Here is a 72,089-nt window from a genome sequence, read left to right as displayed (position 1 = left end):
CGATTCAGATTCTAGGCGATATGTTAAGATGTTGTACACTCGAATTTGAAGGTAACTAGGAAAAGTATCTACCGTTAGCTGAATTCGCATACAATAACAGTTATCAATCTAGTATAAAAATGGCATCGTTTCAAGCTCTTTACGAAAGAAAGTTTAAAACACCATTATATTGGTTTGGATTGAGTGAATCCAAAATAGTGGGAATTGATTTGATCTAAGAAAATAAAGATAAAGTTCGGATTATTCGGGATAGCTTGAAAGCTGCATCTGATCATCAAAAATGATACGTGGATCTGAAAAGAAAAGATATAGAATTTGCAGTTGGCGATCAAGTATTCCTGAAGGTTTCTCCGTGAAAGAAAGGGATATGTTTCGACGGGATGGAAAAGCTGAGTCTGAGATTTATAGGACCGTATGAGATTGTTGAAAGAGTCGGCCCTGTAACTTATAGATTAGGTTTGCCCTCTAAACTCGAAAAAACCCATAACGTGTTTCATGTTTCAATGCTGAGGCAGTACAGATTTGATCTTTCGCATGTGATTCCTCATAGTGAGATTGAGCTACAACCAGACTTAACGTATTCGGAAGAACTAGTAAGAATTTTAGCTCAGGAAGTCAAAGAACTGAGGAATAAACGAGTAGCATTAGTAAAAGTCTTATGGCATAGACATGGTTCAGAAGAAGCTACCTGGGAAACTGATGAATCAATGAGACTACAATATCTGAATCTATTTTCAGGTAACAATTTCGAGGATTAAATTTCCTAAGGGGATAGAGTTGTAACAACCCGATTTTCAGTGGTGACAGAAAAGTGGTTTTGGGACCACAAATTTCTGTCATATCGACTTATAAATATTATTTTTAGAATATTTATAGAGTCATTATAGTCATATTAAAATTTGGTTTAGAAATATTAAAGTATAGAAAGTTAATTAAAGAAAAAGAACTAAATTGTAAAAGGTGTGAAACATAGTAATTATAGTAATTAAATGATTAAGTGGCTTGATTAATAAATGAGGGAGGACTTAAGAAACAATTATGCTTTAATTAGAATAGTGGGATGGAAATTAAATGGAAAATAATAAAATAGTGTGAATTGGATGGTAATTTTGTAAATAAATGGAAGTTTAATTAAAATTAAGCTAAATTAAAGAGTGAAAAACAAAATTTCATTTCATTATCGTCTTCAAATGGCCGAATGCCATAGCTAGGGTGAGGAGAAAACTTCGGTTTGCTTATTTCTTTGCATGTAAGTCCATTTTAATCCCGTTTTTTGTAATTTTTATGTTTTTAAGATCGTTGCAACTAGTCCAACTAGCCAGTACCTTTGTTTTTTATTCTGTTAAAAATTTTGTAAGTTTCCATTGATGAATATTGAATTAACTTGATGAATACCATGTATTTGGAGCTTTGATTATGCTATTTGATGAAATTGTAAAGTGATTTTTGTTAGATTTTGATTTTAGGATTAAATTGTGAAAATGTCAAAATTTTAAGGTTTAATAGTGAATTTAGTAATTATTAGGGACTGTTTAAGGGCATAGTATATTTGGATAAAATATTGACTTGAGAAATTTGGTAAATTTGATGAATTTCGAGTTAAGAGACTAAATTGCAAAATGGTAAAAGTTTAGGGTAATTGTGTAATTTTGAAAAATAAAAGGGTATTAATTGTAAAATAGTTTGGAAATGAAATATGTGCTAATAAATGAAGAATTTTACATTTTAGATCAAAATCCTATAGATACTCGTGAAAAAGGAAAAATAGCAGAATAATCCCTGAATTTCTGCAACGACTACAATTTAGTTCAGGCAAGTTTGTACAATTAAAATTGAACATTTGTATAAATTGGTGATTGATTTTATATATATTCTATTTTTGGAAATGAATTGTTGTTTGATTTATAATATTGAATTTAATATTCAGTTTGAATTGAACGCGGGATAGAGTACATTTGTGTTTTGGTGTATTACGGGGGTTTGGAGTGGTGATGGTATTGGAGGGAGATATTGGCATATTACCCAAGTAAATCAAGGTTCAACATTTGTTGCGAACTCTCGTGTTATACTTTCTGTTTGGCATGATTCGGGTGGATCAACTCTTTTGAGCTTCTGTTCAGCTTCTGTTCAGCTCTTACGAGCTTCTGTTCAACTCTTACAAGTTCCTGTTCAGCTCTTACAAGTTCCTGTTCAGCTCTTACGAGCTTCTGTTGGCATGTTCAGTTGGACTAGCTCTATAAGCTTCTGTTGATGATGTACTATTGCCCGTAAGTGGTTCTTCGAATCAAAAATCTCGGTAAGGTAATCTGTTTAATGAATTTGAAAGATATGTTATTTATTTCATATTGATCTGAACATGGATGAATTTATCGATTGAAGTTGTGACTCTTAGATTATTATTATTGTTTAAATTATTATAGTTAGTTCGATAAGATTTATCATTTAACTCATCGAACTTACTAAGCTTCATTAAGATTACTTGTGTTGTTTAATGTCATTGTGGATTCTTGAAAGGTTGGACAATTGGACCGGCACTCGAGTCACACTATCCAGCTTATCTCGGTAGTTTTTGAAACGTTTAATTCGGATTACATGACATGTATAAACTCTAGTGTGTTTTTCGTCACTGTTTGGCTTATGTAAATATTATGAATGATATTTTGTGCAAATAACTAACTTGCATATTATATGAGAATGAGGTATAGTTGTTATCCTAGTATGTGTGGTATATATATAATTGAATTGTTGTGATTGTGCTACCTTTGATAGGTATTTTGATTAGGTGTTTCTTGAGTGAATTGATGAATTGGATCAATGTTTATTTTGTTGTAAAGTTGTATATACTTGTGGTACCAATGAGGGTACATTGGTTAGGCACTTATTAGGTTGGTTTTGATGTGTTTTTTTCTCGATTAATGTCATTTTGAATTGGTATTTTGGTTGGTATTTGAGTTTCTTAAGGTCCAAGCAAACTTGAAAATGGTAAACTTGTGTTTTAATGTTCATTTTGGGGCCACACGGCCTGATACATGGGCGTGTGTCTCAACCGTGTGTGACACACGACCACGTGACACGGCCATGTGTCCCCTGTAGGTTCAAGGCATGCAAGTCAGACAGTTACAAAGCCTAGCACACGGTCTGACACACAGGCATGTGAGGTTATTTTGAAGGGTACACGGCCTGGCACACGGACATGTGGCTTGGCCATGTGACCTAAGTCAATGAGTTATACGAGCACGGACACGGACTGGGACACGGCCGTGTGTCCCTATTTCGAATATCCACATGGCCTGAGACGTGGGCGTGTGTCTCAACCGTGTGACCCTTATAGTCCAATTTTTTCAACTTTTTCCTAAAATTTCCAAATGTTCCTGATTTAGTCCCGAACTGTTTCTATAGTATTTTTATGGCCTCGAGGGCTCGATTAAGGGACATTATGAATTTATTTGAATGAAATTAGATTATGTTTGCATTAATGTATGATTTTAATGGTTTACTATTCTGTTTGTTCGGTAATGCTTCGTAACCTTGTTCCGGTGACAGATACAAGTTAGAGGTGTTACAATGTTTTAATCAAATATATTATTCAATTATAAAACGTACTATAGTGACATAAATAAATAAATTAATATTCTTGTTCATGAACAAATGAGATGCTTAAAACAATATGTAACCCAGTAATCAAAACTTAAAAAGAAGACCATCCCAAATATTTAAATTATATGTCAAGTTGATTTAATATTTAAAGATGTACCTTTTTTCTGTGTTGAGTTTTGGCGATTTTATCAAGAAGTAAGAAAATTAAGCTCCAGTTGTAGACTTTGAATCCAATCAAAATCTAGTAATAGCAAACTTTGAGAGTGGATCTTAAGATACTCTTCACAAATAAATTCTCTCTTCTTAAGAAGTTCTTGAAAATTATTATTCTTTTCTTACTTTCTTTATTTTTCCACTTCTAGTAGTGAGAAAACTTATTACGAAAATCCCCCATGACTATTATTATAGTCCAATTTACTACATCCACGTTAAAGATTATGTCTTTAGAATTTTTTTACATATTGTTACATTCTCTTTAGGGAATGATTAGGTTTTGTGGTTAAAAACTTTTGGTCAATCATAAGTAAAATTTTTTTCATGATATTGCTACCGTAGGAGCACATTTGAATCATGAAAATTTGAGTAAGTTCTCTCTTACAAGGTTCTCATCAGTACTATTTTTTCACGTAATTTTAATTGAGAACTTATTTTGAATACTATAGAGTTATACTCACAGTTTTAAAAAAAATTGCAACTTTAGGTTCATCCAACTATAACGAGTTTTAGATAGATGTACCATATTCTATTACTCATAAGTAGATCTTTCACAGTCAAATTTTTTGCTTTCAATCCCATAATGGAGATGATGACAAAAGAAGATTACAAAGATAGACATAGTCAATTCAATTTAATAACAAGAGTAATAAATAACTCAATCCTCCATTTTTTTTCATCCTTCCAGAATAGATTTTTATCTTTATTCATAATCTCAAAATGATATCCATTATAAATATCTTTTAAAACTAATGGATTAACTATCACATTATATTAATATAATAGCTCTTTTAGAGCTTTCAACTAATTTTGTACTACCAAATATTGAAATAATCTTGGTTTATATTTTCTTTTGCGTTCACTTCGGGGAATGCAATAGATTTACTAGGACGAACTTATAAACGTCCCAAAAAATTCTTTATTTCATAATCACCATCGTAAACATGCGTGGATTTCAAATCAAAATCTATCTATTCATGTTATCATGATTAGTCTCCAATTATAATAAACCTGATATAATAAATAAATCATAGTAATATGTACCTAAAGATCTTTAACATTATCGTCATCACCATGGCTATTATCACGAGCACTATTGCAAGTAGTAAAACAATTTTGTTTTCATAATAAAATTTATAATCTAATAGTAAAAATCATTTAATAAACAATCAAAATTCTCGTGTACGATGCTTGAAAGTTATCTGATACACATTATACCAAATTTCAATACCACATATATGTTATAAAATCTTATGAAGCTTCTAATAAAATATTTATAAATTCAATTTAAAAGATATAATACAATCATTCAAAATTAACAAATTAATAAGATTCAATAGATTCTATCAAATTTCCCTTTAATCAACTATGGTAGGTTAATAACACTTTCCACCATAATTTTAATCAAATTACAAGAATATTTAATAACAAGAATTTAATAACCAAATCTTTAAACATCTAAATATTATGCATACTATAATTTAATAAAAGAATCTTAGTGTAAAAGAAACCTTAAAGTAATAATATTTTCCCATAAAATAATTTTACCAAAAAATCGATCAACAAAGGAGAAAAACATACCACATAAGGATTATATAAATTTCTTTGCATAAAAGGGCATAAAAAATTAGAGATTTATGTGTACCTGAGTGGTTAAAGGCTCTAATGATTACCCATAGTGCGCAGGCCTCAATTGAAATAGCAACATCTCTAGAAGGCAATCGACAATAGTAAATTTTGGGATATTTTTGTGATTTATGGAGGAAAAACAATGAAAAGAGAATCGTGCTGATAACGTGTTATAAAATAAATAGGCATGGAGTAAAGAACAAAGAAAATGGGAGAGCAAAAGAGAAAGCATAGTTTATTGATCAATCGGAATATTTACAAAACTTCTCTAAAATCTCTATTTATAGGCATAAGAAGTATAAATGAAGTAGAGATATACTTCCAATGACTATTAGAATTTAAAGTACATCAAAACTTATCTTGATCTTGATGGACATCCACTTAATAAGATATTCATAACAATTATATATATATTGAAAGTATTTGATTTTATATATTAATTGTGGTTGTTGCCAAAACTTTTTATAATTTTCATAGACAACCTCTCAGTCTGATATTTTAGATTTTTTTGTCAAATTTTTTTCAGGCTTAGTATTATGCATCCGTTGCAAATTTATTTTCAATGCTTTAATTTGACCAAGTTTAGTTCTTATACTTTTTAATTTTTGAAATTTTCGTCCTAATCTAAACAATAGTAGTTAGATTCGTTAGATTAAATTTTGCAATTAGTTTTATATTATATGTATGTTAGGGGTGTAATCGAGCTAACTTAAGCTGAAATACTGGCGAGCTCAAGCCCGATTCAAAATTTAGAGCTTGATACTTGAGCTTGAGCTTGATAAAAAACCTATTTTTAAGCTCGAATTCAGCTTGAGATATAATTGAGCTCATTTATAAATTTTGTTCTCAAGCTCGAGCTCAATTAAGCTCATACATATTTAAGCTTGAGCTCGGCTTGATAATTAAGCTTAGGGTTAATAATACATATTAAGGGTAATTACATAATTTAATAATATAAAACTATTTCAAATATATATTAAAAATGAAAAGCCCGATAAGGCTCGTGAGCCGTTTGAACCAAGTAATACTAAGCTTAATATATTTTGGAATCATGACCAAATTGACATAATGTGTAAATTTTGAGGACTAAATTTATTATTATGTCAATTTTAAAAATGTTGCCATCTTTTCGTTATCCAATTAATTAAAGTTAACGAAATTAGACAAAAAAATAAATACGATTAATTGTGCGACAATTTTATAACTTTTATAATTATAACTAAATAAACATAGTTTGATGATCTAAAATATAATTTACCCTAAAACAAAATACTCTAAACCACACTAATTTTTTTAAGAATAATTGAAAATAATCCTAGTATGGTATATATAATATTACACTAATAATCTAAACTAAACAGCATTAGAGAAAGAGAAAGAGAAAGAGAGACAAATGAAAATAATACACAAATTGTATTATTAAAGAGAGCAAATTGAAATCATATTAGGCCAATAATGCTGGGCTTGGTCTTCGGTGCTGGGTTAGATTGATTGCACTGACCCGTGCGGGTTGCCCGGTTCTAGATCCTCCCATTATTTTTTTTTCTTTTTGTTATTATTGTTTTTCTTTTCTCATTATTATTGTTTTGGTATAATGGTAAATTAAGATTTCAATGTTTATATATATATATTAATTTGACATCATTTTTATTTTAGCTAAATTTTGTCATTCATCTTTAAAAAAGAGTAAAATCATTTTTTTAACGAAAATACAGATTAAAACATTAAATATTTTATTGATATTGACGTGAAAATCCGTGTAACTATCCACGTGTACTTAATGCTAACAAGAAACTATTTGTTTTATATGTAACGTCAATAAATAATTTGAAAATTAAAAAATATTCAAAAATTTTAAAATTAAACAAATATTAAAAAGTTCATAAGTATGAAGTACATGTGGGTTGTCACACAAACTTTTATGTTTAAAATTTTAATGTTTTAGTAAATATTATTATTAAAAAATCAATTCGACTTTTTTTAAAAGATTAAAAATTTTACTCGAAAAAAAAGGAATAAAATTAACAAAAGATTAAACAGTAATGACTATTGCTTTATACTCTCTCAATCAATACTCTAAAATATTTCTCATTTGCCCAAAATAATCTTTTTATTTTTTTTTGTTTACTTTCTTCTTCCAAATCCCACAAAATTTTACTTTCTTTTTCTCTTCTCTCAACTACCTTTACTTTCTTTTCTCCCACAAGCATATTCTAAATATATAAATGACTTTGATATAGAAGCGGGAGTTTTGGGCTCTCCAAACCAAGATGTCTTCCTACTAGAATCCGCTGGGCTTCTTCACAAAAGAGTAAGGGATAAATCAACTTCTCTCTCCACTTTTTATCAGTCTGATCAATTAGCTGAGACATACAATAAATACTACTTCAGCCCTTGGATATGCCAATGACTTGTCCCAGGTAACCATTAATCATCCCAAATGGGAATACATTGCCACTCCCAACTTTCCACCTTAATCTTGCCTCCACAAGACCTATAACGCTTTATATACTATTCCATGTGTGATGGGTAAAAGCCTAAGCTAGATTCTAAAAAGTTTGAATTAGGGTAATACTTTGACTTTAAAACATGAGCCATTAGCACATTTGGATTTGAGAGAATCCGCCACATTGAACTTAACAAAGTAAAAACACATACCCTTCATTTAACTTTGGAGCACATAAACCATACCAAACACACCATATTTCCACAAAAATTTACTAATAATAGATTCAATATTGTGACACTAGTGTTGGAGGAAGAAGAAAACAAGACATCGCCTAAGTAGAAATCACCTACAAAATTGATTTTATCCACGTTTCCTTTCCCCTACCACTGATAACCTTGAACTCCAACTGTTAACTCATTCCAACAACCTATCCTTTAGCATCTGGAAAGATCATTTCTTCTTTCTCCTGATTCCTAATAGCAACCCTAGATATTTTTTGAAATCATTTGACCCTCGTATCCCTAACAAGTGCATAATGCAATATCTATCAGAATGACCAACATTCGCACTAAAATCTCAAAAGTTCACCTATTGGCTCGAGCAAATTTCATACTATTATTTGTTGCGAAGTGACCATCCAAGCAATGGCGAACCCTAAACACAAGTCTGCGAGCTCACCAAATATACGAGCTCATGAAGACTACGAGTTCACCAAATCTGTGACGCACTAAAGGTGCGAGCCCTAATAGGGGAACCCATACCTACGAGCTCCTTTGCAAGTTGGCAACTTGTCAACTTGCACTGAAATAATAATGATTTTTTATTAGACATTTTGATTGCTGATTAGACTAAAATCAACCAATGAAGAAGTAAGTTGTATGAATCAAGTTGCAAGATTAAGCTAAGTTGTAATTATTTTTTTAGCTTATTTAAGCTCACTTGTTCTTGTAAACATTATATTAGCTTTTTTAATCAATGAAACAGTTGATCACAAGCTGATCTTTCTCTAATTTTTTCTTCTGTTTCAATTCTTTCTTCATCAAAAAATTCAACAGTTGGTATCTAAAGCAACTTATCTTTAAGGGCTTGTTTTCACAAAAATGTTTTCAACAAGCTTGACACCTCCACCACCCCTTGTTTTCACAGGAGAAAAATATCATATTTGAGTAGTAAAAATGAAAACCTATCTTCAAGCCTTTGATCTTTGGGAAGTTGTAAATGTTGAAATAGAACCACCAGTGTTGAGACCAAATCTTACATTGGCTCAAATGAAACAACACAGTGAGGAATGTGCCAAAAAACACAAGGCGATGTCTTGCCTACAAAATGGTGTTTCAGACGTGATCTTTACAAGAATAATGGCATGTGATACTTCCAAACAAGCTTGGGATAAGCTCAAGTAGGAGTTCAGGAGTTCACAGAAGATAAGACAACAACAAATGATAAATCTCAGACGAGATTTTGAAAACCTCAAGATGAAGGAAGCTAAGACTGTGAAGCAATATTCAGATCAAATCATGGCAGTGGTGAACCAGATAAGATTGCTAGGGGACTGGTTTGTGGATAGCCTAGTAGTTGAAAAGGTGATTACCACACTTCATGAGATACGAATAAAACATTTCCTCAGTGGAAGACTTAAGGGATTTATCAACTATCTCACTCTCACAACTAATCAATGCTTTGTATGCTCTAAAACAAAGAAGGGCAAATAGAGAAGAAAGGCACATCGAATGAGCTTTTCAAGCTAGAAACTGAGACATTGCGAGCTCCTCAAGATAGAAAGGAAAACAGAGCTGTTCAGATAAGAAAAAGAAGTCAAAAAAAGACAGTGGAAAGAAAAACTATCCATTGTGTTCATATTGCAAGAAGTGGGGTCACCTTGAAAAATTCTGTTAGTTCAAGCCTAATGTCTAATGCAAAAATTACAAGCAGTTTGGCCATGAAGAAAGGGTGTGCAAGAATAAGGGGCATCTAGAAGAAAAAAAATACTCAGGTACAAATTACAGAAGCAAGCCAAGAAGAATTGATGTTTGCAGCCTCATGCGAAGTACAACTCCTAGAATACTGCGTACCTCCATGTGAAGTCCAATTCGCGGCACCATACGAACCCTCCAACAAAGTAAGAAAAAACTAGTTGGTTGATAGTGGTTGTATAAGTCATATGGCTGCAGATGTGAGCATCTTCAAAAGCATTGACAAAAGGTTCTACTCCAAGGTGAAAGTTGGAAATGGCTAGTACATTGAAGCAATAGGAAAATGAGATGTTTTGATTAAAACTACATCTGATACTAAACTTGTCATAGATGTTCTTTTAGTTCCTGACATGGATAAAAATCAGTTGAGTGTAGGTTAGTTTCTTGAGAAGAAATATTCAGTGATATTCAAACACAAAAAATGCTTAATATTTGATCTAAGTGGATGCAAACTCATTTCAACAAAAATGGTTGATAGAAGCTTTGCTGTCAATTGGAACTTAGCAACTTCAATAGCATATACCAACTCACTGGGTGAAACCAAGTTATGGCATGGAAGAATGGGACATGTTGAGTACAAATCCTTAAGTAAAATGTCCAAGAATAACCTGGTTGAAAATTTATCAAATATGGTTAATCATGAATATGTATGCGAGGTATGCAACTTGGGAAATAGGTGAGGTCTCTATTTCCTGCAAGCACAACATTGTGAGCCACTAAAAAATTACACCTAGTACATACTGACATTTGCGGACCTATGAAACCAAGTTCGCCAAATAGAATTACATACTTTCTGTTGTTTATTGATAACAGTACAAGGTTTTATTGGGTGTACTTCATGAAGAACAATTCCGAGGTGGCTGAAATCTTCTTCAAATTTAAAGCCATGGTTGAGAACCAAAGTGATGACAAGCTCAAAATGGTAAGATCAGGCAATGGGGCATAATACACCTTAGAGAAGTTTGAAAAATTTAGCGAATAGTCTAGTGTTCATCATCAATTGAGCAATGTGTACACTCCATAGTCAAATGGAGTAAGTGAAAGAAAAAATAGAACTGTAATGAACATGGCTCGCTGCTTGTTGTTTGAAAGTAAATTGCCAAATGAATTTTGGGCAGAAGTAGTAAACATTGCTATTTACTTGCTAAACAGACTACCTACTAAAGTTGTTGAACTTTCTGTTTGACACTTAAGAGTATTTGGTTGCACTTGTTTTGTTCATGTTCCAAAAGAGAAAAGAAACAAGTTGGACAGTAGATCATGGCCAGGGATATTTGTTGGATATGCCAGTGTTAAAAAAGGATATAAAATCTAAAATCCTTTCACCAATAAAGTGCTCATAAACAGAGATGTGAATTTTGATGAAAGATCTAGAATTGGATTGCAACAGAGAAGGAGATGTATGAACAGGGGGTCCAAAACCTGATTTGCGAGCCACTAGGAACCAAACTGAAAATGATGTAGTTGATGAACAACCAGTATGAGGAATCAGGTCCATCACTGGAATCTATCAACGGCGTAATCTGGCAAAGCTAGAACTAGTCACTTTTGAAGAAGCTCAATGGTGAACATTTATGAAAGATGAATTCACCATAATCAATAAAAATAAAACATGGGAGCTTGTGGATATACAAGTTCGCAAGAAATTAATTAGTGTTAAATGGATGTTCAGAACCAAGATGAATCCTGATGGATCAGTCAATAAATATAATGCAAATTGGTTGCAAAGGGGATTAGCCAGCAATATGGAGTGGACTTCACTGAATCCTTTGCCCTTGTTACGAGGTTAGACATCATAAGGCTGCTAATAACTCTTGTAGCTTAAAAATGTTGGAGAATACATCAAACGGATGTAAAGTTAGCCTTCCTAAATGGCTTTTTGAAGGAAGAAATTTATGTCGAGCAACCTCGAGGATTATATGGCTTAAAGCAAGCACCAAGAGCGTGGTATGAAAGAATTGACAGCCATCTAACAAAGAAGGGTTTTGAAAGAGTTATCAGCGAGCCCACTTCATATGTGAAGAAAACTGGTAATGAAACACACCTCATTATTTCATTACATGTTGATGATTTACTTATGATTGGCAGTAACAGCGAATTGGTAATTGTATTCAAGGACTAGATGCAAGAGAAGTTTGAAATGTCAGACTTAGGTGAAATGACATACTTCTTCGGTCTGGAAGTGAGTTAAGCTCACGATAAAATTTTCATAAACTAGAAGTGATTCACAATAAAAATCCTGCGTAGATATAGCATGGAGAATTGTAAACCTACAGGCACCCCTATCACTCAAGTTGAGAAGCTCACCAGCAATGAAGATGTTGAGAAGGTTGATGAAACAAGCTACAGAAGCTTGGTGGGATGTCTGCTTTACTTAACAACATTTAGACCTAAAAAATTTTTTGTTGTAAGTCTGTAGTCTAAATGCATGCATTGCTGTAATGTGAACCACTACAGAGCAGCAAAAAGGGTTCTTTAATACATAAAAAGAACTCTAGGCCATGGAGTGAAGTTTGTGAAGACTGAAAAGGTCAAACTACTTGGGTATTCAGACAGTGATTGGGCTGAATCTACTGAAGACATGAAGAGTACCTCAGGTTATTTCTTTACTCTGAGATTGAGTGTATTCTGTTGGAGCTCGAAGAAGCAAGAAACAATATCACAGTCAACTGCTGAAGCTGAGTATGTTGTAGCTGCAGTAGCTATGAATCAACCTATCTAGTTAAGGAAACTGCTAAATGATTTGAATTTAAAACAAGAAGCAACAACAGAGATTAACTGTGATAATCAATCTGTTGTTGCAATTGTAAAAAATACAGTGTTCCATGGAAGAAAAAAAATTTCAAAATTAAATACCACTTTGTGAGAGAAATGGAACGAGCTAAGGAAGTAACCTTGGTTCACTGCAATTTGCAAGATTAGTTGGCTGAAATTATAACAAAACCCCTTGGGAAAATAAAGTTTGAAAAGCTACGTCATGATATTGGTGTTCACAACATGGAGGCCAATGAGGAGTGTTGCGAAGTGACCATCCATGTAATAACGAACCCTGAACACAAGTCTATGTGCTCACTAAATGTACGAGCTCTACAAAACTACGAGCTCGCCAAATCTATAAGCTCATCAAGACTACGAGCTCACCAAGACTACGAGCTCACCAAGACTGCAAGCTCACCAAACTTGTGACGACACTAAAGGTGCGAGCTCTAACAGGGGAACCCATACTTGCGAGCTCCTTACTTTGCAAGTTGGCAACTTGCCAACTTGCCAACTTGCACTGAAACAGTAATAATTTTTATTAGACATTTAAATTGCTGATTAGATTAAAATCAGCCTATGAAGAAGCAAGTTGTATGAATCAAGTTGCAAGATTAAGCCAAATTGTAATTATTTTATTATTGTTTTTAGCTTATTTATGCTAACTTGTTCTTGTAAACAAGATTAAGCCAAGTTGTAATTATTTTATTATTACTATTAGCTTATTTAAGCTCATTTGTTATTGTAAACATTGTATTAGCTTTTTAATCAATGAAATAGTTGATCACAAGTTGATCTTTCTCCAATTTTTTGCTTTTATTTCAATCTTTTGTTCATAAAAAAAATTCAACACTATTCGCCCCACTAACTGAGGCATCACCAAAAACATTATTGTAATCGACAAAAAAGAGTGTTTAACTTAGGCTCATTTTGACCTACACTAGCACCACTGATCAAATCCTCTTGTCGAGCCATCTTGAGGAGGGTGGAAAGACTTTCCTTGCACATGAGAAATAGGATCAGACTTAAATAAAGCAACACTATACAAGTTCAAATTGATATAATATTCTTATTATTTTTATATTTCAAATAAAAATATAAATGAAATGGAGGAAAAGAAATTAAAAAAAATCAATCAAGTCTCACATAGATTCATGGGGCTGATCAATTAATTATATTAAGCTAAAATTGTATTGACATAAAAAAACTATACGAGAGCCATGAGCAATCTTGAGCCCTTCCACACCCATTTCTTATTAGCTTCTTAGACTTAAAAGAGGACAATCTTCAATCCTAAATTGTTTGAGGCGTTGCATGGATTTTGGCAGACTTGATAATTCTGGGCAATGTTTGATGTCAACTATTTCAAGTGATGTGAGATTGTGCCACTTGATTGAAGTTTTGAGGTTTTCACAATTTCTACTGTTCAGATACTTTGAAGTATTGGTAGATCCTAGTAGCAGCCATTGGGGTAGAGGCTCTAGCTTTGTTAAACCTACAATAACCAATGATTGAAGGCTAAAACCATTATGAATGAGGTAATCTTAATTATAATCATCATAGTCATACTCAAATCAAGCTTTTCACAAAACCCAATAACTAGAGATTGTAATGTAGCTACATACTTTAAACCATATGGCAATGATACCAAGTTGTTGCATCCACAAAAAACCAATGTATGAAAGGATTTGAGTTTTTAAATTCCTTTAACCAAAGATTCAAGGTTTTCACACCTATTAATAGCTAAAACTCGAAGAGATTTCAAGTGTCACAATCCATGACCATGCAGATCCTGTTACTTTGTAGTTAGTGATAAAAATCTCAGATTGACCATGTGTCCCATATCCTTGTGCAACTCTTCAATTTGGTCACAACCATCAAAGTCCAAAGTCCGCAATTTTTACAACTCACAAATGGAGTTGGGAAGTTTCTTGATGTTAGGACAGTTGGAAATGTTGAGTTTTCTTAAATGCTTCAAATTACCAATCCACTTGGACAATACCTTGAAGTAGTCTCAGAAAGATCAAGCATCCGCAAATGTTGGAACCTCTTTACACATGTCTTAGTAAAGGATTTTCTGGGTATTGGAAACTCAAGTGTACAAAAATATCCTATTTTATTAAAGAACTTGGAAACATTTTCATCGGAAGAATCATTAGAGTTAACAAGGCACACATGCCGAATCCATGGGACAATATTTTGCTCGAACGAGTTTACAGCACTCATTCTTTGCCATGAATGATGCAAGATTATTTAAAAGGTCATGCATTTTAAATGTACCAAAAATATATATGTCATCATAATCTTGTAAAAAATCATGAAAATAGGTCATTCAAATACCGCCTACCAATATCTTTCGGGTTTTCGTTTTTATTGGAGGATTGAAGAAGGCCATGACCTATCCAAAATACGATTAACCGAACCTCATAAAGAGCAACACCGTTTGGAAATAGTGAATAATAAGCAAAACATTACTTCAACGGAGGAGATAGTTGATCATAACTTAGTTTAAGAACATGAGTTGTTGCATTATCTTTCTCCATTAACTCCCAGGTCTAGCTATCTCTGACAAGTTTCTACATTTACTCTGAAGTTTTGGAGAAAAGCATACTCCCCAATTGTAACACCCCAAACCTAGCCTAGACATTATGGTCGAATCTAGCGTGTCATATTGAAGTGTCTTTTGAAAATTAGACTTGTTGGTAAAAAATATGTTTCTAAGTTTAAAAACCCCTTTACTATTATTTAATAAATCATCTAGTCAAAATGTTTGCCTTGTTATCTGCTATTGTTATAATAGGTTGATCTAAAATCATGGAGCTTTTGAAAACTCCAATGTTTAAATTTCGTGTCTTTGAAAATAATAATTATTTTGTAAACTCGTCTTCTACTAAATTAGCATATTAAAATAAGTAAGCAAAAGCCCAAAAAATTTAAACAAACATAAATGATCTTATTACATAAAGAAAACCCAACACAAACTTTAAATTTAAATAAAAGCAAGTGTAGAATAGCTGCAATTGTGTGGCCACCTCCGAGTCCCTCGCGACACCGACCCGCTTACAACTGGGGATTACCTGTACAGTTAAATAGAGGAGTGAGTTTACGAAAACTCAGTGTGTAATCCCCTAACAAGCAAACAATCAATTAAACAGTAGATAAATACAGTTTGAGCCTAAGCCCGTTACAGTAACAGTCCAGTTCAGTGTAGGCCTAAGCCCTTTCCCGTAACAATAAACGATTGGGCTTGAGCCCATCACAATGGCAGTAATCAGTAGGGCCTTTGCCCAATTTTAGCAATAGTATTAGTGGGGCCTTGGCCCATAACAGTAACAGATATCATTCATACAATGAACAGTATATAATATCATTAATTGATGCAGTAACAATATAAAATCATTAATCAATGCATACATACAGTTAGAAATCCTACCCAATCCAGCCTTTACATACCACTCCGTCTCGCCAAACACACCATGTGGGGATAAAATTGACCCACCCAGCCAGACACATCAAGCTTAGCACCGGTTGCGGCACTAAACAATATTGCAACAAAGCTACCAGTAAAATAAATGGCATATAGCCATCAGTAGGTCCACAGTCGTCTTGGGCGACCTGTGCAACGTTATCAGTATGGTACACTTCCTCCAAATATAACAACCCATCCCCATGCAATATATCGTGACAGAATATCATACGTGTATACAAAATTTCATGCTCATTCATAGTCATACATATCATAGAACAAATCAGTCATACATAACATAAGGCCATAACAGTCATTTCATCTTCTAGGGGTATAATAGTCATTTTACCTTATAAGGATATTTTGATCATTTTACCCTATGGGGGTATTCCGGTCATTCTACCCTATAGGGGTATTTCAATCATTTTATCCCATGGGGGTATTTCGGTTATTATACCTTATAGGGGTATTTTAGTCATTTTACCCTATGGGGGTATTTCGGTCATTTTAACCTATAGGATTATTTCGATTATTCTACCTTATGGGGGTATTTCGACCATTCTATCTTATGGGAGTATTTCGGTCATTTTACCCTATAGGGGTATTTTGTTCATTTTACCTTATGGGGGTATTTTTGTCATTTTACCCTATGGGGGTATTTCGATCATTCTACCCTATAGGATTTTTCGATCATTCTACCCAATGGGGGTATTTCGGTTATTTTACCTTATAGGGGTATTTCAGTCATTTTACCCTATAAGGGTATTTCAGTCATTTTACCCTATGGGAGTATTTCGGTCATGTTACCCTATTGGGGTATTTCGGTCATTCTACCCTATGGGGGTATTTCGATCATTTTACCCTATCGAGTATTTCGGTCATTTTACCCTATGGGGGTATTTCGGTCATTCTACCTTATTGAGGTAATTTGGTCATTTTACCCTATTGGGGTATTTCAGTCATTTTACCCTATGAGGGTATTTCGGTCATTTTACCCTATGGGGGTATTCGGTCATTTTACCCTATGATGGTATTTCGGTCATTTTATTCTATGCAGGTATTTCGGTCATTTTATCATATGCAGGTATTTCAGTCATTTTACCCTATGGAGGTATTTTGGTCATTTTACCCTATGGGGGTATTTCGGTCATTTTACTCCATGGAGGTATTTTGGTCATTTTACCTCTTTTGGGATCTGTAGATATCGACCTCTCGAAATGTTCGCAGTCGCCTCGAGCAACTCAAGTAACCTAAATGGTCATAACAGTGGAAATAGGCCCAAGGCCCATTACTCGGCCCAAGTGGGCCTACACGCTCGTGCGGCCCGTTCAGCCCAAATTTCGCCACAATTCGTGGATTTCATCTATGTGGGGCCCACGAGCCCATTGAGCCCACACGACCCATTTCAGCCTAACGTGGCCCATTACGGCTTAAGCCCATGAAAATAGTCCTAGAGGCCTCTACAGTCTATCACCGATGGTTCGTGGGTTTGGCTTACCACAAGAGCGATCGCACGCTCGTGTGGTCTCTAACGTCGTATTTCCAGCTTTTTGGCTTTTGCCGTTCTACAGTTACAGTAAGGTGTTTACACACCTGATGCGATTTGCAGATTCTCTTTGTTCTAAACACTCTTATTCTAAAAGTCAATGATCATCGCACCCTTGTTTCCTAGGCAATGTGCCAATCGACCTCTACCACCAACAATTAAGAATAGAAGCAATGCAGGTTGGAGAAAGCGACGAAAACCTTGAAAACCTCGCCAATCTCCCATCGAGAACAAGGAACAAATGAGATGTGATATATATATCTCCACAACAACAACCTCCCCAAATCCCAATATTCTATCCTCAAATCTCTCCAAATATCCCTCCTCAAATCTCTCTATGACCAATTCAAACTCCATTTAGCAGTATTTCAATCCAACTCTACCACCCATGTGAGTTAGGCAGTAAAATAAATACTCCCTTTTTTGATGCGCCACCACTCAAACCTTAGACCCCATGTACACTCCACACGCCCCTTACCAGTAGATCAACAACTCATTTGTATCATATTTTAACCAAAATAATTTAAGAACCTACTACTTAGATCCAAGGATTTTATTCACCTAAAATAAAAATTTTGCATAAGCCAAGGCTTGAACCCCTGACTTCTCAAACACTTCCAAACACTCCTAAATCACTTAACCACTGAAGCAGACATTCATTTATGTCACTTCCTTACACAACTAAATATTTATGTGTAGTCTCCTAACTGTTCCCTTGTTCAAAACCTATTTCTTCTAGGCCCAAAATTCGGGGTGTTACACTAATGTCTTCACTACCAGAGGAACCCCTTTGCATTTTTTTACAATTCCTATCCCAATTTTCAGAAGGTTTGGACGTTGTTTCTCTTCCCCTTTCTTGAAAGAAAATTTCAGAAACAAAGATAATTTATTTTGTAAGGAAGAGCTTCCAAATAGAGTGGGGTGATAGTACCGATGATCTTTGCAACTTGGCTACTCCGAGTGGTGACTACAATTTTGCTTCCAACATCTCCTTCTGCAAACAAATGTTTCAGTTCCACCCATTTTCTATTATCCTTATTGCACACATAAGCTAAAACAAGCAAATACTTTTTAACATTCAAGCAGACTCGCAAGACCTTTCGTAATAGCTCTAAATCCAAGATTCCAAGGTCTCCATCACTACCCTTTCCAGTTTTAATGGCTTTTAATGCTAACCATTTCAGATCAAAATCATCAGAAACACACGCCCACAGTTTCAACTCAAAGTGAGCATCCACGGTTTCATCATTGAAAATCAGTTTGGCAAGGGTTGTTTTCCCCATATCTCCAACTCCAACTATGGGAAGGACAAGTATCTCTTCCATATTAGTTAGATCATCCTGTGTCAACATCTTTACAATTCTTCATTTTTCTTCATCTTTGCAAATTACTTTTGATTTTTGCTCAAAGGAGTAGGCCTCCCTCTCCGAGTGTCGGTCATGCCTTAGGCAATCATGTCTCTCAACGAGATGAAAATTGTTTTTCAATGTAGCAGTCTCATGAAGTTTCAAATTGAGTTGTTTAATCTTATGGGCCATCTTACATCAAAAAGAAAGTGGGTTTGAGCTTGAAAAGAAATAGCTTACCTTCTTTCTAATGCTCCTCTATTTTTGTTGGCGATAAGGAGAATGGGAAGAAAACGTAGAACACATAATAAGGCAACAAGAGGCAAGAAATATTTTACTTGCTCACCAACGTGTAGCAAGGAATGAAACACAAATTTTCATTAATTTTTATTGTAGCAATACATGCCTTTTTATAGACAATTACACTCATTAGCTTATAAAAGCTATAAAATATTGCTTGTACTCCTAAACAAGCTACCTAAACATATCAAGCTGTCATCAAGCTTGTTCTTTTTCAACTAGTTTAATTACAATGAAACTAAACAAAAACCTTGCTGTTACAACAAGTATATGTGCTGCAGCACTGCAGCATTTTCACAAACTACATGCACTTCAACCAAAAATATCACAGCAGCATGGTTGGTCAATTTTCAACACTCCTCTTTGGACTCCATGTTGCGAATACCAATCATTCAACAATGTTTAAGCTTGCTAGTCACAAGGTGCTTTGTTTCAAGTAGAACCTGCTCAAGCAATACATTTTCAACCTTAGCCTCATTTTCAACCAAATCTGACTCACACACTTGACATACAAGTCTTTTGTGCCAAAGATTTTTTCATCAAATAGAGTATTCTCCTCCTTCAAAGCCTTGACAGACAACACATCTTGCCTTGTTCCCTTGTTCATTATAGTCATGCCTCTTCTCTCACATATAGTTCACGAGTATAGTTTGCTTACCTTCAGTCTACCATTTTGGCATGCACCCACTCAATCTTGCATTAGATCGTCTGCCACTTCGGCTTGCACCTACACGGGCTTGTATTTAGACCATTCGCCACTTCGGCTTGCAATTGGACATGGTTGTACTTTGGCTTACCATCTTCAAAAATTTGCAACTTTACAGGGCTCTCACCTTTACAGCTTGCACTGAGCTTCCATATGTTGTTGAGGTCGCACCTTTGACAGACTCGCATCTCTGCATACTGTCTTCAATAGGTGCCTTCAACAGGCTCAAAACTATACAGGGTTCACACCTTTACAGCTCGCACCACTTGCTGAGCTTGCAACTTTGACATATTATTGAACTCACACCACTTGCTAAGCTTGCATTACTTGTTGAGCTCACTCTTTTTGCTGAGCTCGTAGCTTGCACATTGGATAGCTCACATACTTTCCTTGAAACTCCTCTTTTAGCTTATCCTAAGCTTGTTTGGATATCTCAAAAGGTTGAGTTGATGCTGTCTTCTTTAAGCAGTCCTTAATGACATGCTTTGACAACTTCTTTCTTTTAACAAGTAGCATAAATAAAAATTAATATAAAATCATACCATTTGTTGAGCAGCCTTTCAAATATCATAGAACCTCTGGTACCAATATTGGCAATGAGGAACAGAGGAAGAAAACAAAGAATGCAGAATAAGGCAGTAAGGTGCAAGAAACATTTTACTTGCTCACCAACATACAAAAAAGAATGAAAAACAAATTTTCATTAATTTTCATTGTAGTAATACCTACCTTTTTATAGACAATCACACTCATTAGCTTAAAAGAGTTGTAAAACATTGATTATACTCCTAAATAAGCTACCTAAACTAGTCATTCAGTTACCTAAACATATCAAGTTGTCATCAACCTTGTTCATTTTCAACTAGTTTAATTACAATGAAACTAAACAAAAACCTTGTTGTTATAATAAGCATATGTGCTGCAGCATTTTTACAAACTACATGCACTTCAACCAAAAATATCACAGTAGCATGGTTGGCCAATTTTCAATAGTTTTAGAAGCTGCTTTCTCAATGCTTGAATCTCAAACTCATCCAGTACATCTTTTGCATTGTAACAAGCATCATTCAACTCTTGTAGCCAAACTCAAAGCTAATTATCATGAACCTGTTTTAGTTCAGCATCTAAAAGCACAACTTTAATAGTAGTTAATGTCTTGTGAAGCTTTTCAAGGACTTTGTGAACATCCCAAGCTAGGTTGATTTCTTGATAGATAATTTTGGTTGCTTTAGAAAGAACGTTTTCAGTTATGTTAAAGGATAAGTATTCAACCATGACCAATAGGAAAAGGGTAATATGTCTAATTTCTATGATGATGGGTTATGAATGGAATCAAGTAAAGAGGAACGCGAAGTAGGAAACTAAAAAGAAATTGTGAGAAATGTTTATATTGTTTATGAGATCCATGAGGAACTAATCCTCCTGTGGAGGATTAATGAGTGGAGGTATGATTAATTAATATTTTCTAGGGTTTTCTTAATAGATTAACTTTTCAGGAAAGGAAGTGTAACAACCTGTTTTTCAGTGATATCAAAACAGTTGTTTCGGGACCACAATGCTGATGAGTAAAATTATTATTTTACTATTTATTTAATTTCTATGAGATTTTATTAGTGTCATATTAAAATTTCATTAAGAAATTTTAATATTTAAATGCTTAATTTAGTAAAAAGGACAAAATCATAAAAGGTGAAAAAGTTGAGTACTAATTTTAAGGGAGTGAAATAGCTTTATAATTGAATGTTAATAGGTTTGATTGGTAATTATACCATATATGTTAATAGTGGGTGTACATGGATTTGGTATTATTCAAATTGTGATAATTTTTAAAGGCCAAAAAGGTAAATTAGTAATTAGAAACTAAAAATAACATGAGAAAACATGTCCATCTTCTTCAATTCATCCCATATCCATCGAAATTTACCCTAGAAAGGAGCTAAGACATTTGGTCAAATTGACTCATTGCATGTAAGTAAATTCAAACCAATTTTTAATGATTTTTATGTTCTTGATATTGTTACAACTAAGTCCAGCTAACTCGTACCTTCGTTTTTGAATTTTCTAAAAATTTTGGAAGTTGCCATTGATGAATCATGAAAGTTTTTTATGATAACCATGTGTTTGAAGCTTTGGTTGTTGTATTTGGTTGAATTTTGAAGTAATTTTTGTTAGATTTTCATTTAAGGATTAAATTGTTAAAATGTCAAAATATCAAGGTTTAATAGTGAATTTTGATGTACAATAGGGACTGTTAAATGGCTTATAATATTTGGTTGTAACTTTATTTCAAGGAAATAGTCAATTTGAGGATTTTTGGGTGAGAGGACTAAATTGTAAAAAGTGTAAAAGTTTAGGAAACTGTGTAAATAATAAGAAGTTAAGAGTTGTGTATGTTATATGAAATGTGGAATATGTATGAAATTAATGTATTTTATGTAATTATTACATAGATAAAAATTTGGATAAGAAAGACAATAACCAAGGAAAAAGAAAAATAGCGAACTAGCCCCTGCGAGTTGTTTAGAATTGAATATTACGTAAGTTCATAGTCTTTCATTATGTAAATGAATTTCTAATTGTACTTTTATATGATTATTTCTTAGTTAAATGTTGATATCTAGTTGGTGGCTAATTGTACTTCGGTACCCAGGTTTGCACATACATGCTCATGATTGTACTTTGGTACCCCTATTTGCACATACATGCCCCTTTTTGCAGTTCAATACCCTGAACACATTTACGTGCGTTGTTATACTCTAGTAGCCGTAAAATCTAATAGTATATGAATTGTATCTAATTATGTTAGATTGTGAGTAATACTATGATCTTACTAAGTTATGTAAACTTACCGGTTCTTGTGGACTATTTTTTAGAGTTTTGTTGCTGACACTTGGAAGGATAAATCAACCCGCTCACACTATCCATCGATGTTGGTAGTTTTTGTATCTCTTAGGGTAGTGGTATATGTGGTATATGTGGCTAAATACGTTGTTTTGGTACAATTTGATACTATACTAAGCTATGTCATTAGGTGTTTTATCATGCTTGTAAATAGGTTTCTTTTTGGTATAATTAGAATGGTATGAAAATGAACACTTGTGGTATGTTTTGGTTTATGATTGAATTAAGTTGCTATGCAAGGAATGAATCAATTTTGACATATTTTAGTTGTTGATGTTTTGACATACTTGTGGTGTCTATGAATGGCACATTGGTTGGTTGATTTAGGACATTAAAATGCTATGTTTGTGTAGTGGTGAATGATGTTTGTGCTCATTGAAAGCATGTTTAAATGATTAGATTGGTTAGGTGTGAATTGCTTATGGAATGGAAAATATATGAAAACTTTAGGTATGTTTTTATGCCTTAATTATGTGTAGAAAAGGCCTATAGGTTTTATTTTGGGCAAATTAATGTCCACACGGCCTGAGACACGGGCGTGTGACTCAGCCGTGTGTGACACAAGGCGTGGAGACACGGTCGTGTGTCCCCTATAGGTTTTTTTGCATGTAAGTCAATCAGTTACACGGCCTAGCACACGGCCTAGCACAGGGCATGTAATACAGCTATGTGACTCTACTTAGTAAGTTACACAGGTAAGGACACGAGTTGGGACACGGTCGAGTGTCCCTAGTTCGATTGTTACACGAATTGAGACACAGGTGTGTCTCTAAACTGTGTGAGGCACATGGCATGGCGACATGGTTGTGTGACCCCTGTAATCAAATTTTTGTAACTTTTTCTTATACTTTCTAAATGTTTCTAATTAAGTCCCGAATCATTTCTAATGTAGTTTTAGAGCCTTGTGGGCTCGATTTAGGGACAATATGTATGTGAATGCTTGTTTTATATTGTGTTTATGATATACATGAAATGTTGGAATTGTACGAAATCTTGAGAGAACCGTCCCTGTTTGTGATGAATGCAATAAAAGGCATTTTGGCGAGTATCGATCAAGTCGAGAACTTGTTTCTGTTGTGGGTCTACTGACCATTTTCTTCGTGTTTGTCTGAAGAAGAAAAATGATTTCGGTAACCAATCAAATAAGCCTTAAGCAACTTCTCAGAGGTAGACGATCTAGAAATGCCAGGAATAATACTCCTGGTCAAGGAAAAAATATCGAGATGAATTAACGGTTAGAAGTAAGAACACCAACAAGAGCCTATGCAATCAGAGCTCGTGAGGAAACTACTACCCCAGATGTTATTGCAAGTAATTTTTCTCTCATTGATATTAATGTATATGCATTGATTGATCCAGGATCAACTCACTCGTATATATGTACTACATTAGTAGACAAAAAGAAGTTATCTGTTGAATTCACTAAATATAATGTCAAAGTTACGAATCCACTGGGTTAGTGTGTTTTAGTTAACCAGATATGTAAAGCATGTCCACTAAAAGTTAGGGGTTATGATTTTTCCTCTAATTTGATGTTGTTACCTTTTGATGATTTTGATATCATTCTGGGAATGGATTGGTTATCTGTGCATGATGCAATAGTGAGTTGCCGAAGGAAGCAAGTTAGTTTGAAAGGTCCGAATGGAGAATTTTCTTGTGTTAGGGTAGATAGGGTCGATTGTATATCAAATGTAGTTTTGACATTGTTGGCTTAAAGGTTGATTGTAAAGGGGTGCAAAGCTTATTTAGCCTACGTTCTTGATTCGAATGTGACTAAGTAAAAAATTGAGCAAGTACCAATAGTCAAAGAGTATACTGATGTTTTCCTAGAGAAATTACTAGGTTTACCGCTAGTTAGAGAGGTTGAGTTTTCTATTGAGTTAGTGCTAGGAACATCTTCGATATCGATAGCTCCATATAGAGTGGCACCTATAGAGTTAAAAGAGTTGAAAGCACAGTTGCAAGAGTTGACAGATAGAGGATTTGCTCAACTTAGCTTTTCTCCTTGGGGTGCTCTTGTGTTATTTGTTAAGAAAAAGCACGAGTATCTATTGCCACGTGTCAACAATTTATTTGACTAGTTGAAAGGTGCGATGGTATTTTCAAAGATTAATCTTCGTTTTGGTTATTATCAGTTGCGGGTTAAAGATTCTAATGTGCCAAAAACTGTGTTCAGAACCAAGTATGCACATTATGAGTTTCTTGTGATGTAATTTGGTTTAACTAATGCACCTACTGTGTTTTTGGACTTGATAAACAGAATATTCAAACCGTATTTAGACAGATTTGTTGTTGTATTCATTGATGATATTTTGATCTATTCATGAGATGAGGCAGAACATGCTCAACATTTGAGAATTGTTTTGCAAACTTTATGCAAAAACATCTATTCGCTAAGTTTAGCAAATATGAATTCTAGCTCCAAGAAGTCAGATTTTTGGGACATGTAGTGTCAGCAGACGATATTCAAGTTGATTCGAATAAAATCTCAGCTGTAGTGGACAAGAAACCTTCGAGAAATGTATCTTAAGTTAGAATTTTTCTTGGTTTATCCAGATAGTCTCGAAGATTTGTTAAGGGATTTTCGATGATTGCTACGCCGTTGACAAAACTGTTTCAAAAAGATGTTAAGTTCGAATGGTCTAAGATATGTCAGCAAAGTTTTAATCAACTGAAAGCTTTGTTAACCAAGGCACCTGTGTTGGCTCAGCCTGAGTCCGGTAAATAATTCGTGATTTATAGTGATGCTTTATTGAATGGTTTGGGCTGTGTTTTAATGCCTTGATTATGTGCACAAAAGGACTATAGGTTTATGTATGTTATGATGTTGAAAATGGCTTGATTTTGGGCAAATTTATGTCCACACGGCCTGAGACACGGGCGTGTGACTCAGTCGTGTGTGACACATGGCCACGGTCTGGAAATACGCCCGTGTGTCCCTTGCAGGTTCATTTGCATGCAAATGAGTCAGTTACACGACCTAGCACATGGCCTAGCATAAGGGCGTGTGAGGCAATTTTGAGAGTTGCACGGCCATGCACACAGGCATGTGACACGGCCATGTGACCCTACTCAGTGAGTTACACGGGTAAGGACACGGGCTGGGACAAGACCGTAAAGACACGGGCTGGGACACGGTCCTGTGTCCCTAGTTCGATTGTTACACGACCTGAGACATGTGCGTGTCTCTAAACTGTGTAAGGCACATGTCCTGGCCACATGACCGTGTGACCCCTGTAATCCAATTTTTGTAACTTTTTCTTATACTTTCCAAATTTTCTGATTAAGTCCTAAATCATTTCTAATGTAGTTTTAGTGCCTCGAGGGCTAGATTTAGGGACAATATGTATGTGAATGTCTATTTTATATTGTGTTTATGATGATGTATGAAATGTATGTTTGAATGTTTTGTTTGCATGGTAATGCTCTGCAATCCTAATCTGGCGATGGATACGGGTTAGGGGTGTTACAGGAGGAACCTAAACACTAGGCCTGACAACTCTATGAAGTTATTAAGGTGTGAATTAACCCAAATTTGGTATGGACTATCGGTGAACACCTTAACCCTGAATCGGTTTGGATTGTGAGGTTAAGAGATAAGTAGTTCTTACCGACTCGTTATTTTAGTGGAGGATTGGAAGATCCTGCTATCGACTAGTTGATTGAATAAGAAAACCCAAAGCAATAGATAGTTATGATTACCGAAGCGAATGCCCAGATTTGATATATTCTATTATTTGATTTCTCGTGATTTATTTATTTTCTTTCTTTTATTATTAGCATAGATTACAAAAACCTTTCATTTTATTTCATCGTAATATAATTCATTTAAAGTAGTAGTTAGATCTATTTCTACTTAGGTTAAAATAATTTAGTGCTCGTCTCCCCTAAGTACGATCCTCGGAGTACTCATCTACTCCGTTGTAACTATATTACAACCTGACCCGTATACTTGTAGATACCGCCTTTTCATATATTTTGTGCAAAATTTCTACTTTGGGTGTTGGTACGTCCGGAGGCGATCAAGTTGTTCGCACCATTGTTGGGGAGGCAACGTCACTGATTTAATTTTAATTTTTGCATGTTAATAGAATAATTAAGAAAATTTTAGATTATAGCTATGATTTTGTTTTCTTATTTCCTACTAAAATTTTTTTCTTTGGGTTTAGTGTATGACTCGTAGTAAGGGAACACCTATAGAGCCATTCAGGTGTCCAAAAATAATAATCCGAAGGAACCAGCAACAACAACAGCAACAGCAACAGCAACAACAACCAATGTAGAATCATCTACCTGTTGGAGGTAATTTACCACCACGCGAGAATCCACTATTTGACGAAGCTAACAATAACAACCTAGAAGACCCACCACTACCACCAGAACTACCCACAAATAATCTTGATTGCAGTCGTAAACCAACTAAAAATTTGACAAAAGCAAGTGCACCTATCAATTAATAGTATAGCTACAGTGAGCACATATATCATTCCCACGAAGACTAAAAGTACTAGTAATTATTGTTTTTTTATTATTTAACTGGCAAATTGGAGAGATTGACTAAAACTAAAAGTAACTATAATAATTAACTAAATAACACGACAAAGAACAAATCAGGAAAACAAATGATTAACAACCAAGAAATGAAACAATACCCAAGAAAGAATCCACCTAGATTTCATTTGTCCTTATTAATTTGAATTAAACAATTTCTTCACTTAGTATCTTGATACATAGAAATCCCTAAATTATGCTAATATCTCTTTCGAGAGTAAGAGCAACTGACTCTAGGTTGATTACTTGAAATTTCTTTCTAATTAAAACCCCTATTTTTGCTTTAACTCGATATATGGATCCCCCTATTAGATTTGATTGTAATCCGGTAGATTTATGTCCTCCTATTTCTAGGATTGCATGCAACTCCACTCAATTTTGCTAGAGCTACTCTTAAACAGGATCTATTCCTCCTCTGATTTAAGCACATCAAACATGAACTAATAGTCTAGAAATATTAAACTAAAAATTAAGCACACATAACTGAGAACAAGATCCAAGTATTTATTGTGTAAAAAAAATCAAAAGATAGAATCTATCCTAGGTTTCATCTCCCTAGGTATTTAGAAAATTAGTTTATAATCCCAAATAAAAACATCTCCAAGACAGTATAACCACAATAAAGAAAGAAACTCATAATAAACTTCAAAGAAATCAAAAGGAGGTCTTCAAACTTGATGGAAATCTGCTTCAAAGTTAGCTTCAATGGTATTTTTTGAGTTGTTTTCTTCATTATCCTATGACAGGTTACTCCTCTATTCTCATATTTTGTATATATAGGTCTTACAATTCCCGAAAAACCTAAAAATTATGTTTTTCTACGTGTTTGGAGTTCAAATTGCTATTTCCACACGGTATGGCACATGGCAATGTGGCAGCCCGTGTAGATCACATGGCCATGTGGAATGGCCCAGCCCATATGGCTCTTGAAACTTGCTCTAATTTTTTTATTTTTGCTCGTTTTTTGCTCCTTTTGCTCCCAAATGCTCTCCTAAGTATAGAAACATGAATTTAAAGGTTTAGGAGCATAAAATTCACAATATAACCTCGAATAATCACCCAAAAATGTATTAAGAATGGGGTTGAAACATGTTACTTTTAACACTTATCAAATATCCCCACACTTAAGCGTTTGCTTGTCCTCAAGAAAAATCCTCAACCTACATTGAATGTAACTTTTCTCAATTTGTCATTTTCATCAATAATGTTTCAAGATAATTCGTAAACAATCATGCTTTGAAAATTCAACCAAAAGGACACTAAAGATCCAAGCCTATATTTTTAGTGCACAAAACACAGGTATCTCCCATTATCTAAATAATTACCTTAAATTCAAAATTAACAAGAATTGACATCCTCACTAAGATTCACTCAAGCACTCAAAGTGTTTAAGGTTCATGAAATATGTACTCAACAGTCAAACGAGAAATGTCATTACCGTATGCTTGCATGAAAATCAAATCTTCACCACTATAAAATGAGATGACACACCAATAAAAAGGTGTTGAAAAGGTTGTAATGAGGCTTAGGTTAAGGGTAGGTAAAAGACTAGAAAATTTGGTTACAATCAAGATCGAGTTGATAAGTTATCAAACTAGAAAAACAATCAGTTGCTGAATTAAAAGAAACTACTTCAACAAGAATACTCACAAATGGAAACAAGCTTTTCAACAAAATATGAAACTAATTGTTCAAGCTCAATCAAATTTTATTTTTCTCTTTTTTTATGTTTTTTTCTTTTCTTTTGGTTTTTTTTTTCAAATTTTTTCTTTTCTTTTTTTTGAGAAAAAAATTCAGCAATTCAAAAAATAAAACAAGTTAGACAAAAACCAAATCAAATCTAGACAAAAAGAGAGTCAGTAAAAAGGATAATTTTACAACATAGATCTAGATTATGGGTTAACATTATCGGGTTAAAAAATGTGTTAGGATTAACGGGGTTTACTAGGGGTTAATTCAATAGGTAAGCTTTTTACAATTTAAATGGGTTAAATCCTAAGTTTGTCTATCATCTTAGTATATCAAATCAATAATGTGGTATCAATATGCATAACCGAAGCAAGTTCTAGAATAATAAATCAAGTTGACATACTCACAACCAAAAATAAAATAAGCACGAAATATTTATACTCTATAGGCTCAAAAACTCACAAAAAATTATGGTTTTGATGTCAAACCTGTAAATTCAAAATTTCAATATAATTCTTCAGTTCAGAGAGACAACCTAAAATTTTAATTTTTCAAAAACAACTTATTATGTTTGACTCTCCCGTGTCTTAAACTATAAATCCCATAATGCACAAAAATCCACAAATTATTCCAAAACCGAATCAATAAAAACTCCAAATTAAAAGGAATTCACTCTAATGGAGGGTATGAGAAAATTACTTAAACATAACAAAAAATTTAGGGATTTTATCACAAATATACAAACAACCTCCCCACACTTAAGATGTACATTATCCTTAATGTACAAACAAATATAATAATAGAAGAAGCATAATATCATAAGAGAGGAAGTGAATTGAAACTGTCTTGAATTTGGATGAATTAATCAGAATATTGAAAACTGGAATTGTGAGAGATTCTAAATGAACTACATGTTTCTAAGAAAAATAAAAAAAAATAGACAAAATGAATAAGAAGATAAAGAGATAACAAAATAGAAAAATAGCCAATAAAATAATAAAAGTACAGCATAATAAAAAAAACCAAAAACAAAAACAAAAAAATATAAAACTAAACGAAATCACTTTGGTTGGGTTAGGAAGGAAATAAAAGAAAAAAATTAGCTTTAAAAAGGAAAAAAAATATGGCTATGTGCTAGGCCATGTGAGCCACATGGCCGTGTGGCTAGGTCATGTGCGCCACACGGCTGTGTGGCCAGGCCGTGTGGAATCCCCAAGACTATGTGTAATAAAAAAATAGGTACAAATAAGCCTAGTAACCACACGTCATAAGACATTCCCGTGTGTCCAGGCTATGTGTGAAGCCATATGTGATGCTCTTTCGCTTTTCCCACGCCCGTGTGTGAGCCCATGTGGGCCACACGGTCTACAACATGGCCCATGTGATAGGCTATGTGTCTCACACATCCATGTCTCCAGCCTGTGTAACTTTCTATGCCTATGTGGGTCAAATTAAAATTGAAAAAAATTAGCTCCAGTAACCACACGGCCTGAGACTTGCCGGTGTGTCCAGGCCGTGTGGTTATTGGAGACGTGTGGATTACCCCAAACCATGTGGACCACTTTTTTTAAAATATTGTTTTAAAAATATATTTTTTATTTTGTAAAAATATTAAAATGAAAGTAAAATAAATAAATAAAAATAAAAACACTCGGGTTGCCTCCCTAGAAGCACTTATTGAGAGTCAAAGCTCAACTTCCCTTTTTAAGCTCACGGTTAAGGTAGATATTGGAGCTAAAACTCTTCTCTCTTGTTATCAGTATTACCACAAAAAAAAGTTTGAGACGATGACTGTGTACCTTGAATGTGTCGTAAACAGAGTGTGTTACCTTAATGGTTTCGTATGGAAATATGATTTTTACCAGACATGGGTTGGACCCTCTTGACATAAACTTTGACAGAAAAATTCATGGATCCAATTTGTCTAACACCACTTTGTCCCCAACTTTGAAATGGTTCATTCTCTTTACATGAACATCTTGGTGTTATGTTTTCACTTCCTTTTGCTTTCTCATTTTCTCATCAACCTTTGTTCGTCATTCATCTAGTTCATCAAGCTGCACCATTTGCACTTCACTTGTCCTTCGAGTTCTATCACTTTGAATAAAATATGGCTCTAATATGTTTTAATTAGGGATTTCCTGCAAAGAATGCTGAGCCACATGATTACTAACATTAACATAAAAATTAGTATCATCTTGTTCACTAGGGACTCTCACAAAATCACATGCTTAAAGAGTAATCTTTTCATCACCTACATGAAGCACAAGTGCACCAGTACCCACATCAATAACAATTCTAGCAGTGGCTAAAAAGGGTCGACCTAAGATCATAGGTACCTCAATATCCTCATCCATGTCCAATAATACCCCTAGGATATCTAATTGATTTATCTGCTAATTGAACATCTTATAAGGCATGACATTTATATTAGCCCCTAAATCAACCAAATTATTTTCAACATTTAAACTACCAATGAGACAATGAATAGTAAAACTCCTTAGATCTTTAAATTTGTTGGGTAGTTTGTTTTGGAGAATGGCCGAGCAAATTGCATTGAGCTCCACAGTCAACAAGTCATCTAACTTATTTTTATTTGTTAACAACTCTTTTAAAAATTGTACATACTTTGGCATCTGTGAAAGGGCTTTAAAAACGGTAAGTTAATGTGCAATTCTTTTAAGAGTTCAAGAAATTTATCATATTGTTCATTTATGTGGTTTTGCTTCAATGCTACTAGATATGGAATTCGAGATTTGTATTCTCTAATTATCAGCTTATGCTCTTACTTACCTTTCTCAACCTCAACACTTTTCACAACAGCTTCTAGCTCCGACTTCTTTTCAGGCTCGACTAACCCTTCCATGTGGATTTGCTCCTTTCGGTTAGTTTCAGTGTTGCTAGGTAAGCTACCTTGTGGTTTTTCCGAAAGAATTTTGGCAAGCTATCCAATTTTATTTTCAAGCCCATGAATTGTTGCTTGCTGATTTTTCAAAGTTTACTTAGTGTTTTGAAATTCAGTTTCTGACACCGAAATAAATTTAACCAACATGTCCTTAAGGTTCTGTTTATTATCTTCTGATAAGGTTGCTGAAAACCCAGAAGGGGTTGTGACCTTTGATTTCCTTGACCCCCAAGAGAAATGGATGATTCCTCAAACCTACATTATAGTTATTGCTATAGGGGTTATTTTGAGATCTAGAATTATTACGCATAAAGTCGACCTGCTCATGCTTCATGTTAGACTTAAAGGGTGAATATTCTGAATTAATCATCCCCATTCCATTCGCATCACATTGCATCACCAGATTCAGTTGCTTAGAAAAATTTAAACCATCAATTTTCTTACCAAGAGCTTCAACCTGATTTGCCAATGTACAAACTGCATAAATATCAAAACCTTTGGCTACCTTGATATGTTTTACTCCTGTAACTTGCCACTGATAGTTATTCAGTGCCATCTCCTCAATAAATTCTTGAGTTGCCTTAGGTGTTTTATTATTCAATGTTCTGGCAACTACTGCATCAATCATCTATCTAATCAAGTGATTCAAAACATTGTAAAAAGTTTGAACTTGAAGCCACAAAGGTAGTCCATGATGAGGACACCTTCTCAAAAAACCTTTAAATCTCTCCCATGTATCATAAAGTGTCTCAATATCAAATAGAACAAAATAAGAGATGTCGTTCCTCAACTTATTTGTTTTTTCCGGTGGAAAATATTTTAACAAAAACTTCTTTGTCACTTAAACCTAAGCTGGGATAGAAACTCATGGCAATGAATTTAACTATTGTTTTGCCTTGCTCCTTAAAGAGAATGGGAACAACCGTAAACGTATGCCATCATCAGTAATACCATTAATCTTGAAATTGTCGCAAATCTTTAGAAAGTTCACCAAATGAACATTCGAATCTTCATCTTTTAGCCCATCAAATTGAACATTTGGTTGCACCATCTAAATTGTGTTCGGCTTGATCTCAAAATTATTTGAATTAACTGTCGGTCTGACAATACTCGATTCAACCCCAATCAGAGTAGGCTTAGCATAATCATACATAGTCCAAGGAACAGGACATTTAAGAGCCTGCGGATTATAAAATTAAAATAAATTCATAGAAATAAAGTTTTCCTAATATTTCAATCCCCGAAAATGGTGCCAAAAACGTGATTGTAGTCGTAAACCAACTAAAAATTTGACAAAGGCAAGTGCAGCTATCAATTAATAGTATAGCTACAGTGAGCACATATATCATTCCCACGAAGACTAAAAGTATTAGTAATTATTGTCTTTTTATTATTTAACTGACAAATTGGAGAGATTGGCTAAAACTAAAAGTAACTAAATAACACCACAAAGAACAAATCAAGAAAACAAACGATTAACAACCAAGAAGTGAAACAATACCCAGGAAAGAATCCACCTAGATTTCATCTGTCATTATCAATCTGAATTAAACAATTTCTTCACTTAGTATCTTTATCCATAGAAATCTCTAAATTATGTTAATATTTCTTTCGAGAGTAAGAGAAAATAACTATAGGTTGATTAATTGAAATTTCTTTCTAATTAAAACCTCTTTATCACATTAACTCGATCTATGGATCCCCCTATTAGATTTGACTCTAATCCTGGTTAATTTAAGTCGTCCTATTTCTAGGATTGCATGCAACTCCACTCAATTATGCTAGATTTACTCTTAAACAGGATTTACTCTTCCTCTAATTTAAACACATCAAACATAATTGAGAATAAGATCCAAGTATTTAGTGTGTAAAATAGAAATAAAAAGATAGAATCCATCCTAGGGTTCATCTAATAAAGAAACTCATAATAAACTTCAAAGATATCAAAAGGAGATCTTCAATCTTGATGGAAATTTACTTCAGAGTCGGCTTCAATGGCGTTTTTCGAGTTGTGTTCTTAAATATTATATGACGACTTACTCTTTTATTCTCATTTTTGGTACTATAGGTCTTAGAATGCCTGAAAAACCTAAAAATTGCATTTTTTCGTGTGTTTGGAGTGCAAGTCATGATTTCCACACAGTCTGACACATGGTCGTGTGGCAGCCCATGTGGCTCACACGGTTGTGTAGAATGGCCCATCTCGTGTGGCTATTAAAACTTGCTCTAATTTTTTTTATTTTCGCTCGTTTTTTACTCTTTTTGCTCCTAAATGCTCTCCTACATATAGAAACATGAATTTAAAGGATTAGAAGTATAAAATTCAAAATTTAACCTCTAATAATCACCTAAAACAGATTAAGGACAAGTTTAGAACACGTTATTTTTAGCACTTATCAACTCTTATGGCGAGTAACGAAAGTACTTTGAAAGAACATGCCGTACCGAATCTGGATACAATTTAAGGGAGTATAACGAGGCCAACCATCACGGCCAATAAATTTGAGATCAATCCAGCTATGATCCAAATGATCCAAAATAATTGTCAATTTAAATAATTTACAGTTTTGAGGAACGATGATAACAGATTCGAGTCAGCATCTAAAATGGTTCCTCCAGCTTTGTGATACATTTAAATACAATGGGGTCACTAATGATGCTATTCCTCTTCGATTATTCCCCCTTTCATTAATTAATAATGCCTTTTCTTGGTTAGATTTGTAGGCATCAAGATCTATCACAACAAGAGATGAACTTGCAAGAAAGTTCCTACAAAAGTTCTTTCCCATTAGCAAAATGGTCCAGCTAAGAAGGGAAATTTCCATGTTCAAACAATTAGAGAGAGAAATTTTTCATGAACCTTGGGAGCATTTTAAGACACTGATTCAGAAATTCCCAGATCACGGATTACCCGAGTGGTTACGATTGTAAATTTTCTACAATGGGTTGGATGCACACACAAGATTCGGATTAGATGGAGTTGTAGGAGGTGTTTTAATGAACCGAATATATGAGGATGCATATGAATTAATAGAAAATATGACAATGAACTCTTGACAATGGCCAACTAAGAGACACATATAACCAGAGACTATCCACGGTAAAAGCTGTCCAAGAGGATGACATATATCGGCAGCTAGTGGACAGAATTAAGTGTATAGAGTATGAAAATAGTGCACCATCTATATATGGAGGGGACAAACCACTCTTCCATTGCATTAATAATCTTACCGAGGATATGAATTACATAGGGAATACGAGTGAAAACCCTTATTCAAATACTTATAAACCCGGATGGAGAGATCTCCTGAATCTAAGATGTGGAGGAAATCAAAGAGCGGGTAATAGTTCTAATCAAGTCAAAAACACTAACTATTAATCTCCTTATTTATAGAAATCTCAGGAAAGGGCCAACCCAAATGACCATATTATATGTGGTCAACGTTTGGATCAAATTGAAAGGGAAATGCAATCAATGAGGACAGATGTGAAACATGTGCAATCTGAATTCACCAATTCAAAAAATACATTGACTATGCTTGAGGATTGGATGAGCTAATTAAAGAGCATGATGGGAGATATTAAGAGAAAAATTGGCACTTGTATCCCTAATAACACTGAAGATAATCCTCAAAGAGAGGGAAAGGAGCAAGTGAAAGCAATCGTGCTCTGATCGGGTAAACTGCTGAGTAGCCCAGAGAACCCAACTCAAGAGGTACATAAGGGGAATACTGATGATCTTCAAGAAAAACCCTTAGAAATTGATGATAAACCAAAACTAGAGGAAGTAGTCAAACCAACAATTAAACCGGAGAAAGAGACAATTAAAGAACTTGTCACTGCAAAGATACCGCTCCTTTCAAGGTTGGAAGAGAAACAAAAACGAGATGAGGACGAGTTCGTAAGCTTTCTAAACTTGTTCAAAATATTATATGTCAACCTGCCTTTAACTAAACTAATTAAGAAAGTCCCTAATTACACCAAATTTTTAAAGGAAATCATGTCTAAGCGTACGAAAATTAAGGTAGGTGAACAAGTTAACATGAACGCTGCTTATAGTGTTATTATCTCTAGACAAGATCCCAAAAATTTAAAAGACACAGGAAGCTTTAAATTTTCCATAGAGATAGGGAGCATTCATTTCAATAGAGCCCTCTGTGATTTAGGAACTAGCATCAATCTAATGCCTCTACCAATATGTGAAAAACTTGGGTTAGGGGACCTCAAGAACACACAAATTAAACTACAATTGGCTGATAGATCTTTAATGTATTCGAAAGGAGCATTGCAAGATGTGTTAGACAAAGTGTGCAGCTTTATCATTTCGATGAACTTTGTAGTTTCAGACTTTGAAGAAGATCGAGAGATACCAATTCTATTAGGTAGACCTTTTCTAGCTACTTCAAGGTCCACCATTGATCTAGAGAAAATGAATTAACCATAAAGATCAATAGTGAAACATAAACTTTTAAATGTGGTCACGAACAAAGTGGGAAAAATAAAAGGAACTTAGAGGAGCATTGTAATGAATTATCTATCTTTAACCCCAATAATCCCAAATCAATGGACGTACTTCCTATAATCTATGCAGGACAAAAGAACAGGTTCAGGGAAAGAGATAAGTGGAAGAAAGTGGAGTGGCACGATGGACTAACATCGAAAGAACCAGAGAAACATCCTTATATGCATCAATGGTGTTGTCCGATGAATCCAATAGTAAGACTTGAATTTAAATTAACATATAATTCTATGTAAATTATTGTATATCTAACTAACTTATTCATCTAGACTTTAATATTTACTAAATTTATGTTTTATAGGAACCATGAAACTTTAGAAATTGGAAGTTTGGGTAGAAATAGAGCCAATGTCGCAATACGGCAACCCCGGGTCGCAACACCAAGACCAGAATTGATGGAATTAAGAAAACCAACTCGATGTCGCAACATGGACTTTGTGTGTCACGACACTGAAGATAATTTACCCAGAATTCCAAAATTCTAGAGTGTGTCACGACATCAAATCCTGATGTCACGACATAGGCAATTTGATAGGGATGTCATAACATGAAACCCCTGTGTCACGACATCGCTACAATTTTCTGCAGGGTTGACCTGACCCATTTGTACAAATCGATGGATTAACCCTTATTTTACTCGATTTTTAGACCTAAAAACCTCCAATTTTAACCTAAACACATCTTAACTCAAACTTTAAGTCTTTTCTAAACATTAAACACTCTCAAACACTCTCTATCTTCAACCTCTTTTTTCACCTTAAACCTTAAATTCATAAAGCCCAATTTCTTTTTCTGAAAAGCATTATTTAAGTGCAGGATCGTCAACCACTTAGGGAAAAACAACCAAAGGTTCAAAGAAATCAAGGTTAAGTGTTCTTTTTCTTATTATTATTGTTCTATTAAAATTGTTGCTTGAATTAGTTCATACCATACAATAGTATTGAATATGCCTCCAAGAAATGTTAGAAGAACTAATGAACTAGAACCTTCGTCAATTTCAAATCCTCTAATATTTTGTAGAACTTTAGGAAAAATGTTTACTCAAGAGAGGGGATTTGAAAAATCGATGGCCCTCTATCAGGAGATATGACCTTTAGTTAGATATCATAAATGAGAATGTTGTTGTACGATCCTAGAAGACTTTGTTGTAGTCCCTGTGGTTTAGGAATTTTACATATCTTTACAGGACCAAGAGTGTAGAAAAACTGAATGACATATATGGCAAATGATACCAGTGCGAGGGAAGGAAATACGAATTACCCCTCGGACTATTTTTGAATTTTATAATGCTCTATTTTATGAAAAATATATGGAACTAATTTAGAATATTTTCAAGATATAAACATGGATAACATTAGAAATTTCTTAAGGAAGAGGTGAGTGGAAATGTCGCCCAGGTACTGATATCCCAACTTCCTTTAATCAAGCCATGATATTCTGTGAGGCAAAAATGTGGATTTGATTTGTGTGAACTCGAACATCTCTTGCCTTAAATGTGTCTAATGTCAATACCTTTCATGCAGTTTTACTTTAAGTTGTTTTGCAAAAAAAATATATATGCATTAGAAGATAGATATACCAAAATATGAAGTGATTCGTTAGTGGAAAGAGAGTGGGAATCTTCTTTCTTCACTTAGTGATGACATTATGCAAAAGAGTAGGCATTCCTATGGCGTCTATGAAGTAATTAATGAAGCCATCCTGAAGCATAATTGGCAACACTTTGTATACACAATACACTGAGCTTCAGGCTAAACAAATTAAGGAAAGCAAGAGATGATGGCCGCTTCGGCTTCGTCTCAAAGGAAAGAAAAATCGACCACTCAAAAAGAAATTAACAAGAGCAGACATCCCAAGTCAGATTGAATGATACACTAGATGCAGGACTCGAGCCTGATTTTTTAGGAATTTTCACAGAAAAACAATATTAATGTACCTAATTATATGCCAGATATGTTTGGGCTAACGCACTCAGAAGAAAAAGAGCAGGAGAGAGAAGAGGAAGAAGATGAGATGGATTTTGAGGATGATGACTGAACTTTTAATTTTTGTTTTTAAAGATTGTATTAAATATGGGATTATTTTTAAGTTATTTAAATTTTTAGGAGGACTAATAGTAGATTATTAGTTATTTGATGTTTTGTTTAAATTTTCTACGTAGGAACCCCACATAGTAGATGCACTACAATTTGGAGTTGTCAACAATCGAAAGAGAAAGCACCCACCAATAGTTCACAAAATTGTGATGATCAATAGGGTAACTTCTTTCCTTATCTTTTACGGGGCTACACATTGAGGACAATGTGTTATCTAAAGTGTAGGGGGTAACATAGAAAATTTGTTTCAATTTGTTTTAACTTTTTATGCTTTTCTTTAATTTTTCTTGTTAATTGTGTGCTTGAACTTGTAGAAATACAAGTGATTGTTAGGAGCATGTACATAGGTTGATTTTATTTAAGGTAAATTTGGCATGATGATAGGTGATTTTAATTTTTTGATTATTAGACTACTAAGTTTTATAGATTACGTTGTAAATAGGTATTAAACACTTGAATGCACCGACTAATATAGAGAATACAAGGAAACGAGCATGCTAGTATACAAGGAAACGAGCATGCTAGTATGAATGATAAATTGTTGAATTTGTGTTTGTTTAGTTGACTAAACTTGTGAATATTGGGATACCTAAGGATGACCTAAGGCATTGTTTAGTATACACCCAAAGCCTAAAAGATAACCCTATTTATTCATCTTTAGTACTTATTTTGAGCCAAAAAAAAAACACTTCTTGATGAACCTATATACGAAACTTAAGCTAAAAACAATAATTTGTGCTTATCCTTTTTATTTGGTCCTAAACTACATGATTATAGACATTTTATCATACATATTGAAGGTTAAATAGATACATTACGGTGGTTTTATAAAAATAGAGTGATAGGAAAGATCAGTGGAGTATAGTGACTATAGGTTAGCTTAAAAGTGCAAAAAGAAATAAATTCAAAAAGGAAATTACATGAGTAGAAAAAATTTGTGAAAAATGAAGCCATTGGTGAGTGAGGTATCGTGAAAAGGAAAGAAAAGTGACAAAGTCACAACCATAGAAAATCTCATTCATCGGCGTACAAAAACTCATGAGCTAGCCCTAGTTACTATATGATTTTGAGATTTCCTATAATAAGACATGAGGAAGGTGAGAGAAGGAGAAAAAAGGCAGTGAGTAGGAAAGGTTCACTAAGGGAGATAATAGGGGCTAATATGATATGCTAAACTATTTTCATGCTTGAAACTATTTTGATGCTTACTATTCTTGAATTTCATACCTGTCCTAAGCCTCAAAATGTTACAAGCTGAAAAACCTATGTGATCTAGGTAGACTTATTCACAATTTGAAATCATATTGAGTAATTGCAGTTATGAGTATTGGTATTCTGCTAGGATAATAAAATTACTTGTATAATTTATTGATGAATTCCTACATTTGAAACCTTTAATGCTTGTATGTTTTGTAATATACTAAACTTAGGTGTTTGCTATCAGAACTTGTGTGAATATGAAATACTTACTCATGTGCTCCAAAGCTAAACAGTTGTACCATACTTGCTCAAGGGTCGTCTTTCTTTTTTTTTTAGTTATTTTCCTTGAAGACAAGCAATGACTTAATTGTGGGGGAGTTTGATCTGTCGTAATTCGGTGCAGCGAATTAAACTAGTTTTCACACATTAGGAGCTTCAAAACAAGCATTTTAGTTAAGTTTTAATTATGTTTTCATAAGTTTAGTTAAATTCAATAAAGTGTAGAACTTGAGTCTTTTATTGACCTTAGGGGTTGAATGAGGCCTAAGGGTGAGCTAATATACTTTGTGAGCATGCAAGAGACTATTAGAAGGTGTGCTAACTTGATACTGGTTGCTATGTTGAAACACGAAGAGCTAGATGTCGCAAAATGGGGAGCAGAATAGAAGAATCCCAAGACTACCTTTAGTGTCGCGACACAAGCTAAGGATGTCGCAACACACCCTTGAAGATGAAGCATACTACCCTCCATGTCGCAACACAGGACCCGGTGTGTGGTGACGTCACCTTTGTACCAGAAATAATTACGAGTCAAGGGTGTTTTGGTCTGCACAATCAAATGTTAAGCACGATGACCATAGTTGACCTAGGGTTAAGGACGATGACCACGCTAAAGTCTATAAATAGGTTCATTTAACACATGTTATGGACAACTTTCATATTTTATAATTTTCTTTTTAGGTTTAGTCATTAGTTTTTCTCTTTTCTTAGGCTTTAGGTTTATTTCAATTTTGTTATTTGTTCTTATGGAAGAAATCAAAATTTTGAAATATAATCAAACTCTGTGAGGGTTTTGGATTCAATTCTAATACAAACTAGGCTTCTTCTAAACTTTATACTCTTGAATTATTATTCATGTCTACTTTTTATATCAAGTTTATATTGTTTATGAGATCCATGAGAAACTAATACTCCTGTTGGGGATTAGCGAGTGGATGTATGATTAATTAACTGTTTTGTAGGGTTCTCTTAGCGGATCAACTATTCAGGAAAGGAATAACCTAAACCCTAGGCCTGACAACCCCAGGAAGTTATTAATGTGGGAATTAACCTAAATTTGGTATGGTCTATCCGTGAACACTTTAACCCTGAACTGGTCTGGACTATGAGGTTGAGAGATAAAAAGTTCTTGTTGACTCGTTATTTTAGTAGAAGATCAGAAGATCCTATTGGGATATCGACTAGTTGATTAAACAAGAAAACCCGAAGCAATAGTTAATTATGAATACCAAAATGAGCTAATCACCTATGCGCATATTTGATATATTATATTATTTGATTTCTTATGATTTTTTTAATTCTTTTATTATTATTAGCATATATTACAAAAATATTTCTTTTTATTTCATCATATTATAATTCATTTAAAGTACTAATTAGATCTATTTCTGCTTAGATTAGAATTAATTTAGTTCTTGCCTCTCTTGGGTATGATCCTTGGAATACTCATCTAATCCGTTGTAACTATATTACAACCTAACCGGTATACTTTTAGATACTGCTTTTTCATATATTTTGTGTAAGATTTCTATTCTAGATGTTCATACATTCAGAGGCGGTTAGGATGCAACATTATAATTGTGTACAATCCATTGACCGACACATATTACAAATCAATTACTGTTCAAAGGCGGATACTATCCACTTCTAAGTACAAATCATTGGCAAATACAAATCACCATTAACTTCAGTTTACATGCAAATACTTATCACAACTAAGGACATTTCATGTAGATACCCATCCTAGCTAGATGCAATTCACATGCAAAAATTTACGTAATACACACATACTTTGTATGGATAGTTCATAAACCCTTCCTTGTGCTAGCTTTTGATTCTTTCAACGCTCCGAAGAGCTATAGTTCCATTTTCATGATATTACTCCAGAGAGCCAGTATTCCATTTATCCGACCGAACCTCTGCAAATCCTCCTTGTTAATTCGAACACTTACGTGTTCCCCTGCAAGGTCAAGGTCATTCACCAATCTCAATTTGCATTTACATGCCCTACCGGAGGCAAATCACATATAATTTCATATTCTCCATACATTTCTCCCATCACATTCACATTTCAACAATTACCTTCATTTCCCCTTTCCACCATTTCAGATACGAAGTGTGTGCACCAAGGAAAGAGTACCCATTTCAATCATTCATGCACATTCAATGACTATCTTTCCAGTTTTTTAACACACTCATGCACAGCTAACTTCTAAAAATAAACTAACCTGAAAGACAACACTTGTAATTCATCAAAAGAAAAAGTGAAAGAAACTTACCAGAAATCTCTAGAAAAAAGTTTATCTACTCTACGGGTTCTTTTCCTTTCACACTAGGGTCTTCTCTCGTTTCTTTAGCTAAATATAATCAAACAGATCTATTAAATACAGAAATAACCGAAACTTTAACGTAAGAATAAGAACCAATAACATGCAATCATTTAACCAAAAAAAAGTTTCCTTCCCTCTAGAACTTCCGATGAAAACCTATATAAATGATTCCAACTACCCTTTCGTTCCTTGATATTGAACTAAAGAAGGACTCAAGAAATTACCAGTAATAGGCTTGATAAGGATAGTTTCTAATCAAGCTATAATAACTGGTTCCTCCTTCAAGCAACGAAGAACACTCTTAAGTTTCTTTGGAGATAGCAAGGATGGACAATGAAAAGAAAAAATAAAGTATTTTCTCTATTCAACTTCCATTCTATTTATATAAAATTTAGCCCATAATCCCATTCTAAATAGGATCCTTAATCACATTACATGCACACACGATTCCACTAATTAGAGACTACTATCGAGGCTCTCCAAGTGTCATGCACAATTACACGTTTCCCTTCTGAAGACATGACACACATCTAGTACATGTCCCACTTATTGTGGGTTCTCAAACGAGCAAACAAGTTCACCACAATTAAACTAGTTGTTGGCGAGTTCACAATCGAAAGAGCTCGCCAAATGCGGAATAGGAGTTTGGAAGATGGTGGGATATGGTGAAACAATTTGCAAGGGAATGCGCCAGAATAAAAAAAAAGTCTAATCTCGTGAATTTGACTAGCTCATACACAAGTCTTCATCGATCCCACTTGGTTAACCATACAAAACGCGGGTTAGAAAATTTAGGGTGTGACAAGTTTTATTTTGGTTATTTAATTATTATTTTCTATAATAACTTAATTTTTTTGAATAAAATATTTTTAGTCACTTTTATCATTAACTTAATAACAAAAGTCTAGCATGGGTTTTTTTGTTGGACTAATAACATATTAAACATTAAAATGGTTGGGTTAACGACACCAACTGTAACGGTCTTACTCTTTACTACAAAGATATTACCAGTTTTAGGTTCTCGTGTCTTTATCATTTCTAACTCAAGCATTGGAAAGAAATTGCAAGTCAAGACCATGGCACTTGATATTTCCAAATTCATCAATTGAATGAAAGAAAGAACAAAGTGGAAGATACTGTTGAAAGTATTTTGGGTACAAAAATCTTAAAAATATTTTTGTATTTACTTATTTACATTTTTAATTTTTTATAATTTTTTTTACATTTTTAAAATTTTTAGGACTTTTAATTTTTTTATAATTAGGACTAAAATGAAAAATTTCAAAGTAATTATCTCAAACTTTATAACTAGTCCTTAATTCAATAATTATCAAGCTCTCGACTTAAGCAGCTCGAGCTATCAATCAAGCTGAATTCAAGCTTAGTAATACTTGACTCAAACAACTCACAAGTCTTATTAAGCTTTACATTTATTATATTATTAAATTACGTTACTACCCTTAATATATATTATTAACTCTAAGCTTAATTATTAAGCCAAGCTCGAGCTTGAGTATAAAAATTGACAAACGAGTTTAATCAAACTCAAGCTCAAGTAGCTTGATTATATCTCGAGCTGAGCTCGAATTTAAAAATAGATGTTCAATCGAGTTCAAATCAAATGTCGAGCTCTGAATTTTTAATCGAGCTTAAGCTTAACAAAATTCAAGTTCAGCTCAGCTTGATTACACACCTACACAAGTAGAACAAACAGATAAAAAGAAGTAGAGGAAAAAGAAGAAAGTGGGAGAAAATGTAAAAAAAAAATTATTTCTTTCGTGAGTTTAAAATATTATAAACTTGCATGAAATTTTTATGTATTAAAATTATTCGTTAATTTCTAGATTTTTCATTTTATATTTTAATTATTTCATCAATTTATTTTTTAGATCGTTTTTCATGTGATTCAATATTTTAATTTTTTTTACTTAATTATTTGATTACTTGATTATTTTATTTTAGTTTTAAATAATATATTTAAAGTAGAGTTAGTTCGTAAATTAAATTTCATATTTATTTTTGGAAAAAAAAGGCTGTTGGCATTCATTAAATTTAAAAAGTAAAACAAGGTAATAAATAAAGAAATAGGAAACAAATGCAGCCCTAAAACAAGGTAAAGAAATAAAGAAATAGGAAACCTAATCAGTTTATAAAACAAAAGCGAAAAGAAAACCTAACAGTCCCTTCTAATAAAAACCAACCTTTCCGACGATCGAATCTATTCTTGAACAGTCAAGAATTCGCCAGTTCTTTCTTAGCAACTGCTCATTCGTTTCGTCGTAACTCGTGGCAAAAATGGAGGTACCCCCTAACCCAATCACTTCATTTTATCGAAAACTTATTTTGACCGAATTTTCACCCAATAAACCCTCCAAGCGTCAATATCCCTTTATCAATCTTAACAGATTCTCTTTATCTTACATGCAGCCTTTACTCTGTCGCTTTATTCTTTCGACAATACCCTTCGACAGTCTTCTTCCGCCTACATCGCAACTGACCAAGGAAATCCATTTTGCGGGTAAGTAACCTCTACTTGTTTTAGCCCCTCCACCGCTAATGCATGCGCCACTTTATTTGCCATTCTCGAGGTATGTTTAAACAGGCATGCTTCGTAGCCAGAACTTAGCATTTTTGTGCTTAAGACATAGGCACTGATTCCCGATTTATTTGTGTTTCCATATTGCAATTTTTTATGACTGATAGCGCATTGCCTTCGATTTCAGCTTTTACTAATCCCAGATCCAACCCTAATTGAACCACCTGGACATAGGCAATTGCTTCTGCTGCAAACCCAAATGGTATATGCTCATTTAGGCGCATGGTAAAATTTAGCACCCTCCCACTTGAATCTCTGACTATTACCCCTCAGCATGAACTATTGCTTTGTTTGTGAAACGCAGCATCAAAGTTAATTTTTACAAACGATTCCTACGGCAGTCTCCAACACTCCCCCTCTATTCTTTGTTCAGGTAGCCTTTTATTAAGCTCCTCTAGTTCATGTATGTAACTTGTGATAAAACTGGTTATTTTATATTCATTTTGAAGTATCCTCTTATGTAGGTATTTGTTCCCAGTAATCTGTCATAATTCGATATAGTAGATTAAACTAGTTTTCGCACTTAAGGAGTTTGAATACAAGCACCTTTATTATGTTTTACTTGAGTTTTACTAGTTTCGTTTACATTTAATAAAAAGAGTAATTTGAGTCTTTTATTGACCTTAGGGATGAATGAGACTTAAGGCTGAGCTAATATACATTGTGAGTGTGTAGGAGACCATTAGAGGGTGTACCAACTCAAAATTGGTCGCCATGTTGCAACATGGGGAGTTTGATGTCGCAACACAGGAAGTAGAGAGCAACAATCCCAAGACAGCCTTCAATATCGCGACACAATTAAGGGATGTTGCGACACACCCCTAAAGCTACATTGAGTACGAGCATATTGCCTCTAATGTCACGACACACCCTTGAAGCTACCTTGAGTATGACAATATTGCCTCCGATGTCACGACATCGGTCCTATACGAGAAATACTTATAAGCTAAGGGTGTCTTGGTTTGCACAATCAAATATTAAACACGAGAGTGTTAACTGACCTAGGGTGGAGGACAATGGCAACCCTAAATTTATAAATAGGCTCATTGAACACTTGCTAGAGATAACTTTTCATACTGTATAATTTTTTTTATAGTTTCAGTTTTTAGTTTTTTCCTTTTCTTAGGCTTTAGGTTATTTCAGTTTTGCAATTGTCAAAAAATTTGATTTGTGGAACTCAGTCAACTATATTTGGATTTCTTACTTCAATTAAATACAATTCAAGCTTCTCTTAAACCTTCATATATTGATTTCCTATTCATATTTATCTTTATATCAAATTTATTATGTTTTTTAGATCTATGAGGAACTAATCCTTTTGCGGGGGATTAGTAGTAGAGGTTAATTGATTGTTGTGCAAAATTTTCTTAGCGGATTAGCTATTTGGGAAATGAAGAATTTAAACCCTATGCTTGACGACCTTAGGAAGTCATTTAGGTGAGAATTAACCTAAAATTAGTTTCTCCTATCCGTGAACACCTTCACTCTGAACTAGTCTAGACTATGAGGTCAAGAGATAAGTAGTTCTTATTGACTCATTATTCTAGTAGAAGATCGAGAGATCATACTAGGGTAACGACTAGTTCATTGAACAGGGAACTCAAAGCAACAGTTAGTTATGATTACTGAAGTGAGTTAATCACCCATGCTAAGATCTAATTAAGTTTTTATAGCAAATTACTCAAAAAATTTTCTATTTATATTATTTTATTTCTTTAGTTACTAAAAAATTCTATCTTTATGTTTAGTCGTAATATAATTTATTTCTATTTAGCTCTATTTATGCTTAGGTTAGGATTAATTTAGTGCTTGTCTCCATTGGGTATGATTCTTGGAGTACTCACCTACTCACCTACTTCATTGTAACTATATTATAACCTGACCTGTATACTTGCAGATATTGCCTATTTAACATATTTTGTGTAAGATTTCTATTTTGTATGTTGGTATGTCTAGAGGCGGTCAAGTTGTTGGTGCCGTTGCCGAGGAGGCAACGTCACTGGTTTAATTTTAATTTTTGCATTTTAATAGAATAAGTAGGAAATTTCTAAATTATAGGTACAATTTTATTTTCTTATTTTTACTACATTTTTTATTCTCTTTTTGGGGTTAGTGTATGACTCGTAGTAGGGGAACACCTATAAAGCCAGCCACAGATCCAAAAAGAATAATTCGTAAGAACCATCGACCGCAACATCAACAATAGCAAATGTAGAACCAACTACCTATTGCAAGCAATTACCAGCACGAGACAATCTGCCATTCGACGAAGATAACAATAGTAACCCAGAAGATCTACCACCACCACCTCACCTACCCTCTAATATACATATGGCGCGCAACGAAAGAACCCTAAGGGGCTATGCGCTACTAAGTCTACAGACGGTTCAAGGAAGTATAACAAAGCTAACCATAACAACTAATAATTTTGAGATCAAATCAGCAATGATCCTAAACAATCTACAAACAATGATGGAGGATCTGAACCAACATTAAAACAATTCCTTTAGCTTTGTGACATAATTAAATACAATAGGGTCACCGATGGCGCTATTTGTCTCTGACTGTTCCCCTTCTTAATAGATAACGCTTTCTCTTGGTTAGATTTGTAAGCATTACGATTTGTTACGACATGGGACAAACTAGTAAGAAAATTCTTACAAAAGTCCTTCCCTATCAATAAAATGATCCAACTGAGAAGAGAGATTGCAATGTTTAAACAATTGGAAGGAGAGAGCTTTTATGAAGCTTGGGAGCATTTTAAAATGTTGATCCAAATATGCCCACACCATGGATTACCAGAGTGGTTAAGACTACAAATGTTTTATAATGGGTTGGATGCACATGCATGATCAAGACTGAATGGAGCCATAAGAGGAGCCATAATAAACAGGACATACGATGATGCGTATGAACTAATAGAGAGTATGAAAATGAATTTGGTAATGGCCAATAGAACATTACACATATGGCTAGAAGCCATCCATAGTCAAAACTATTCAAGAGGATGAAAGTTACCAACAGATAGTGGACAGGTTAAACCATATCAAATCTTCATCCAATGTGTCATCTATATATGGAGGAGATAAACTTATCTTCCATTATATCTACCAAGGATGTGAACTACATTGGGAATAGGATTAAAAACCCTTATTCAAATAATTATAATCCTAGATGGAGAGATCACCCGAACCTTGGATGGAGCGGAAACCAGGGTAGAGGTAATAATCCTAACCAAGTTTAAAAAAATGCTAATTATCAACCTTATTTATAGAAACCTCAGGAAAGGGCCAATCCAAAATTCCATACTATATTTAGTCAATGTTTGGATCGAATCAAGAGGGAAATGCAGTCAATAATGATAGACGTGAAATAGGTGCAATCTGAGTGCAATTATATAAAAACATAGACTAAAATAGAATATCAGATGAGCCAATTGATGAATATGATGGGAGACATTAAGAGAAAAATTGGCACTGCCATTCCTAGTAATATTGAAGATAATCCTGAACTAGAAGAGAAAGAGCATGTGAAAGCAATTGCACTCTATTCGGGCAAAGTAGTGAGTAGCCCAGAAACCCTGACACAAAAGGGAACCAAAGAGAATCTGAAGATCTTTGAGAAGAACCCCAAGAAGCTAATAAATAATCGAAACCAAATAAGATAGTCAAGTCAGTAGCTGAGCCGGAAGATGAACCAATTAAAGAACCTGCAATTGCAAAAGTACCATTCCTTTCACGGTTGGAAGAAAAAGAAATGCGGGATGAAGATGAATTTGTAAGTTTCCAAAATCTATTTAAATCATTAAATGTTAATTTTCCTCTTATTAATTTAATTTAAAAAAGTCTCTAAGTACGCCAAATTCGTCAAAGAAATTATTTTTAGGTGTAAGAATATTAAAATAGAAGAGTAAGTTTACATAAGTGCCTCGTGTAGTATAACCATATCTAGACAGGTTCCCCAAAAACTCAAAGACCCGAGAAGTTTCACATTTCCTATAGAGATAGGGGATAGTCATTTTAATAAAGCTTTATGTGATTTAAGAGCTAGTATAAATCTAATGACTCTATCTATATGCAAAAAATTTGGGTTAGGGGACCTCAAAAACACCCAAATCACACTACATTTGGCTCTGAGATCTTCAGTGCATCCGAAAGGAGTATTGGAAGATGTGTTAGTCAAAGCGTGTAGCTTTATCATCCCAGTAGATTTTGTGATACTCAACTCTGAGGAAGACCGTGAGATACCAATCTTGTTAGGCAGAGTGTTCTTAGAACCGTCAAAGCCCACCATTGATCTAGAAAAGAATGAATTAACTATGAAGAATTAATGGTGAAACTGATATTTTTAAATGTGGTCCCCGACAAGATGAGGTAGACAAAAAGAGATTAGGGAGACAATGTTATAAAATATCTATGAAAGTCCCTAACAATCCTGAGCTGGGGGAAGTATTTTCTGTGATTAGTGCAAGCTAAAAAAAGTAAATTCAAAGAGCAGGACCAATACAACAAGTTGGAATGACATGACGAATGCTAGACGAACATTAATAAAAGTAAGACAAAGAGAGCATCCTCGGGAACACTAATTGAGCTGACAGATGAATCTGGCAGCAAAACTTCACAGTTTTAATTAAAACTATAATGTTATGTATATTATTGTATATTTAATTAACTACTTAGTTTAAACTGTAATCTTTATTAACATTGTGTTTTATAAGAACTGAGAACACTTTGAAATTAGAAATTTAGTAAAAAAATAAATTTAGTGTCACAACACGAAACTTCTGATGTCACAACACCACGTCCAATAGAAAAGAATCTAGAAAATCATCTCGATGTTGTGACACAACACCTCTGTTTTGTGACACAGAAGACAGTCTGCCCATGTTTCTAAAATCTCAAAGTGTGTTTAATAACTCTTTAAAAGAGTTATATTTCAGGCCTCTAGATTGAATTAATTGTTTGTAATTAAATAAATATATTTGCATTTTAAGGATATTTTTAGAACATTGCATAACAAAGCTTGAACTGGGCTAAAAATGTTATTATTTATTACTGGGGAAGAAAGGTGTTAGTTATTATTGGCTGCAGGCGCAAGATGAAGAAGAGAAGAGAGATAGGAGAAAGAAAATAAATGAAGTGAAATATTGACATGAAAAATTGTTGGTTAGATTGTCAACAAGAATGCCATGGAAATTCTAGGAAGATAACGCAACACTCAGTCCATGTCACTCTCAGCTAACTGTACTTGCACCAGATAAACCATCTTAAAAAGAGGAAGCAAAAGGTGTGTGCTGAGAAGGAGGGACCTACCCTATAAGGGAGGAAGAGAAAAGAAAATAGGGGACGAGGATTTTGGGGAGAGAGGAATTGGAGAGCATTTTTTCTCTACATTGAAGTCTTATGGAAAATTTTATCGAAAAGAGATAAAAGGGTAGCAACTTACAAAGAAAAAATCACAGACACAATGAAGGGGAAGAGAAATCTGCCTTGGGTTTTGCATCAAAATTCAATATTAAAGTGAAAACTAGAGTAGTAAGAGCTTCTTACAGTTTTGCCTTTATTTTTTTATTTGAACTTTATGAATCGTAAACTTCAATGATGATGTTGAATGGTTTTCTTTTGGATTTCAATGTCCAATCCATGAGCTAAATCTCATTGGGTTGAAATGATCTAGGTGAATTTTTACTATCTTTAATGTCCATGGTCTGATTTTGAGTAGACTCCTGTTTCATTCTATTTGTGATTATTTTAAATGCATGTAGTGTCGCAACAATAGCAAATGGCCAGGTATGTCGCGACACGGAACCCCTATGTCACGACATCATTGTAAATTTTTGTAAGGTCGACCTGACCTGATTGTGCAACCCTGTAGCATAAACCATGTTTTAACCCAATATTTAACCTTAAAATACCCTTTTAAAACCCAAAAAATATTTTAACTTCAAACTAAACCCTTCTTACCTTTTAAATTCTCTTAATTCTCTGAAAAACCTTTTAAACTTGAAACTCTTATTCAATCATTCCTTATTGTTTTATTGCAAATTTCTTTTTTTTTCATCTTCATTGGTGCAGGTTATACATCAAGCATTTATATGGGAGATCACAAACAACTACTTTGAAGGAAACAAGATTTCAAGTAAAAGGTTAAAAGTTCCAACTCTCAAATTTTATTATTATATTACCTTTGAAATATATTGTTCGAACCTCTTGGTTTTTCTAAGTTGAACATGCCTCATTGGAAGAATAAAAAAACTAGTGTGCAAGAACCACCGACGATTTCAATTCCTTTAAAATTTAGAAACCGAAATGCCAAAATGTATTTCCTTGAGCTTCAAGGAAAAACCTTTATCTAGGAAAGGAGATTTGAACCCTCGATGGTTATTTACAACAAAATTTAGTCTTTAGTAAGGTATTGCATATTGGAGAGATTTTGTCACTCTTAAAAAAAATGTTGTTATTTCACTTGTCCAAGAGTTTTGTGTTGGTCTTAGAGATGAAGAGATACGGAGGCCAACTGGTGTCAGATGGAAAATAATAACGGTAAGAGGTAAGGATGTACCATTCAACCTTGAAACTATTTTTGAATTTTATGATGCTTTGTATTGCGAAACTAATTATTTAGAAAATAGTGATTTAAATAAATTTGAGAACTTAGACATGGAAAGCATTGTAAAATATCTAACTAATAATCGTGGTGAATGGAACCTCTGACCAGATACAAGACTTCCGACGACCAATTTCAACCAAGCAATCATATTTCCAATAACTAATACGTGGATGCAATTTATTTGTACTAGGATAGCACCTACACTAAATGTTTCTAACGTAAATACTTTTAGAGCTATATTGTTATATGACATCTTACAAAAGAAACAAATATGCATTGGAGAGTGGATCCATCAAACTATGAAGTGTTGCGTCAGTTGCTAAAAGGTTGGGATTTTCTTTCCCCATCTAGTGATGGCGATTTGCAAAAGCGTAGAGGTTCCTATGGAAGAGAACGAGCAATTCATGTTCCCAACAAAGAGTTTAATCGATGATTCTATGTACACTTAGTATGTGAACTCAATCGAAAATAGATTATAGACTAGAACCAGAGGACAAAGGAAAAGATAGATGTCCTTCCCTCACTCAAAAGAAAAGGAAATATGACGTCACAAAGAAAAATGGGTGAGAGTAGTGAAGCAAAAATAGACAGAATGATATGATGGATACAAGAAACGGGACCGGTCCTTCAAGAATTCGCAAGATGGAACAACATAAGAGGTCCTAATTATCTGTTGGACTTGCTTGATTCAATTCAAACTCATCATGAAAAAGAGGAGTAAGGGAGTGAAAAAGGATGTGAGAATGAATAGGAAGGAGAAGAAGTAGAATAAAAGGAACAAGATTGAAGTGACAATTTTAAAATATTGTAATTAATAATTTTAGGATTAATCATAGATTGTATATATTTATTTTGTGTCAAGTTTTCTGTGCAGGAAACCTACATGAAGGAGCACAACAATTTAGAACTCACAACGATCAAAGGAGGAAGCACCCGCAACAACTTACGAACATACCACGGTCAATTGGGTAACTTCTTTCCTTATCTTTTCAGGGCTACACATTAAGGATAATATGTTTTCTAAAGTGTGAGGGGTAACATAGAAATTTTATTTCAATTTTTGTGTTTTTCTTTTAATTTTTTTTGTCAATTGTGTGCTTGAGCTTGTAGAAATATAAGTGATTTGTTACAAGCATTTGCATAGGTTGATTGTATTTACTATAAATTTGGCATGATAGTAGATGATTTTAAATTTTTTATTATTAGACTACTAAGTTTTATATATTACACTGTAAATAGGCATTAAGAAATTGAATATATCATATGATATAAGAAATATAGGGAAACGAGCATGCTAGTATGTATGATAAATTATTAGATTTGTGATTGTTTGGTTGATTAAATTTGTGAATATTGAGATACCCAAGGATGACCTAAGGCATTGTTTGGTATACACCGGACCTAAAACACTAATCCTTTTTATTCATCCTTAATACCAATTTGAGCCAGAAAACACTTATTTAACCTTCATGCAAAACTCGATCCAAAAATAATAATTTGTTTTTACCCTTTTTCTTTGGTCCTGAACTGCACAACTATAGATGTCTAGCCATACATATTGAGGGTTGAGTAGATACATTACGTTGAAATTTTGTAAAAATAGAGTGAAATAGGAAAGTTCAGTGTGATAGAATAATTATAGGTTAGCCAATATGTGCAGCAAAAGAAAAATTCAAAAAGAAAATAAAAAACAAGTAGAAAAAGTTCTTGAGAGTAAAAGCATTTGTGAATGAGAAATGTATTGAAAAAGAATAAGAAAAAGTGACAAAGTCACAAAAATATATGGACTCGTTCATTAGTTCACACAAACTCATGAGCTAGCCATAGCTTGTTATATTATGTTGTGATTTTCTATATTGTAAAATAAGGAAGGTGATAGAAGGAGAAATAAGATAGTGAGCGGGTAAGGTTCGCTAAGGGGGGAGAATAAGGAACAATATGATATGCTAAACTATTTTTTTGCTTGAAACTATTTGACGGTTATTGTTCTTGAGTTACATACATGTCTTAAGCCTCAGAACATTACAAGCCAAAAAACCCTATATGATCTAGGTAGACTTATTTACAAACTGACATCATATTAAATAATTGCATTTACAATTATTTGTTTTTAGCTAGGATAATCAAATTACTTGTCTAACTTATTCATGGATCCCTACATTTGAAACCTTTAATGTTTGTATGTTTTTTAATATACTAAACTTAGGTGTTTGATATTAAAAGGGGTAAGTTAGATATATATCATGTCAATATTATGTGTATATATGAACCACCTAGTCATGTTCTTCAAAACTAACATTTTTACCATATTTGCTCAAAGATCGTCTTTTAATTAATGTTTTTGTTTCTTTGCTTGAGGACAAGCAGTAACTTAAGTGTGGAGGAGTTTGATCTACGTAATTCGGTGTAGCATATTAAATTAGTTTTCGCACTTGAGGAGCTTAAATACAAGCATTTTTGTTATGTTTTAATTAAGTTCTTTTAGTTTTGTTTACATTCAATAAAAAATGTAATTTGAGTCCTTTATTGACCTTATGGCTCGAATGAGGCCTAAGGGTGAGCTAATATACTTTGTAAGTGTCCAGCAGACCATTAGAGGGCATACGAACTCAATACTAGTCACTATGTTGCAACATGGGGAGTTTGATTTCACAATGTAGGGAGTAGAGACCAAGAATTCCAAGACTACCTTTGGTGTTACGACACACCCCTAAAGCTACATTGAGTATGAGCATATTGCCTTTGATGTTGCAACACAAGCACTAGGTTGTCGCGACATCAGTCCTGTACAAGAAATACTTATGAGTCAAGGGTTTTTTGGTCTGCACAATCAAATATTAAACACGAGAGCGTTAGTTGACCTAGGGTTGAGGATGATGGCAACTTTAACTCTATAAATATGTTCATTTAACACTTATTAGGGATAACTTTTCATACTGTAGAATTTTCTTTATAGTTTCAATTTTTAGTATTTCCCTTTTCTTTGGCTTTAGGTTATTTTCAATTTTGCATTTTTTGTGAGATCAGACTTGTGGAACTCAATCAACTCTTTGTGGATTTCGTACTTCAATTAAATACAATCCAGACTTGTCTTAAACCTTCGTATCTTGATTTACTATTTATGTTCATCTTTTATATCAAGTTTATTATGTTTTTTCGATCCATTAGGAACTAATTCTCTTGTGGGGGATTACCGAGTGGAGGTATGATTAATTGATTGCTGTGTAGGGTTTTTTTAGAGGATCAGCTATTTGGGAAAGGAAGAATTTAAACCCTAGGCTTGACAACCCTAGGAAGTCATTTAGATGGGAATTAACCCAAAATATGTATGGTCTATCCATAAACTAAAGTGAGCTAGTCACCCATGCTTATATCTGATTAAGTTTCTACAGCAAATTTCCAAAAAAAATTTCTATTTATATTTTTTTATTTATTTAGTCACTAAAAAACTCTATCTTTATGTTTAGCCATAATATAATTTATCTAAAATACTAATTAGCTCTATTTGTGCTTAGGTTAGGATTAATTTAGTGCTCTCCTCCCTTAGGTACGATCCTTGGAGCACTCACCTACTTCGTTGTAACTATATTACAACCTGACCCGTATACTTGCAGATATTGCCTATTTAACATTTTTTTGCAGGATTTCTACTCTAGACGTTGGTACGTCTGTAGGCGGTCACTTAGTTGTCCATAAAGCCTAGAATGAACATGCTATTATTCAACATTTTTGTATTGAGCCATTATTGAAAAGGTACAAAATCCAATCTTTAAATTGTCCTTCATTTAATTTCGACGACCAATCTATGTGTAACTTTCTCTAGGTATCCTTTGTAGCTAAACAATCCAAGAAGGCATGCTCAACATTTTCCACTTCTCTTGTACATTTAAGACAATTCATGGATCCCACTAACCTCTTTTGGTATAGATTATATTTGGTAGGCAAATAGCTATTACCCTCCAACTCATAATTTTATTTTACAAGGTAGATCCATAGGGCAGAGTTTTTTTTGTAAAAAATGTTGTAATCATTTTATTCATTATTAAGAGTAGTCGAGTGTGTTTCTTGTATAAGTATGTTGTATCCGCCCCTTATCGAGTATTAGCCAGAAGCCTCACCTCGCCATGCCAGTGTCTTCTAATGGTGTGTATGGTAGAGGGATACATAAAATCCTTTCAGCCTCTTTTTTATTAAAGGTGGTTTTAATTACCCCTTCCTTCCAAAGTAGTTTGGTCAATTAAATTCGACACATGATGTATATGTTGATTATTATTTTTGGATAAAAAATAATATGCCAACCTTGTTTTGCTAATAATGCAAGATTAAATTCCTTACACCAATGAATTCCTCACTTCCAATGCTTCTATTGCTACCAAAATTTTCCAATTATACTTTCCAGTTCATTACAAAGCGAATTTGGCAATAAGAAACACGCTATTGAATATATCGAGATCACTTTTAGTATTGATTTTATAAAGACTTCCTTCCCCTCTTCTGAAAGATGTTTTACACTCTATCTGTTAATCCTAATTGTCATTCGATCCTTTAGGATTTGGTAAGCCCTTCATTTTTTTTGCCCACCATATTAGGAAAACCTAAATATCTTTTCAAGTCCCTAGAAATTCTGACTTTGAGGATAGATGATACCAATTCCCTCATTTGCTTCAAAAATATTCGAGCTAAAATAAGCAAATGATTTTTCAAGGCCTTAAAAAAATTTCATATTCTCGCAAGATATTCTTTACTATATGAGCCCCTCTCTCAACCGCACCACAAAATAGAATACAATTATCAGCAAACAATAGGTGAGAAATAGGAGGCCTTGTACGACTTACCATTGCTCCCATTATTGCTCCTTCTCGAATAACTAATCTCATAAGTGAAGAAAGGCCTTCGCAACAAATCAAAAACAAGTAAGGGCTCAATGGGTCACCTTGATGTAAACCCCTTTTTGGTTTGAACCTTTCCCCCATCTCTCTATTTAGGCATATTGAATAGGAGACCGAGCTAATATAGTACATTGTAAGGTTCACACATGCACTGTGAAAGCCCATTTTTAGCATCATCTACTCTAAGAAGACTTACTCCATCCTATCATACCTTTACTTATGTGTCATACTTCATTTCCCTCCCATTCTTCTCTACTTGAAAGTATGCATAAATTCATATGCAAAAAGAACATTATTTGTAATCAATCTTCTTGGAATGAAAACACTCTGGGCTTTATCAATACATACTTCTAGAAATTTCTGAAGATAACTTGCAACCACTTTTGATATTATTTTATACAAAACTATGCACAAGCTGACTGGCCTAAATTTCTTAAAGTTTGTTGGATGGGCTATTTTTGGTATAAGTACGATACTTGTCATATTAATGGCCTCTATTGAATTACCATGATTCAAAATGTCAAGACAAAACGTTCCTACCTAATCTCCTAAAATATGCCAATACCTTTGGAAAAATAAAATAGGGAAACCATCCATTTTTATGCTTTCGTTGGTCTCATTCCTTTTAAACCAAGAACTAACTCCTCTCTAGTGTAATTGGCAGTTAAATCTTGATTCATACTTTCAGATATACACCTTTCAACTCCTGAAAGAATATGGTCAAGATTACCAATCCCTTGTGATGAAAGAATGTTTTCAAAATACCTTTTACAGAGTTAACCATATGCTCTGGATCCATTATCCATTGCCCATTGTTGTTCTCCAATCCATCAAAACAATTCATACGTCTTTGGTGAGATGAAAAATTATGAAAGAAGGATGTATTTCTATCCCCCATTTTTAATTAGTTCGCCCTCGCTCATTGGTCTCAAAACCTCTCTTCTTTATCAATTCCATATTTATTTGCAACTTTATCTTAAGTAGTTTTGTCATGTTTTCATCATTTCTTTCCAACCCGTCAAGTTCTGTCAAATGTGCCATTAATTTCCTTGATAAACCCACTCTTTTCTTATTAATCCCCTCCGCCCACCTTTGTAAACCAACTCCCACAGCGCGAAGCCTATCAGTCACTTTACCCGAACTGCACATCTATAGTCGCTTCACTTCTTCACACTAATCCTCCATGACCTACCACACCTCAAATCGAAACCCTCTCTTTCTTTTCCTCATCTCATCTTGTTTTGTCTAAATAAAAAATAAAAAATTATCAGAAAAAGAATATGGCAAGTATCAACCTGAGAAATCCGAAAATAATATCAACCATTCAGGATTTGCAACTCTTCTATCAAGTCTTTCTCTAATATTGAGACATATTTATTTTGTCTAGAAAAAATATTCTAAATGATATATTTAAAGCAAATCATCTATATATATTTACTCATGGATTAATTTAATATCTTTATCTAACTAGGTCAAAATACAAAATAAGTAAACAATGTATTTAAAATTATTGGTATGTGTTGAGGTAGTTATGAAAGCAATGCCACTAATAGTTATAAATGCACCTGGTACTACACAGGCTACATAATTTGCCTTATTTAGAATTGTCAATCTTTTGAAACGAAACAGTTGGGTTAGGACTTTTGCTGATATCTTGGATGTGTGTTATCTGTCATTGAAGATAAATTCTTATGAAGAAACAAATCCTAAAGGTTGGATCGAATCAGATAACTTGTTTTAAGGAGATTAGATAAGATGATTTGAAAATTTTATCTTATAGATCCTGAACGTATCCTGAACTTTATTAGGATGTTATCAATGTTGATTTTATTGCTACTTTGATGGGGATTGAGATTGTAATTGATCTAGTATTGTAACATCCATTACTCGGTCTGGTCGCTAAACCCGAGTAATAGGATGCTACAAGCAAATACAAACAATTATATACAATTTATAAAAATTCCTTTCACATACTATGCAGTGTAATAATTTAATTTTTACAATGACTTAATTGTGAAATTCAGGGATGAAATATGATTGAATTGTAAAATATTAGATTTCTAAATTTTTAAAGTTGGTATCGATATTTAATTGTTGGGTATTGATACTGTATCGATACCATATTAAATATCGATACCAAATCACGATTCTGTTTATTTTAAAACTGTACATATGGTCAAGTATTGATACTAAGTGCCAAAATATCGATACTTGAGTTTAGAAATCGTAAAGTCATATATTTAAAATGTCTATTTCATGCCAAAATCACCCAAAATTCAAGTGGTACCACTTAGACACAATTATAGACATGAAAATTATCAACTAAAGACATTCTTATTCTTATCCAACATAATCACATACTTACCAAATCATTTCCAAGACATGACCTACGTATATCATCCATCATTCTATATCCATGCATCAACTAAGAACACATCACATAGTATAGAATTCCCTCAACCATCAAGACATTATGAATTTAGCTAAAACCACTGAGCAAAATCATCAACTTGACCATATACATTATATACATTATCTTCAAAATGCTAACAAGAGTCTAAACCAAAACATTAACCAAAAGTCATCTTAGGTATATGCCAAGACCAAAATGAACATATCACCAATGATTGAGTTCGGGATTTGCTACTAGATGCTGAGTCGACGATTGAAACAAAAAGTACTTAACCTGCGCACGGAAAACAAAATTGTACGTTGAGTATAACTCAATGATATTTCTATAATTCGATCATTGAAACATAAAATAGATCATTTTAAATGCAAAAGTTAAAAATGAATAATGAAATGTAATTAACGTGTCATCTATGCCAATTTACGTATTCTTTGTTCAATCTAACACATCTTACTATAAAAATACATAGCAAACCACTTCACATATCATTAGTATCTCAATTTTCAATTTCATGTATTCATTGAGCATATTTATCATTGTTCAACTCATTTCACATATAGTCATTCCATTTCACATTTTTCTTCCATTTCATATCCATTTGCCATCTCAATATCAATCACCACATTTCAATTCACATCAATTTTTTTATTATGAATTCATTTATCAGGACATATAGCAACATCAAACATCTCAATATATATATATTCAATTTCATATTTTTTTAAACATAAACATTTTTCACATACATTTAATTTAGTCCTCATGAACATCAATCGATTGAAATCAGTCCCAAAACATTTCATTATCACAAAGTGTCTCACTTTATATTCTTACCATGCACAAACAAGTCAATGTGCAACAATTTACAAAGTAGTTCAGGTTACAAAAACACAAACCATAAACTTTGAACTTTTTGTCAACGACTTTGTCTTTTTCTTACTTGCATGAAAATACACTATTTTCTATCCTATACATTTTAGTCCTTCATCACGAGAATCAACATTTTACTAATTTCCATTCAATTCCATAGTATTTACTTCATACCATTAAGCTAGCCAGATATCCTCAACCTCGGTCAATATACAGGTGTGTCTCGTACGACTGTTTCACCTATTCAAATGATATGTTATTTCAAAATTACAATAATGAAAAATTATAACAATAATAATATTATCAAATGGATTTTACCATATTACGAGTGAGATTTCATAAGGATGGTCCACTTGGGAGCGTAAAAATGGTAGTCGATACCATGCCCATGATTGAAGAAGGAGCATGCAACCGTCGATTTTAACTTTTTCTGGTTTTGTCACTCGACACATTTCTCAGTACAATGTCACCAGCATTGTTGATCCTCAACTAAGTCGTCTCACTTCTTTCAAGTTGACTAGCAGTAGTAGCCACCTTAAATGTACCATATTTCGAGATTTATCCGACATAAGCAAACCCTCAATCAACCTTAAGGTGATTACACACATGAATTTTTCTTTTTCAACATCACTCCAAAAGCCTTGATAGTTTTAAAGTTATCCTCCAACCATCCCATCTCAATTCGGCTACCCCTAAACTTGTTTGGCACCTTCCCTAATAGTTGCTCGCATGTTGCACTTCAATCGAGTAAAGTGAAATTGTTAACACAAAATAATTCTCGTTGACATTCTTTTTCATTCACCATTACTTAAGTTATAGAAGTATCAGCTACTTCATCTACATTATTACTAGTACAATATTTAAGAAGAAAAGATAAAACAGAACTAAATTTGTTTATCCTTTCCCCTTCTCATCATTTTCAATCCATACATGTCCCATTCATCTCCTTAATACAATCCACGTTGAATCATGAAAATTATTAAAATTTGATTTTCAATTTGATTTTTTGTTGTTGAACTAGTCTTGGTTGTTAGACTACTTGAAAATACAATCCTAACCTAATCTACACTTTAAATCCGTTACATTAAATTCAACAATTTTTAAAATTTTACGGGACAAACATATTATCAAATATATAATATCATGTTAACTTGTTATCTTCATATAATACTTATAAAAAGGGATATTGTCAAAACCATTTTTGAAAAATCAAAAATTTTGTTATCGACTTTGAAAATGAAAATGGGAGTCACCATCGATCTTTTATTGAGATGTGATCGGATCACCTTGAAAATAATTTTAGGTCTACAATTGAGAAAACTGGTTCGGGAGTCGGTTACGCACGAGGAAGGGTTAGCACCCTCGTAACGCCCAAAATTGGTACCGAATTGATTGTTTAATGTCTTAGTGTCGAAATTTTGAAAAGATTTTAAAATACGATCCCATGACATGAAAACTTAAACAATTGAATTGATTAAATAGACGGACCCATCTCAAAGAAATAAACCGCCACACTCAGTGAGTTAGAGTGCAATGATCTCATCTTCGAGATTAGATTCATCCTTTTTTTAAAAAAAAAATTATATTTTGAGAAGGATATTTCATTATTTAAGTCAATCGAGGAATTAGAATCCAGTAAGTTAGGGTTCAATTTTTCGAAATTCTTAAACTACAAATATTGCCTTTATTTTTAAAATCGAGATAACAAAATGTCGTATCCAGTAAGTTAGGATCTAACATTTGAAATCTTAAGAATTGTATTTTAACAATTCGTATGGCTTTACTAAAATAAACACTAGATTATCTAAATTCATCGAGAAAAATTGAAGCTCAGTGAGTTAGGGCACAATTCTCTCGAGAACTTATGAACACCAAGCCTTTTTTTAAAAATTATGAAATAAAATGATTGTAGTGCTTTGATAAAATACAATTTTTTTTACAAATGAGACATGATTGAAGCGATATATAATGTAAAAGATAAATAGCAACCCAGGCATATACTAAGAATTAACAAGCAAATGAAAGGTAAGTGCAAATAGCAATAATAACTTTAATCATATTATACAAACACCAATATTAACAAATACATATCAAACGAGTTAACAATCAATTTTCTAAAAGAGGCATCCAAATAATCACAAGGAGGAAGAATAGTGAATATGTCTTATGTATAAAAGTTTTAAAATGAAGTACATACATGATTTTCAAAATAGACGCAAAATAAAATGATAAGAAACTGGATAATCAGTGTTTGAAATAAATTGGAAGTAAGTTCGAAATAAACAATATATATTTATTAGTTAGACATGGTAATACACATAGAAATATAAAAAAAAATGATACATACAAAATAATATATAGAAAAGTAAGTAAAATATATTTCAAAATTTTAAAAGGAATTAATTACATATAAATAAAATTGATTTGAAAGGCATATGCATATACATAAAAAAACACTTAAAATTAATTATCATATAAAATCAAAACATTAATACGTACTAAAAAAATAATTTAATGAGCTATATACTTATACGAATAATAGTATTATAGCAAATATTGTTATGTAAAGATGTACCACATAGGAGTATATAACGAAAAATAAAATATAATATAATATAAAATATCAAAAATTTATTCAAATTACAATAAACTCCAACAAAATACATGAAATACTTAACAATGAAATAAATAATAATATATTATATTTAAAACAACATACCTAATGGATTTAAAACATCAATGTATAATAAATTTAAATAATATAAATTACAAATTGAAGTAATAGCATATTATAGTTGAAAATTACACTAATAATAAGTTTTAAAACAATATCAAATTTAAATATCGAAGCAATGATAGAGTTTTTTTTTTAAAAAAAACAAATATGTTAAAATAGGAACTACTTATATATATAGAAAATAAGTACTAAAAAAACTAAATTAAAATTGCAACCAAAATTCAAAAGAGAAAACAAACTCAAGCCAAATTGATAATTGACTCAACATTGAGGGACCTAAACATCAAATAAACGCTAAAACCCGGGGATCTAGATTTGATTGATGAAAATGACGCCGTTTGTCTGTGGATTGAAATGAAAATAAAATAAAATACGCGGTATGATTTAAAAAACCTGAGGAAAAAAACTGATTTGAAATAGAATCTAATGTAGAGGGACTAATTATGAAAATAAACCATTGAACGAAGAGGCGCGGATCCTACCCAGGGTCGGGTCACCGTGCGGGTCTGAGCCTCTAAACGACGTCGTATCATGGCCACTTTACAGGCTCTGAGCGACGTCGTTTCTTCCACTACTTATAGGCTAAACCCTAGAGCGATCAGCAACTTATTTCATTTAAAACAAAACCTAAAAGGCATGCTTGCTGTTTTCGGCGCCGTTCTGACGATTCGTCGCCTTCGAAGACCTCCGATCATCGCTTCAACTCTGATGACTGCGAAGAGAGCAAAAATCTGGCCTCCAGGTACACCCACACTCTCTAATCTCTCCTTTTTTATTAAGAATCAAACACCCCAAACACAAAGGAAAAGAAAAAGAAAATAGAAAAAAACAGAACAAAAATTGAAGCAAAGGTTGAATCACCTTTTTTATTTTTTAAAATTTCCCTATTTTTTTTATTCAATATGCGTTCTTCTTTTTTGTTTACAATGCATATTTGGCTTTTATATAGCCAGAAAAATGAAAAATACAAAAGAAATCCCTCTCTTTTTGTTGTTACCATCTGCTTTTTGTTATTGGCCCATTTCTTTGTTGTTGTTTGTGTGACTGTTGCACGTACGGCCGTACGGAGGAGCGTGGCATGGAGGCGCGCATGTGGGAGGCTACTGTTGCGGCGCTGGAAGCTCTCCATTACTGCTAGGGTTTCTGGTTATGTCGGGCCGTATGAATGTTGGGCTAGATGTAGTTGGGCTAGGCTAGTGTTTGGGTAGTTTAGGTTAAAACGGGTTGGGCCATACGAGTTTGTTGTTGGTATTTGGGATTTGTAATACCGGACATTTAAAAATGGACTGCTATTGGTTTTTTATTTGTTTTTATATTTGGTTTTATTTTACTAACGGGTCAGGCAAATTGGGCCTATTACAGACATTAATTTAATTATTGTATTAAACAATTATTATTTGTATCAAGGTTGAAATTTCAAAATTCAAAAAGTAAAAGCACTAAAAGTGATCAAATTAGAGAATAAGAACTAAATCCAAAGCTTAAATATAATACAGAACTAATAGTAAAATTTCATCTAACCAATTGTATCATTTAGGTGAAGACAAAAAAAATCAAAAATAAAAAAAAATTTAAGGATTAAACTTAATCAAATTAAAGTATAAAAATTAAATCAACAATTTATACATACTACATGCTCTAATAACAAAATTGTCTAAAATATTAGAGTGAGAGATTGTACGTGAAAATTATACAAAATTTGGGCGACAACCATAATTAACATAAAAAAATCAAATAGGTGTACATTAGACCTACTATATAATTATTAATAATGGTCAGAGGCACCGTTATACCAACGAAAAGAAATAGTCAAACGCACCGGACATTCGTAAATATAAAACTCTATTCTATGTTCATACCAACGAAAAGAAATAGTCAAACGCACCGGACATTCGTAAATATAAAATTCTATTCTATGTTCATACTTGTTTTTAAATTTAATCTTTTAATTCACAAAATTAAATGTCCATTATTCTCTTCATTTTCGATCACTTTCTTCCTTACTTGATTCCATTGATAACCCATCATCACAGAAATTAAACGTATTCCCCCGTTCCCAGCGGTCATGGCTGAATACTTTGCCTTTAACATTGCTGAAAACGTCCTTTCTAAACTAACCAAAATTGCCTATCAAGAAATCAGCCTAGGTTGGGATGTTCGCAGGGACCTTAAAAACCTTCACAAGACTTTAACTACTATTAAAGCTGTGCTTTTAGATGCTGAACTGAAACAGGTTGATGACAATCATCTCCGGGTTTGGCTACAAGAGTTGAAGGATGTTTGTTACGATTCAGAAGATGTATTGGATGAGTTCGAAATTCAAGCATTGAGGAAGCAGCTTCTGAAACAGAGGAGCATTGGTAAGAAGGTAAGCTATTTCTTTTCAAGCTCAAACCCACTTGCTTTTCGATTTAAGATGGCCCATAAGATTAAACAACTCAATCAGAGATTTCATGAGATTGCTGCTTTGAAAAATAATTTTCATCTCGTTGAGAGACATGTTGGCCCAAGGTACGACCGGCGCTCGGAGAGGGAGACCCACTCCTTTGTGCAGAAATCAGAGGTAATTGGCAGAGATGAAGAGAAACGAAGAATTGTAAAGATGTTGACGCAGGATGATCCAGCTGATGAGGAAGACATACCCGTACGTCCCATATTTGGAATTGGAGGTATGGAAAAAACGGCCCTTGCCAAACTGGTTTTCAATGATGAAGCTGTGGATGCTCACTTTGAGTTGAAACTATGGGTGTGTGTTTCCGATGATTTTGATCTGAAACGATTAGTAGTAAAAGCCATTAAAGCCGGAAAAGGTGGTGATGGAGACCTTGGAAGCATGTATTTGGAGCAATTACAGAAGGTCTTGCGAGATTGCTTGAATGCTAAAAAATATTTGCTTGTTTTAGATGATGTGTGGAACGAGGATAATAGAAAATGGATGGAACTGAAACAGTTGTTTGCAGGAGGAGCTGTCGGAAGCAAAATTGTAGTCACCACTCGGAGTAACCAAGTTGCAAAGATCTCAGGCACAATCTCCCCACACCATTTGGAAGCTCTTCCGTACGATAAATCTTTATCTTTGTTTCTGAAATTCGCTTTCAAGAAAGGTGAAGAAAAACAACATCCAAACCTTGAGGAAATTGGAGAAATTGTTATGAAATGCAAAGGGGTTCCTCTAGTATTGAAAACATTTGGGAGTTTACTTTTCTCCAAAACTTCAGAGCAGGAGTGGAAAGTTTTTAAAGATAGTGAGACGTGGGAATTAATGGAAAAGGAAAATCAAACATTTTCAATTCTGAAACTAACTTATGATCAACTGTCTCCTCAGCTGAAGCAATGTTTTGCTTATTGCTCACTCTATCCAAAGGATACTGATTTTATAAGCTTTGGTCTAATCCAATTTTGGATGGCACATGGTCTTCTTGAATCCTCCCATAAAAATGAAAATCCCGAAGATATTGGTAAGCGATATTTGAATGACCTGTTGTCACGATCTTTCTGTCAAGATTATGATTTGGCATTTTTCTTTGATGCATTCAAAATTCATGATCTTTTACATGATATTGCATTATCAGTGGCAAAGAATGAATGTTGTATAGTCAACACTTTTGAGCAAAATATTGCCCCAGGGATCCGATATGTATGCCTTACTAACTCTGATTCTTCCGAGGAAAATGCTTCCAAATTCCTTGGTAAATTAGGGCATTTGCGTACGCTTAGGCTTCCAAATTTGAGAAACGGTCCAACCAGCGAATCCTTTATTGAAACATGTTTGAAGAGGTTCCAACATTTGCGAATGCTTGACCTTTCTGGGTCTACTCTCGAGGTATTGCCCAGATGGATTGGTAATTTGAAGCATTTAAGATTTCTCGACATTTCCAACTGTCCCAACATCAAGAAACTTCCCAACTCCATTTGTAAGTTGCAAAATTTGCAAACTCTGTTTTTAGATGGTTGTGACCAAATTGAAGAGTTTCCTAAGGATATGAGGTACATGATCAGTCTCAGATTTTTGTTATTAGCTACAAAACAACGGGATCTTCATGGTCATGGATTACAACACTTGAAATCCCTTCGAGTTTTAGCTATTTATGGCTGTGAAAATCTGGAGTATTTGTTTGATGGGATTCAGAAGCTCACATCTCTTCATACATTATGGATTGTTGATTGCAAAAAATTGGTATCACTGCCACATGGCTTGAAATACGTAGCTGCATTACAATCTCTAGTTATTGGGGTTTGCGAAAAGCTTGATTTGAGTACGGCACAGGAACTCAAAGAGAAAGAAGATTATAATGAAGATTACCTCGTTGATACAGGTTTCAGCCTTCAATCATTGTACATCGCCGATTTGCCAAAGTTGAAGGCTCTACCCCAATGGCTTTTACGGGGATCCGCCAACACTTTAAAGAACTTAACCATTACAGGATGTGAGAACCTCACAACTTTAGCAGAGTGGCACATTCTCACGTCACTTGAAAAACTTGAGATCAAGTGTTGCCCAAAATTATCAACTCTACCAAAAACCATGAAACGCCTCAAACAATTGAAGATTGAAGATTGTACTCTTGTAAGCCAAAGATGCCAACAAGAAATCGGTGAGGGTTGGCCCAAGGTTGCTCATGCCTCTCGTATAGTTTTGGATGGCAATACAATTACAGCTCCAGAATTACTGATCAACCCAACTCCATGATTCTCTGCAAAATGATATTTATTCCAATTTCCATTCCTCCATTTCATTTATATTTTTATTTAAGAATACCATATTACAATGACCTTGTTTAATGTTGTTTTACGATTCATATTTGGGTTCATGACTACCTCTTCAAACAAGATTGTGTCCAAGATTTGAACTTGCATTCTTCCATTGGAATGTAATGTGTCTTACAACTACACCCAACTCTTGTTAGTCAATACTCCAATCTTGTTAATTAGACTACAATAATAAATAAATAAATAAAGCTTTTCAATGGAAAAACTACCATAGCAAATATATATGTTATATTTTTAGAAAGCCAAATTCAAATTCCATTTATCGTGTGTTTAAACATCACAAAGTAATCGATCTCTTGTAATTGCAAGGAATTATAATTTCCTAGATGTGTATGGTTGGAAAATTGATGCAAGCATCAATGCCCAACAAAAGAGACCATGGATGTGATGGGCTTTCTCTACCTTAAGGCCCAATAATGAGGTCGAAGGTGAAGCAAATCAAGGCAAGACTAAATGAGACTATCCAATACTTCATCATGTAAGCCTTACATGCACATATGAGGAAAAAGAAAATCAAGAAATCAGCTATTGATCCAATTCCAGTTATTTTTTATGTTTTTAGGAATAAAAAAAATTCAAAATTTCAAATCCTAGAATTCTTGGTCAAAGAAATCGAATCTTGAAACTTGTGTGCAATGGATCACACTTTTGAACTTGAATAAGACCAATCTTGTAATCAATACATCACAAGTACATGTTCGTGAAATCAACCAATTAGGACGTCCATGAGCCCATGACGATGTTTTATGAAGGAGTTAATTGAAAATTTGGCCAAACATGTAAAAGTGGCCCATTTGTAACTTACTTTAATAGTTTAGTCCAATTTTAATTCAATAAGTGGATCACCATGTACATTCGGCCCATGTAAGCCCATTGGCATGTCTTGGTTGAATTTCCTTAATCCACCACACTTAGAAATATTTTTCATATTTTATTTATGTTAGTAGTTAGAGTGTTTAGTTGGCATGTGAGTTGGCACTTGGTTGGCATGTTTATTTATACCCTAGTTTTAAGCTTTGATGTTTATCCTTTGGGGCTATATATAGATGGTCGACCACCCTTTGTTATTCACTTCACTTTTGCTTATTAATAAAACTTTTTGAGTTTTATTCTTTGAGAATTCTTCTTAAGTTTTTTAGAATTTGTTTTAGCAATATTTTAGATTGTGAGAATCATATTCAACTTCAACTTGTAAAGAACTTTTTCTTGAAGAGGGAAATTAGAGTTGCTTGGAGGGGGTTTTGGAGTCAACTGAACCCAGAACATCTTAGGACACTATCTTTCACACCATCACCATCTTATTTCTTTCTTTAGTTTCTTTGTTGTTTTAGTTTTCTTTTTTTCTTATTCTAAATCTTTGCTTTTTTAATTTCAAATCTTGTTCAATCAAGAAGGATCGTTTATCACTTGTGTTGACACCATTTTTTTGATAAAAACGGGGTCGACTTGAATTTTAAAAACGAAAACGAAAATGGGAGTCGTCACCAATCTTTTTTGGTGAGGTGTGATCGGTTCAGCTCATAAAACGGTTGTTTTTAATAAACGGTTTAGATTTATTAAAACAATGCTTTTGGTCTACGAAATTCAAAGAAACAGGTTTGGGAGTAGGTTACGTACGAGGAAGGATTAGCACTCTCGTAACGCCCAAAAATTGGTACCTAGTTGATTAATTAATGTCTTAGTGTCGAAGATTGAAAATTTCTAAAAGAATTTAAAAATACGATCCCTCTTTATTGTGTTATTTTAAAATTACTCGAATACAGAAAAATGGAAAATGCTTCCTTATCTCGAAGCAACAAGATGTCACGTCTAGTGAGTTAGGACACAGCACATCGTATTTTCGAGAGTAAGCTTGCCTTTTATTTTTTGTTTAAACCTCATTTATTTCAAAAAGGATATTCGGTTATTTAGGTTTAACGCGAGAAAAATCGAAACCCAGTAAGTTAGGGCACAACTTCTCGAATTTCCAAATACGGAATATTGCCTTTATTATTTTTTTGAAAAATCCTCATTTCAGGAAAACAACGTGTCATATCCAATGCGATAGGACACAACATATTGAATTCTTGATAATGAGCTTTTTATTTATGTTTTTTTATATTAAAGAGCATTCTCGATTATTTAGATTTAACGAAGAAAATTGGAACCCAATATGTTAGGGCTCAATATTCTCGAAAATCCTAAATACCGAGTATTGCCTTTATTCTTAAAATTTCTCTTTTTTATGAATTTGGGTAAAAATTATATGTGACGGAACTACAATTATGATAATGCGAGTAAAACTAATACGAGCAAAAATAACAAAAATAAATATATAAAAAAACAAATCAATTATATACAATGACAAGTAAATAAACAAAATAAAAACTCAAACATTTTTTGAAATAATAATGGACACATAAATAAATAAATAAACATAAAGTAAAACAATAATGATAATAAAGAAATGAATAAAATTATAAAAATTATAAAAATGTATGTATATGTATGAGTTATAAAATATACATGCATGTATATACATGTATTATAAAAGCGTATGTACATAAGTGAACACACATATATATATAAAGTATATAAATAATACATAAGTATGTATATATATAAATAAATTAAAAATATGTACGTATGTATATATTTATATAACAAAATGTATGTATGTACATATATACAACAAAATTTGAAATTAAAATGACATAAATAAGTAAATCATAACAATAATAATAATGTAATATAATAGTAATAATAATATTAAAATAATTAATTTAATGATAAAATAACTCTAATAACACATATGGGATTAAATTGGAAAACAAACTAAATTCTAGGGTCGAAACTGTAAATAAATAAAGAAAGGATTGCCAGTGATCAAAATGAAATGCGCTGAGGATGTGGGGGACTGGCCGCGCAATATTCCCCCGTCCTTATGCGCATCATTTTGCGCAGGACTGGATTGGAACCAGCGAAAAATATGTGGCCAAAATTAAAATAAAACAAAAGGCAACATTGGATGCACCGCAAAATTGGAGGGACCAAAGGCGCAAATTGCCCATTAGGGCAATAATGGGCTGGTCACCCTCCCTCAAATGGCGCCGTTTTAATCAATATAAAAGCTTTAAAAAAAAATCTGCCTCCTGCAGTTTCATTTTTTCTTTTGCAAAGAATCTCAAAAAATAAAAATGGGGGTTCTCCTTTCTATGCTAGGGTTCCAAGATTTGCCTTAGAACCTTGCTGCCGTCAAGCTTCCCCATTGCCCGGTGGCCGGAGCCAAGCGACGGTCACCTCCATCGGCTCATTGAAACGCGTTCAGAGTTCGAGACCATGGAAGAGGGAAACACAAGGAAACAGAAAAGCTTTGGCTCCTCTCTAAACCCACGTTCGGCGACGGTGGAGTGCCATCGACGGCGGGCCTAAGGGCCGATCCAGGTAGTTTTTTTCCGTTCCTTTTCTATTGTTTTTAGAATCGATTCACGGAGAAAAAAAAGTAAAAATAAAAATAAAAAATAAGAATAAATATGTACATAAAAATAAAAATAAAAATAAAGAGAGAGAAGTTCAAAGTCGAGCTTTTTTGTTTTCTGTTTTTTATTTCAATATCTGTGTTCCTAAAAATCGAAAGGAGATTACAATGGTTGTGTTCGGCTTATATAGCAAAATCTTTAAAACTACTGAACTTCTATTTTTTGTTGTTTCTGTTGTCTTCTAGTGCTTGTGTGTTGTTTGCTATATGTTGCAGGTGATAGGGGTGTCAGACGCGTGGCGGTAGCATGCGCGATGGAGGCCGGTGGCGTGCATGAGCGGCGACTGGTAGCAGAGGCAACGTGCACGAGGCTGGCGGGTAGGGGTCAGACCTAGGTGCGGCGCACCTAGGGTTTCCCTTGGCTGAAAAGTTTCTTAGTTTTGGGCTAGGGTTAATTTTGTATTTGGGACTTGTTTATGCTTTTATTTTGTGTTTGGTTTTAATTGGTATTTGGGCTGAGATTTATTTGGGTTTGTATTGGTTTCGGGCCCCAGGGAAAAATGGGCTCTTACAGCTGCCCCTCTTTGCTCAATGTCGTGTAACGAGAATAGAGCAAAGACTAAAAGAGACCAATTTTGCTCGGTCTCGCCGAGTCTTGACATCTTGGTGCTTTTCTTCTTCAGATAGCTTCATTCTAATCCATTGCGTCTTTTTTCTTCGATCCTCTTCACATCATCTTCAGAGAAATACGGCTTATAGCTTCAATCCATTTCATTTCACTTCAGAGAGATACGGCTTCAATCTACTCTGCTGCAGCTCTATGGGGATGAGATTTGTGGTTTTTAATCCGCTCCACTGTAACTTCAGAGAGATAGGATTTATTTCTTCTGTCTGCTCCACTACTGCTTAGGGAGATAAGATCTGTGGTTCTAATCCGCTCCACTGCAACTTCAGAGAGATAGGATTGATTTCTTCTGTCTGCTCCACTACTGATTAAGGAGATAAGACCTGTGGTTCTGTCTGCTCCACTACTGCTTAGGGAGATAAAACTTGAGGCAATCTACTCAACTACTGCTTAGGGAGATAAGATCAGTGGTTCTCAATCTATTCCATTGCTGCCGAGGGAGATAAAACTATCAGCTTCAATGTACTCCACTGTAATTTCAGGGAGGTAAAATCCGCCATCTTCGACCTGCTCCACTATTGCTTAGGGAGATAAGATCTGTAATCTTCAATCTATTCCACTGCTACCCAGGGAGATAGAACTACCAGCTTCAATGTACTCCACTGTAATCTCAG

At 33.7% G+C, this 72,089-nt stretch overlaps 2 protein-coding genes, 1 long non-coding RNA gene and 2 other non-coding genes across 9 annotated transcripts; 3 read left to right on the top strand and 2 right to left on the bottom strand.

The window, feature by feature from the left end:
• Positions 1 to 18,499: 18,499 nt before the first annotated feature.
• On the bottom strand, positions 18,500 to 18,982 carry LOC107950019 (putative disease resistance protein RGA3). The gene has a single exon (XM_016884768.1). The coding sequence runs from the start codon at positions 18,980 to 18,982 to the stop codon at positions 18,500 to 18,502; it is 483 nt and encodes a 160-aa protein (XP_016740257.1).
• A 13,732-nt stretch (positions 18,983 to 32,714) lies between these two features.
• Positions 32,715 to 32,821, top strand: LOC121215681 (small nucleolar RNA R71). The gene has a single exon (XR_005911657.1). It is a non-coding gene; the product is annotated as a small nucleolar RNA R71 (small nucleolar RNA).
• Positions 32,822 to 44,555: 11,734 nt separating this feature from the next.
• LOC107950536 (uncharacterized) lies at positions 44,556 to 55,727 on the top strand. Of its 5 annotated transcripts, none has more exons than XR_005911152.1 (6): positions 44,556 to 44,753; positions 44,880 to 44,970; positions 45,176 to 45,250; positions 45,353 to 45,421; positions 51,123 to 55,410; positions 55,494 to 55,727. It is a non-coding gene; the product is annotated as an uncharacterized lncRNA (long non-coding RNA). The 5 variants fall into 5 exon arrangements; XR_005911151.1 differs by having other exon boundaries at positions 44,589 to 44,753; positions 45,176 to 45,273; XR_001698093.2 differs by lacking the exons at positions 51,123 to 55,410; positions 55,494 to 55,727 and adding an exon at positions 45,724 to 46,298 and having other exon boundaries at positions 44,589 to 44,753; positions 45,176 to 45,273.
• Positions 47,739 to 47,845, bottom strand: LOC121215849 (small nucleolar RNA R71). The gene has a single exon (XR_005911817.1). It is a non-coding gene; the product is annotated as a small nucleolar RNA R71 (small nucleolar RNA).
• A 7,704-nt stretch (positions 55,728 to 63,431) lies between the features above and the next one.
• On the top strand, positions 63,432 to 67,538 carry LOC107950537 (putative disease resistance protein RGA4). Its single transcript, XM_016885405.2, has one exon. The coding sequence runs from the start codon at positions 64,629 to 64,631 to the stop codon at positions 67,251 to 67,253; it is 2,625 nt and encodes an 874-aa protein (XP_016740894.1). The 5' UTR covers positions 63,432 to 64,628; the 3' UTR covers positions 67,254 to 67,538.
• The last annotated feature ends 4,551 nt before the right edge of the window (positions 67,539 to 72,089 follow it).

The sequence above is a fragment of the Gossypium hirsutum genome, chromosome D03 (assembly GCF_007990345.1).
Source record: "Gossypium hirsutum isolate 1008001.06 chromosome D03, Gossypium_hirsutum_v2.1, whole genome shotgun sequence".
Lineage (NCBI taxonomy): Eukaryota > Viridiplantae > Streptophyta > Magnoliopsida > Malvales > Malvaceae > Gossypium > Gossypium hirsutum.
The sequence above is the reverse complement of the archived record's forward strand: the minus strand, read 5'-3'. Positions and strand labels throughout refer to the sequence as shown.

Excerpts from the sequence above, each read along its gene's own strand:
- LOC107950019 (XM_016884768.1), bottom strand. The coding sequence starts at position 18,982 with ATGTTGACACAGGATGATCTAACTAATATGGAAGAGATACTTGTCCTT.
- LOC107950537 (XM_016885405.2), top strand. The coding sequence starts at position 64,629 with ATGGCTGAATACTTTGCCTTTAACATTGCTGAAAACGTCCTTTCTAAA.